The sequence below is a fragment of the Nicotiana sylvestris genome, chromosome 10, assembly GCF_000393655.2.
Source record: "Nicotiana sylvestris chromosome 10, ASM39365v2, whole genome shotgun sequence".
Taxonomy (NCBI): Eukaryota; Viridiplantae; Streptophyta; class Magnoliopsida; order Solanales; family Solanaceae; genus Nicotiana; species Nicotiana sylvestris.
Window position 1 is genome coordinate 64,461,016 of NC_091066.1, and position 72,089 is coordinate 64,533,104.

Below are 72,089 nucleotides of genomic sequence, written 5' to 3' on the forward strand. Positions count from 1 at the left end.
ATCTCATTTCCAGAATGGACCCTCTGAAGTATATCTTCCAGAAGCCCATGTCCACTGGCAAGCTCGCCAAATGGCAGATCCTGCTAAGTGAATTCAACATTATTTACATGACCCAGAAAGCAATCAAAGGGCGAGCCTTGGCGGACCATCTCGCCGAGAATCCCGTAGACGGAGAATACGAGCCCCTAAAAATGTATTTTCCCGATGAAGAGGTATCTTTCATAGGAGAAGATATTGTAGAATCCTATGATGGTTGGAGGTTGTTTTTTGACGGAACTGAAAATTTCAAAGGAGTTGGAATAGGAGCAGTCTTAGTATCAGAAACCGGCCAGCACTACCCGGTATCTGCCAAGCTCAGGTTCCCTTGCACCAATAATATGGCCGAATATGAAGCATGCATCTTGGGGCTCGAAATGGCTATTGACATGAACCTTCAGGAGTTGCTAGTGATTGGGGATTCAGACTTGCTCATACATCAGGTTCGAGGAGAGTGGGCAACCAAGAACTCTAAGATACTTCCCTACTTGCATCATATATAGGGGTTGAGGAAAAGGTTCACAAAGACAGAATTTCAGCACGTCCCTAGAGTCCAGAACGAGTTTGCTGATGCATTAGCTACTTTATCGTCCATGATCCAGCATCCAGATATAAATTTCATTGATCCTATCCCAGTAAAGATTCATGATCAGCCAGCTTATTGTGCCCACATTGAGGAAGAAGCAGATGGAAAACCATGGTTCCATGACATCAAGGAGTACTTGACAAAAGGGTAATATCCAGGACTTGCCAACGCTACTCAGAAGCGTACACTTCGTAGGCTATCCAGCAACTTTTTTCACAGTGGAGGAATCCTGTACAGGAGGACTCCCGATTTGGGTCTACTAAGGTGTGTTGAAGCAAAAGAAGCATCCAGGTTATTGGACGAGGTGCATGTAGGGACCTGCGGGCCGCACATGAATGGTTTTGTCTTAGCAAAAAAATACTCCGAGCAGGGTATTTTTGGATGACTATGGAAACAGATTGTATCCAGTATGTTTGCAAATGCCATCGCTGTCAGATACATGCAGATATGATAAAGGCGCCTCCAAATGAGCTTATTGTGACAAGCTCACCATGGTCATTCGTCGCTTGGGGAATGGATGTTATCGGACCTATCGAGCCCGTCGCATCAAATGGGCACAGGTTCATCTTAGTGGCAATCGATTATTTTACCAAATGGGTCGAAGCAGCATCATACAAGGCGGTCACTAAGAAGGTTGTGGCGGGTTTCGTCCACGACCGCATTGTTTGTCGGTTCGGGGTTCCGGAATCAATCATCACCGATAATGGTTCCAATCTCAACAGCGACTTGATGAAAGCAATGTGTGAAACTTTCAAGATCAAACACAAGAACTCTACAGCCTACAGGCCGCAGATGAATGGAGTTGTGGAAGCAGCCAACAAGAATATCAAGAAGATACTAAGGAAGATGGTCGAAAGGCACAAACAATGGCATAGAAGTTATCATTCGCCTTATTGGGATACCGCACTACAGTCCGTACATTGACCGGAGCAACTCCCTACATGCTGGTTTATGATACAGAGGCGGTCATTCCCGCCGAGGTAGAAATCCCCTCCTTAAGGATCATACAAGAAGTAGAATTGGATGATGCAGAATGGGTAAAAGGTCGCTACGAGCAATTAGCCCTTATAGATGGAAAAAGGATGAATGCGGTTTGCCACGGTCAGTTGTATCATAACAGAATGTCCAAAGCCTTCAACAAAAGGGTTAAGCCAAGGAAGTTTACACCGGGGCAACTGGTGTTGAAGAAAATCTTCCCACATCAAGATGAAGCCAAGGGGAAGTTCTCTCCTAATTGGCAGGGTCTGTACATGGTTCACCGGGTTCTAACTGGAGGAGCCCTTATTCTTGCGAAGATAGATAGAGAAGTCTGGACGAAGCCAATCAATTCAGATACAGTGAAATGATATTATGTGTAACCACTTATGATTTCCTTAATGATGTAATTTGAACTACGCCTCAATTGATTCCCGTTTAAGAGGGGATACGTAGGCAGCCCTATGGGTTCAGTCATAATTTAATAAAATTCCATTTTCCCCGGGCAGAATTTTGAGGAGAACCCTCAAAATTCCGAAGTTAATTTTAGTTCATGCATCGCCAGAAGCGCCAGCCCAGTAAACTGGGGTAGAATTTTGAGGAGGAACCTCAAAATTCCGGAAAAAAGAGGTTGCAATGTTTTGAACCACGTCGCAGTCATTGGTTCATCTAAAGAAATCTATTTTTGATTATATATTTACTAGAGCATGCATAAATATTATCCGAATTGCTATTATTTAGTGACGCTACCCCAATAACACACACCGTCAAAGGCCCGGGGAAGACGAACTAACCTTTCCCCTTACAGAACTCACGATTTTTTTTTGGATGCAGGCACTCGACTCACAATATCGTCAGGTATATTTATAAACGCATACTTTCCCAAGAATGCAACTTCTCAGAATCATCACTTGCCCGCAATTTCTATCCATACACAATCTCCCCAGCAGTCATATTGTCGTAATCGGCTATCAGCTAAGAGATCTTACTACTAATCATCCTTTTACATTCCTGCATTGCACAAGGTTACCTTTCTGCCTTTCGAGACTAAGCTCTGTCTCCATCTGCATTTTGCATAAGGCTATCTATGTGCCTTCCGAGGTTAAGCTCTACCTCCATCCTGCATAAGGCTACTTATCTGCCTTTCGAGACTAAGCATTGTCTCCATCCGCATTTCTCTGCATTGCATAAGGCTACCTTTATGCCATCCGAGGTTAAGCTCTACCTCCATCTGCATCGCATAAGGCTACCTTTCTGCCTTTCGAGACTAAGCATTGTCTCCATCCGCATTTCCCTGCATTGCATAAGGCTACCTTTCTGCCTTCCGAGGTTAAGCTCTACCTCCATCTGCATCGCATAAGGCTACCTTTCTGCCTTCCGAGGTTAAGCTCTACCTCCATCTGCATCGCATAAGGCTACCTTTCCGCCTTTCGAGACGAAGCTCTGTCTCCATTGGCATTTTGCATAAGGCTATCTATCTGCCTTCCGAGGTTAAGCTCTACTCCATCTGCATAAGGCTACTTATCTGCCTTTCGAGACTAAGCTCTGTCTCCATCTGCATTTTGCATAAGGCTATCTATGTGCCTTCCGAGGTTAAGCTCTACCTCCATTCTGCATAAGGCTACTTATCTGCCTTTCGAGACTAAGCTCTGTCTCCATCTGCATTTTGCATAAGGCTACTTATCTGCCTTTCGAGGTTAAGCTCTACCTCCATCGAGCATAAGGCTACTTATCTGCCTCTCGAGACTAAGCTATGTCTCCATCTGCATTTTTGCATAAGGCTACTTATCTGCCTTTCGAGGTTAAGCTCTACCTCCATTCTGCATAAGGCTACTCATCTGCCTTACGAGACTAAGCATTGTCTCCATCTTGCATGGCTGAAACATCGCCACTTTATTTTTCGAACGACTGAAATATCGCCACTTGCATTTAAATTCTCGCTTTGGCTGAAAGATCGCCACCCTTTGCATTCATTTGGTTGAAAGATTACCACCTTCTCATGGGCTGAAAGATCGCCAACTTATTCAAAGGCGTCATAGTTTAGAGGCACCATCGGCATAGCCTGAGAACACCATTTCATGGCCCGCAAATCTTTACTTTTATGCTCTTCATGGCCCAGGACATCATAGTCCGAGGACGTCATCCTAACCGTCAGAAGACAACATTCATGGTCCAACGGGAACTTGCATCATGCTTTAATTATGCACAATATACGCCGCTTTGCTCATTTGCAGGTACACTGGCTAGCAAACGGCCGTCTCAGCAGGAGCGATCCCGCTCCGGTCCTCCACAGCCTATTCGACTCCAAACACCTTTTTAAATCTAATCACTTCATCCGTCTTTTCGAATCTCCATCGACACACTCCGTCAATGGTTCCTAAACTACACATGCCCTAATTCCTGTAAAACTAGGGATATGTAGGCAGCTCAGAAGCCATGGCTCGGTCAAAACTCTTTTCAATCACCGATCCGGTCAAAATTGACCATCTTGTCTTTACCCGACAACTCTTTCATCTTCCTTGGGTAAAGAGGGGCAGTTGTTGATACCCAATTTTTCTCTATATATTATTAAATGACATATATGTGCATATATAAGCACCCCAAAGGATTTTGGCATTTTTAATAATTTTTAAACCAATTTATGGCCTATTTTTACACCATTAAATCCCATAATTATTCCCCAAAGCTTGCCATTTTGGAGGATAATTTATTTCATTCTCATATTTACATCAAAATATAGCTAACATGATTTTTGCATATTTTTACAAATTCGTTTGGTGTTTTTAAAACTAAATTGCATATAATTGCAATACTAGCCTCTTTAAGATTTTATCGCATTTTATAATTATAAAAATTGATCCCAGTATTTTAAATTAATATTTATATACTATTTACTGATTCAGTACTTTTAATTTAATTTCAAAATTATTTTTTACTATTTTTATAAAATAAAAAGGAAAAAACTGGCTATCTAATATGTAGCCCCATTTACCTTTCAGTCTTAGCCTAAATTAACCCCAATATTAACCCCCAATTGGACCAAAATCCCCAACCCAATTACCCAATTAACTCGACCCAACGCCCAATTAACCGAACCGGCCCGTGTTCCTTTTAATCTGAGTCGTTGATCATTTTGATCAACGGCCCAGATTCCCCCTTACCTTAATTAATTCCAACGACCTTATCCCTATCCCCATTCTCTCCAAACCCGCCGCCTTTGGTTCCCTCATCTTTCTCGAACTCTCTCAACCCCTGAAACCCTAGAAGCCGCCTACCCCTCTCCGACCCAAAATCCACCGGAATCCATGGTTAATCTAGCCATGGACGATCTCTACTCACCATATTCTGCTCCTATACGCCTGCTCGCTGAAGATTTGAGGCTAGACCTCGAAGGTCTTCATCTAGACCTTGGCCGATTCGAGATTCTTTGGCCGTTTCCGGCCTTGCTCCGGCGTACTTTAGCCTCTTAAGCTTGGATTCGACCTTATCAGCTCAGATCCGCTCTCGTGACTTCCAAGCCTTCTCGTCCTTTAGGGTTCTCAGAAACCCTAACCTATTCGAGGTTGCTTTTCGTTTTATTCTTTCAGATCTGTGATAGATCTATGCTATATTTGACGTTTTGAGTGTTTTCCCAAAAATTCCTTTTCAAAATCGTTGGTTTTTCAAATTAGGGTTTCTGAAAATCTTTCGATTTTTGTTGTTCTTTTCTTTCAGCTGTTTGTCTGCAGTATGCTCGTATGTTCTCCTCCTCGATTTACGCATGTATTGTTTTCATACTTTTATACGTATGCTCACATGATTAGTCTGTTTTTTCTCACTCTTTACTATTGTGTTTCTCGATGTTTTGCTTTTCTGAACTATGTTCGTGTTCTTGTTAAGCATGTTTCGTCTGTTCTGTTTAAACCCCCATCCTTTCTTAAGTTCCGAAGTTGTCTGAACATGTTCTTCATGCCTTAAAATGGTTTTCTTTCTTTGATTGTTTCAAGCCTTCTATTGTATTTGTCTGATTCTCATAAGACTCCTTGAGTCTGTTCACTTGCCTTCTCATTTCTGTGTTTTATTCGATGGGGAAACCCTAGAATTTGGGGGTTTTTTCTTGGAAAATCGAATTAGGGTTCCACTTTGGGACCCTGTACCTTCAGACTCACTATGAGTCTCTGGTTGAACTTGTATTCTTTTGTTTATGATTCTAAATACTTCAATGTTAGACTCTTCTGTTTGAAGTGTTTGCTTTATATATGATAAACTCTTCTTTCAAAAGGTCTTTTGCCAACTTGTGATTGATTCTGAATTCTTTTTTATGAGGATTGATTGAGTGTTACTGATTTTCTTTAAAATAAGTTTCTCTTCACCTTTTCTGGATTGGATCCATTCGTGCCAAGGCTCAAACCTTGATTTTTACTGGCTGTTGATTGATTGCATTTCCTTATTTGCCCAAACCGTGTACTACTAGACTCTTTCCTTAAATAAGTTTCTGTGTATTTACCCTTATTGTACTGCCTTAGAAAAGTTTTTAAAATCAAATCCTTTCCTTATTTGTCATGCTCGTTTGAAATCAATCCCTTGGCTGAAGGAAAATCTGTGTGATTGACTTTCAAAATTATTTTCTTACCTTCTTCTCACTTGTCTTCTGCACTATAAAAGGGGCTACCCCTTTTGCACTTAATACGGACATACACAGAAAGACTTCGAACTTTTCAATACTTTCTCTACTACTACTTTCTCAACTTCTAGTATTGAGCACTCTGCTGCTCTTCTCTTTCTACTTTCTGAAACATTCTTGAGTTCTCTTTGAACTCTCAAGTATTTGCTGAAGACTCAATTTTGCTCCTGCTGACTTCTGGCTGTTTACTTGCCTTTGTTGTTCTGCTATTCTGGTACTTGCAACTGATCTGTCATTCTTAGTTAAATAATGCCCCCTTAACTAGGTGTTTATTTCCTAGCCTGTCATGCTCTCTCTTTCACCATGTGTTTACATCTTATTCTGTTATGCTTTCTTTCCTTATGTTTCTGCAACTCTGTATGTGCTCTTCTCATGTGAATCCCTTCCCTTTACCCCTTTGTATGAGAGTACAGTTCTAGCCATGACAACACTCTGTTATTGATGCCCACGACTTTGAACAAGGTTCTTTTGAACCCTTTACTCGAATCAATTCCCACTTCCCTTTTCCCCTTTATATGCTGAGCCTGATTTGGGTTTGGTGGTGTCCTAATCACCATCTAGACTCAGGTCTGACCTCTAAGGTCTGCTCTTAACTTGTTTGGACCAAACAAATGGTCAAGGGTGTGCCAGTGAACACCTATGGCTGGGTATGTCCACCATTTGCTATGGCTCCCCAATCCCTCTTTCACTTTGCACTTATTCCTAGTTCTAAGTTCTGCCCCTCTCTAGTAAGCCATGCTTTGGCACCCTAGAGCTCCCTCTGAACTTGGATGCCTGAGGGCTAGCTTTTCCACACTGCAATTTAATATAACTCTGGAATGGTGTTTGGGGTGTAAACACTGCCTGGAGCTCTTGAAGCTCCTTGAAACTTTGACACATCCCAAATAAGAGAAGGCTTCAGAACCTGGATCCTTGAAAAATGGTTTACTACATATGTCAGACTGGGAGTCTGAATTAGGCCCTCCATCGTTGGAATTCTGATTTCGGATGTATTTTATTTTTTGATTAATTCTGGTCTGTAATAATCTTGTAATAAACATTTGGGATTGGCTAGTGGAAAAGGGCAGGGAACTATGCATGCAAGGGTTAGATATCATGCCTATAGGGGTTATCATTTCCGAAATTCTGTATCCCATCTAGAGATCATGCTTGTGGGTGGCCCAGTCTCTAAAAGTTCTGCGTTTTACAAATCACTGAAACTCTGCATTTTCATACTATGCCTATAGGATTTTCTGCACTTTCATATAGATGCCATGTCTATAGGATTTTCTACAAATTTGCATGTGCATCCGTCATTAGGCAAACTTGTTATAGGATTTAAACAACTAACCAATCGCATATAGATGACCTGCCTATAGGATTTCAGTATAATAATAACAGTGTTTAAAATAGTGTTTAAAATCAGTGACACTTAGAAAGCATGCCTATAGGAGCTATTAACTAACTTGAATCGCCAATTCATCTAAAATTAGTAGCAATAATGCGTAAACACTTGCAGAACTTATGTTTTTGTAACTGACAATTCCTTTCTGCAATCAGTATACTTCTTTATTTCCAAAACTTATAGATATCATGCCTATAGGTTCTGTTTAACGCCTAGGCAAGTCTTAGGGTAAAATTTTATAATTGCATTAGTTTTGATAATTACAACCAGCGGGCAGGCCTAATTTGGACTTCTTATTTGAAAACATGTGATAAATTAGCCACCCTTCCTACGTTAAGTTTAATACAGACCAAACCAGTATTTGTAAGTCATGCTAAATAATCTGCTGCTTTGAATAAGGAGGCCGACTTGAGCCTTAACTGGTATTTGTTTCCCTTTTAACTGCTATCTGTTATTGCTTGTCGCCTAGATTTTTATCCTTTTGAAAACTCCGCAAAAGCCCCAACTCCCTCCCCTTTAGGATTAGTAGTCCCATATGCCTCTGGGACTGATAGGATTGGGACGGGTAATGGCATGCAATAAGTAACGATACCATTTCGTGCTTTAACACCTTAATGGTGTGGGAAGGATATATATGGATATGATGACCGATGCACTAATATAACGTGCGACCCCTCTTCTGAGGAGTGATTGCTGGGTATTGCATTGAACTGATCCGTATTAATTATAAACTTAGGACCCCCTCCCTTTATTTGCTTTCATCTCTTCTTGTAAAACTATTCAAATCTTTTTTTCATAAATTTCTGCCCTCTCTACTTACCTTCGAAAGTTTTCAACCTGACTGCAATGTTATATGCGAATCCTTATTTGAGTCTTGATTGTTTACTTGTAAAGTCACAATTGTAACATGGCCGGGAACCACACCAGTGGATCTTGAGGGGTGCCTAACACCTTCCCCTCGAGATAATTTCTAGTCCTTACCCGAACTCTTGTTTTCCAATTCAAACTCTTCTGAAAAAAAAGTGTCCGAATGCACTATAATCATTAGGTGGCGACTCTTCAAATTCCGAAACCCAATTCTCGAAAGGGAATAAAGTTGTCCTTCCCAATGTCGTATACCCGATTTCTGACCCCGCAGTTAGAGTAAAAGGGGGCGTCGACAATGCCGCTATAATTCCCAGTTATTGGATCCCCGTGCTTATAACCTTCTATCCAAAGTATGGACTATTTACAACTTTCTTCATTTGAGTAGCTCGTACGTTGTTCACTTTTACCTTACTTACTTAAAATCTCATATCATATCTTTTATCTTTTTCATAACCTCCCTTCCACCTAGGTGTAATTCACGTCCATAACTTGAAGCTCTATTATAATACTCACACCTCTGGTACATACGCAATTCGGTAGGAGCTTTCTACTGACTTCTTATGAGGCTGGTACTTCTTCTAACTGGCTTCCTTGTAGAGCCATTATAGATTATGGTTGTTGTGTTATTTCCCTTGAACATCTCATATTAAGAGTGATTCTGTCATGTTTTCCAGCACAACTTCTATAATTTTTCTAGGTCCAATAATCAGACTCCTGATTTACTTAGGTGATGTAAATCTTTAGTTTCCTCTTCCTTCTGATCAGCCTTTACGTAGGCTTCTGTGGCTCATAGTATCAGTTATTACCTTAGCCTTTCATAGGCGTTATGGAATATCCATGATACAATCTTCTAACAATTCAATCCTTTGTTTATGCCCTGGGCTTAATTCTTTCTTTTAACTTATACTTAAGTCTTCTATGGTTGTATGATTGTCAACAAATATGTTGCCTGGATAATGCTCCAAAATCTTGATTGTATCCATAACGTACTAACTCTGGATCATTGATCAAATAATTCTTTTGTTCCATCTTAGCTTTCTTTCAACGTAAGCTATTACTTTTTATGGCCTTTCTGCCCCCTTGTTGCGTCCATACTTAGCTTATCTTAGTTCCCACACTTGCCAGAGTTTTTATACAACTCATATGATCTCGAATATTACTTTTAACTCTTACTTTCCGTTCATTAGCCATGGTAGGTACCACTTTCCTTTGGAATGCTTACAATGTTGTTGTGAGATTGTTGTTACACGATCATTTCCTCTTTAGGTCGTTATGCTTAGGTTGAAGCCTTCTTTCTTATCTCCTCAGATAGTCTTTTGTTGTAGTACTTATGGAGAACCCTTGACTCTCGTAAGCTGTGAGCTTATTACGGACCTTTTTTATGTCCTTACTTGCCTATAATCATCTGTAGTTGCTTACTTCCATGCCCTTGTGCTTGTATGGTTGCTTCTGAACTGATATTTTAACTACCTTCCTAGTGACACTTTCTCTTATCCCCGTAACACTCATACGGTACCTTTAACTATCCTGGCTCTTGTTTGAATATTTCTCAAGTATTATAATGATATTCTCCGAGGCTGAATTCTCCATGTTGGGTTTTACTATGTTTATCTTACACAATCTAATAACTCGTCTGTAACCTCCTACTTAGCCATAACTGGGATCTTCCTGACCAATTACTAACTACTCGTTGGCCCATTCTTACATCAATATTCCTCGTAATCTTTCTTGGGTTATTTACTTTGTCTTAACTTACGTTTCGCACTGGCTCCTTATTTATTAATAACAGCTCGGGCAGGAACCTTTACTCCCTCTCCTTGACGTCGTGCTTACATAATATTCTTGAATCATAGCGTATCTATAAGATTTGGATAAGTGCCATCTCATTACTCTTTCATTTATCGCATTCTTCCTTTACCATTCCATAGTCACTAGAACCACTTAATTCTGACTCAATGTCATATTACTCCATATTCCCCCCTTTAGGGGGGTACTAAGAGTTGAATCCACAAGGATCTACCTATAGATATTTTAACTCTTCATCTTTGGCATCCTTCCACATCATCGATGACCCTTACTCGCCTTACGGTAATCCTTATATACCAAGGATAACAAAATTCCATGCTCACAATGGTGGCACTTACTGTAACTGTCACATACATTCCCTTAAGCTTAACTTTGCTCCCCTTGATTGCTTTAGGGAAGCATCTTTCTGAATGACCATTCTCTGAATCTCTCATGAATTTTCTTTTGTCATCCATTCTATTATAGGCGGAACAAAATTTGAAATTCTTATGATGGCGACTATCATCAGTCACTCAGTCCCTAATTCATGCTTAGTTTATCTTGTTCACCAATCCATACTGGTTCTATTACTCTAGGGTCTAACTTTTCCTCTTGGTAACCACGCTAGAGTTGCGAACTTATTTCTCAAATGAGGACATGATTGTATGGCCTATTTTTTTGTCCTAAGGCCTGTCACTTCTCGTTTCATCCTTCACTTGACTATAGATTTTGTAATACTGTCATCTTTTGATCTACCGTCATCATCCATGTATCACATCTTACTCATAATGCTTCATTAACTCTTTTCTTATCTCCCGCTAACATTTATGCCTATCACTTTATTCTGAAAACTTGAACAAGACATTCTTTTGCTCTTAGCTTCCCTTTGTTCTATCCAATGGCTCTTCAAGTTGCTTAACTTTCTCGCTTTACTAGAGATGCGAGCCACAGTAAGGTAATATTTATCCCTTCAAGTCTTATAATGCATGTCTTTGAAGTACTCATATCTGGCTGCACTATTTCAGAGTGCACCATCTGGTGTCTCATAAAGAGATCTATTAGCATATTTGCAATATCCTTCGGGAATGTCAACCAACGCAAACAATTCATCCATCACATCTTCTTATACTACTTCTATTAATCCTCATAGGGCATATCTGGAATGGGTGGGACCAATTATATATACCTATGTTACTATTGAATATAATTCGAAAATCTTATGTTCCTCTGCCTCATTATAAATGTTGTTAACCTTCATTAACTGGGTGCCTTGTACCCTTCTTCATCTTGCTTCTTTTACTTGTTGAAACTTGTATTTATCTTCTTAATCTCTCGTTGTCTTTCACCATAAAGATGGATAGGCATTCTTGCTTTATGGCTTCTTATCAGGAAGCTTACACCTTTCAATATACCTATGATCTGCTAAAGACCTCACATTTACTTATCGTAAGCATTTTACAAAAATCCAATTCCTCTGACTCAACTCTTACACAACTATCTCTCTTTCTAGCCTTCTTTCTGGAGGTAGGTATCGTCTTATTATGAATAAAATAGAATTTTAGAATTTGAATTGTTATAAGTGAGCTCTACCACAAGATCTAGAGTAAGAAGAAAGAGTGACAATCCTAAATTCCCTGTAGCCTCCTGCTTATAAGTGTGGTGCACGACACACCCATAAACAAGACTCTACTAGACACGGCTTGTAGACATCCCTACGATAAAACTGCTCTGATACCACTTTTGTCACGACCCAAACCGATGGGCCGTGATGGTCACCTGATAATTTACTCAACCGAGTACCAACGCAACGTATCTTTCTTATTACATCATCATATACACGTGACATACTGGTCTAATAGGCCAACATAATCCTTTATAAACTCAAAACATAGGCCGACAAGGCCGTACAATCTTTCACATACAAGACATATGTCTACAATCCTCTAAGACTACATGAATGTCATAAAGGTCGGGATAGAGTCCCGTCATACCAAACAATACACGTCTAAATCATACTAACCAAACACGCAACTCCGAAGCAAATGGAGCGCACCAACATCTTCCGTTGAGCTGATAGCCTACTTGGAGGGCTCTCGACCCGTCTATCTGGACCTGCGGGCATGAAATACAGCGTCCCCGGGCAAAAAAGGACGTCAGTACAAATGATGTATTGAGTATGTAAGGCACATAAATAAATATATAAGAGACATAGAAGACATATAGAGTACATGACTCAACCTGTAAGTCTGAATAACTTTGTAAATCATAAATTACTTTTAGCATCATGCATATGCGTATGAATGTCATGTCATGCATAGGTACATGTTTCATAACATCATCAGTCTCTAAGGGCATCCCATCATATCATATCGGCCACTATGGGCAAAATCATCCTCGTATACTAGCTGATCAGGTGGTGGTGCATATATAACACCATAACCTTTCATGTATCCCATATACATATATATATATATATATATATATATATATATATAACGCCATTTGAATCATATTTACATATATACGCATATATAATGCTGTTTGAATCATATTTCAGCCACTGTGGGCAATATCATCATCATATACCAGCTGATCGATGGTGGTGCATATATAACGCCGTAACCTTTTCCCATATCTCATATACATATACATACATATATACGCGTATATAACGCCATCTGGTCATAGGTCAATGCACATGAATGCCATGCATGAAACGTACGTTAATGAAATCTTTCAGAATTGTCATATGATCACTTTGCGTTTGAGTAATATCATAAAGTAACCTCTTTTCAACTTTCGTATTTTTCTGAGACCCACGAAAAGATGATAAAATATTATGACACATGGAAATTCAAGAACATAGATATTTCTAATACTTCTATGAATAGAGTCATTTATGGAATTTATGCATTTGCACGTTTCGCTCGTATCATATGGATCATGTCAAAAGAAAGAAGGGATAGCCTTAACATACCTAGAGTAGGAAAACTCCGTATAATATTTTTGGCGAATATTACACTGTACTCTTCTAGAACCGCAAAAATTTTACGTTGTTAATCTTCTAATAATTCTCGTTGCTACTGTTTTGTAGGAAAAAATGGCAAAATCTACTGAAAGTTTGAAGAATGAAGATGAAGATTACCATAAAGGAGTGAAGTATTTTCTTGAAATGGCATTAAAAGAGTTCAAAAGAAATCCATCCTCCCTTGAACGTCCAAATTTACTATGCTATGAATGGAAGGCCACACTTTAGACTATTGATTGTATATTAGGTAGTACTGATTGTATAGTAGTCTAAGAGTTCCACAATTTAGACTACTGAACGTCCACAATTTCCATGCTATTTTGATATGTTGCCACCTAATTAAAGGTGACTAAGAGTCATCCTTTGGAAAGTGGCTTGCTGCCACGTGGGGTACGGGGGAAAGTTTTGGTCTTTATCCATTTATTAGTTAACCGGGTAATGTTTCGTTCCCCGGTAAATAATCTATTACCCGCATAATTTCAAAAATTATCTCAACTTAATTAAATACTACACTCTTTTAACATACCTTGTACACCTTACTATCATGGCTATGTGGTACCTTGTATGGCACTAGTCCATAAATGTCGGGTATTTTAGCTCGGGCCGTATTTTATCCCAAAATGCCAAACTTTGACAAAATTTGTTTTCTTAGACTCACTACCCCTTTCACCTTCATGAATTTACTAATCACTTGTGAAATAGCATAATCCTTATAATCCCCAAATAATCTTTTCCTTGGACTAATGTCAATTACCTTACGACAATTTAACGTACAACACTATAGGGTGCAATATCGTCGTAATGTAGTACTGCGGGACGTGACACCTCACTTCCGGGCTCTCATTAACTTATTTATGGAGTACTTTCATGTACAAAAATATGGGGTGTAATAGTTTGACTAAGTTCATATGATGTTTTAAGACTTGTCGGTATGTTTGATTGAGGTCCCGGGGGCCTCGGGTGGTTAACGGACTAGTTTTGGACTTGTTAGAATTGCAGAAAAATCTGGTGCTTTAGTTGCTGGTTTCCTTCATCGCGTTCGCGAGAGAGGTATCGCGTTTGCATGAGGTATCTGGGAGGCCAGTTGGGTTTTGTGCTTCATGTTCGCGATGTGGTTCCCATGTTCGCGAAGCTTTTAAGCATTGAGTCTACACGTTCGCGTAGTAGGCATCATGTTCACGAAGATGTGGGTCAGTCATGCATCATGTTGGCGAGAGGGTCCTCGCATTCGCGTAGAAGGATTTTTGGTCAATAGCTATTTGTGCTACGCGAATGCAAGATTGAGGTCGTGTTTGCAAAAAAGGAATTCACTGGGCAAATATAAACATTTCAAATCGAGGGTTTTGCCATTTTTATCAAAACTTGAGATAGAGAGCTCGTATTTGGACGAGATTTTGAGGGATTTTTTAGAGGCATCAATTGGGTCATAATTCTTCACTTGTTTTTTTTATATTCCACTAATCTATCATTAATTTCACCTTCTAATTTAAGATTTGAGTTGAGAAATTTGGAAAAAACAATGGTAGAAGTTCTTCAACCAAACTTTTGGATTTTGATTGAGATTTTTGTACCGGATTTGAGTAATTTTGGTAGGGGTGAACTCATGGTTAAATGGGTGGTCGTATTTTGTAACGTTTACCTGATATCAAGATGTGGGCTCGGGTTAACCTTTTGGGGCAATTTCCGAAATTCTTGTTTAAGTCTTGATTTCATTAATTAGATTAGTTTATTATAGTTGTATTTATAGTATGTAATTGTTTTTGGCTAGAGTTGAGCCATTCGGAGTTGGAAAGTCAAGGAAAAAGCGTTCTTGTCGATTGATTGAGCTTGGCTCGAGGTAAGTGGCTTGCCTAACCTTGTGTGTTCAATTGAGCTTGGATCGAGCCATTTGGTACTGTTGTGATACTTCTATGATATGTGAGCGCTACGTACGCGAGGTGACGAGTGAATACACAGGCTAATTATTGTAAAATCCGATTTTTACTAAGTAGTAACGTGTTACATCTTAATTTTGTTATACCAGTATGTGTAGTTATCCTGTTTAGCCTAACATCGCATGTCAACGTGTCTTAAATGCTTATTTGAAATCTGTACAACATGTTTCATTGAATTTCCTATTTTCCTTAAATTGTATCAATCTTAACTATGAGATCTTGTTGTTAATTGTTGTTTCCATCGGTTTCGAGCTATGTGTTTACTTTTGGGACTACGAGGCGGTACCTCGGTAGATCCCCCTGGACATTTACTTTTGTGACTACGAGACGGTACCTCAGGAGATCCCCCTGCACATTTACTATTGGGACTACAAGGCGGTACCTCTGGAGATCTCCTTGCATATTTACTTTTGGGACTATAAGACGGTATCTCGGGAGCACCGCTGTTGTTTATCTCTATGTGTCGTGTTGTTACTTGCTGTAAAATTCTCCTTGTTAGATTCTCATTATTTTAAAATTATTATATCTTTGTCTTACTTATTATATACCAGTAGGGCCCTGACCTGACCTCGTAACTACTCTACCGAGGTTAGGCTTGGCACTTGCTGGGTACCGTTGTGGTATACTCTTGCTACTCTTCTGCACATATTTTGTGTGCAGACTCAGGTACCTCCTACCAGCCCTACTATTATTTGTGTACTTGCTACTGCTCCAGAGACTTCAAGATATATTTGCCAGCGTCTGCAGACATCGAAGTCCCTCTCTATCCCTTTTGTGTTGTTCCTCCTTCACTTCTTCTAGTTACTGATGTACAGAACAGTTAGACAAATTCTTAGAGCTTGTGACTTGTGACTATTGGGCTTTGGGAATTGTTTATGCTCGAGTGTTGGTTTACTTGTATGTGTCGAGCGTCATCTTTCAGTTATATAGTTATTTGTGAAGTTTAGTTGTTAAATTCTACTTTTATTTCAATTATACTGCAATTTGCTAGGCTTACCTAGTCATAGCGACTACGTGCCGTCACGATGTCTTATGGATGGAGAATTGGGTCGTGACATCTAGTTATGTTTAATTTGTGTATGTTTTTGTTATGATGGTACTTCCATAAAGGTTCTTTTCCCTTAAATTAATGAGCATCTTAATTCTTTTAAATGCATAGTACACTCTTATTTTTCGTTTTTAGCTATGTTGTGTGCACACAGGTGACATGAGTTAACTTTGTTGGACTTCTTTTTGCGTTTACTTCTCTTATTTTCTATAATGCCAAAAATGGGAAGAAAATTGAAGGGGAGAAACAGGTTCTCAGGGGAAATATGGCTATTCTGCAGGGGAATAATATGGAGATCTGGTTCTCAGGGGGAATATCAATCATACGTTTGTCATCATCAAAAAAGGGGAATGGATAAGTTATGTGTCTTTTATTTTGATAATTTAACAAACTTTATATGAGAACCTGATACAACTAGCCTCTCCGCGTTCAGAACAACAAATCAAATGTCTGGCATAAGTTTTAATAAAATCAGTAAAGGAAACTACTAAGGGAATAGATAGATATCAGTTCCTCTGATTACCGTACAAGTCAAATCTTACAGTTGTTAAAGTTGCTGCACTGCACATGCAATAGTACAATATCACTACTAAAGCATGTTATGTATCGGACACTCCCTTGCATTATCTTTGATGATATCACTATATATTATCAACATGAGGCAAGGGATTATACACACTTACAAAACCTAGATATCATTTACTCTCAAGTGTGCAGCCGCATTCATTCTCCCAAAGGCATAAACAACAACATATCGAAGGATCAGATCCCAGCATTGATTACATCATGTGTCCTTAGGATTGTTGCGTCTTTGTTTATGTTATTCACTTGTAACTCCTACTGGGCTTAATTAGAAGCATCTCGTAGGACACTTTGTGAACCATAAACTGTGTGGTTCTGCTGACTAGAGTTAGCCAAGTTGTTAGCTTTGTAATAAAGTGTGACGCCCCGGCCGATCGTCTTAAGAATTTACGCCCTGATCCCCTATTAAATACTTTCTCCGTATTTATTTTTGCTATTTTGATTTGCCGAGAGGTTCGATTTTGAGTTTCGGAGAGTTTTGGGACACTTAGTCCCTAAGTGAGAGATTAAGTTTGGGAAATTTGACCTAGTCGGAGTAGTATAAAGACGGCCTCGAAATGGAATTTCGATGGTTCCGTTAGCTCCGTTGGGTGATTTCAGGTTTGGGAGCATGTTCGGATTGTGTTTTGGAGGTCCGTAGCTAATTTAGGCTGGAAATGCCAAAATTGAAATTTTTGAAGTTTCCGGTTCGATAGTGAGATTTTGATCTAAGGGTCGGAATGGAATTCCGAAAGTTGGAGTAGCTCCATAGTGTTGAATGTGACATGTGTGCAAAATTTCAGATCATTCGGATGAGGTTTGATAGACTTTTTGATCGAAAACATATTTTGAGAGTTTTTGAAGTTCTTAGGCTTGAATCAGATGTTAATTGGTTGATTCGATGTTGTTTGAGGTGTTTGGAAGATTTGTATAAGTTTAGATGGTGGTATAGGACTGGTTGGTATATTTGGTTGAGGTCCCGGGGGCCTCGGGTGAGTTTCAGGTGCTTAATGGAAGTGGAATTGGACATAGGAAGAATTGGAATTTGCTGAGCCTGTCTTAACCGCACCTGCATGTGTGGGACCGCAGGTGCGGCGCCGCAGAAGCGACTATGTGTCCGTAGAAGCGGGTTTGGCCCAAAGCTCCAGGATTCGCAGGTGCGGTTGGGTTTTCGCAAATGCGGTGTCGTAGATACGACCAAACGATAGCAGATGCGGACCCAGCCCGATAAGTGATTTTTTGCACCTGCGATGGATTCTTCCGCAGGTGTGGGACCACAGGTGCGCTCCCTTGACCGCAGATGCGGTAATCGCTGGGCAGAAATATGAAATTTTGAGGGTTTGATTCAAAACTTGGAAAAATCAAACTGGAGCTCGGGAGAGGGCGATTTTGGGAAAAAATTGAAGAGGAAATCATTGGGTAACAATTCTTTAACCCCTTCTAGTTATATTCCATCAATCTATAGTTAGTTTTATCATTTAATTTCGGATTGGAGATGAAAATTGGGGAAAAGTTGGAAGAAAGTTCTTAGACCTAGAATTCGAATTTTGATTGGGAATTTGACCTTGGATATGGATAATTTTGGTATGTATGAACTCGTGAGAGTATGAGGATTCTGAAAATATAAATTTTACCCAATTTCGAGACGTTGGCCCGAGGGGTGTTTTGGTCATTTTTCCTAATTTCGTGTATTAGCTTAGAATTTCTTTGTAGAATCAGTTACTTGAAGTGTTATTTACATTATGAAATTGAATTGAATAGATTTGGGTCCTTTGGAATTGAGTACTCATGGCAAGATCGTGGTTTCGGATTGATTTGAGCTGGATCGAGGTAAGTGGCTTGCTTAACGTTGTATGGGGACATTCCCCTTAGGATTTGGTATTGTGGTAATTGAAATGCCTTGTACGTGAGGTGAAGAGTGCGCACTTGTGCTAATTGTTGAAAAACCTTTTTTCACTAAAGTAGTTTTAATTGTGTTTTTCCTTTCCTGCTTACTCTACTTGGAATTTTAGTCTGCTGTTAGCTTAGAAAAGCATGTTTATTTGACTTAATTACTTTATTGCTTAACTGCCTTAATTGTATTATGTGAAGCATGTTAGGTTAGAATTACATGTTTTACTTGGTACGAAATTGAGCTTAATTAAGTATTCTTTGTGTTATTGCTGTATGTTTTTACTTTGGGATTACAGGACGGCATCCCGGGATATCCCATATACGTACTTATGACTTGAGCTGAGGTGTGGGATACCGAGAGATCCCTATCACGTATATTGAGGATACCAAGAGATCCTAGGGATACCAGGAGATCCCTAGCATATATTGAGGATACCAAGAGATCTCTAGCATATATTGAGGATACCGAGAGATCCTCGGGATATTAAGAGATCCCTGAAACATATTGAGGGTATTAAGAGATCCTCGGGATACTAAGAGATCCCCGGTCCTTTGCTTTGTGAAAAGTGGTATTCCTTGTGATTGTTTCTGTCTCTGTTTCAGTTGTAGTTATCTTTATTATCCTGTATTAATTCTTATTGTTATCTTTCCACTATACTGCTTTATCTTATACTGTCACACTGTATATTTTATTTAATCTCAGTAGGTTCTTGACCTTCCTCGTCACTACCCGACCAAGGTTAGGCTTGTCACTTATTGAGTACCGCTGTGGTGTATTCATGCCCTTTCTGTGCATGTTTTTCATGTGCAGATCCAGGTACCTCCACGCAAACTTATCACGCTTGAGACGAGGCATTTGCAGAGACTCCAAGGTATATCTGTCGCGTCCGCAAACCGAAGAGTCCCTTTCTACTCTCCTTTTTAAGATTTAGCCCTTCTGTATTTTTCTTTCTTTGTTAGATATTATGGAGTTAGACGTTGTAGGCTTTCAAAGACTTGTGATCATGAGATTACGGGTTTTGGAAAATGTATTTAGCTTTCGAGAGTTATTATTGTGTATGCCAAGCAGCACTTTAAATTACCATTTTATTTCACTACTTCGGTTTTGAATTATTTCTTCCGCAACTTAGTTTATTTTTCCGCATTGATAGGCTTACCTAGTCGTAGAGACTAGGTGCCGTCACGATGGTTCACGGAGGGCGACCAAGGGTCGTGACATAAAGTTATTACAAAAAGGCTTGCAATATAGTTATTGTAAGTAGGTAAGGGATTAAGAGTTTAATTTCTAGGTTATAATTTAAAGTTACTTAGTTAGTGAAGTTGAAACCTTACAAATGTAGGTCGTGGTTTTTAATCCTGTGAACTGGGAGGTTTTCAAGTAAATATCATTGTGTTATTTACTTACTGTTGTGTTCTGTGAGAACTGATAAAGAACCGAGTTCTCTATACAGTTTGGTGGACTCTTAGTTTACATTAATAATAGACCAACAAGAACCATGAAAAATATTTCTAGTCAAGAATTATTTCTAGAAAGACTTGTCAAAAAAGAAAATGTAAACAAACCAAATTGAGGATATGGCTCGGATTTTCGCTTATTTAATTAGAGGAAAGAGCAGAATTAACATTGTTGTGGCTGCAACCAGAAAGATCTTCCGACTTGTCTACCAAGCCAGGCCATGAATCAACTCAAATATTTTTCACTGTTCATTTTCATTATACTGCCTCTGAAACTTGGGGTTTTCAAGATTGAAATAAGGCACAAAAGCTTGGAAAATTGTGTAGATAAATTCACCATCTAGCTTCAATATCAAACTGGTTAAAGATAACATACAAATCCTCAACATTCTTCCATTCCCTTTGAACTTGCTTCTATCAGTACCTAATAATTACACTATAGGAAAATGTGCATATAAGCACATTACAATATTCTTTTGAAGCTGGATATTATGCAAAAGTATAAGAATAACATGAATATAAAAAGAACATAACAACGACGTCTCAGTCCCAAGTAAGCTAGAATCAACAATATGAATCTTCACCGATCTTGTCGCTTTATTTAGATCATGTCACTCTGTTTAGACCCATGTCAGATCAACATTATACAACATGATCATAAAAAGAATTAAAGATCGAAAAAAACAGACCCATGGTAGCACTAAGCTTAACAGAGAATAAAGGCTTAGATTTGATCTATTAGAAAAAAGTCTCTCTGCCATGGCTGCAATGATCAGAGACCTTTTGTGATAGCACATAAGACTCACCTCACAAATTCCCTTGCCTTTGCCAAGCTAAGATATTCAAAAATATGATTTGCAAGCTTCTTGGAGAATATCTGTTATTAACCTGTATTGCTGTAAATAAATAAAATAAAATTTTTACTGAAAACAGAAACAGAAAGTTAGTAGAAATAAAATTTCGAAAACAGTATTTGAACTTCTTCAAAATAAATTCTGAAAACGGTATAGGAACAAATCGAGCCCACTAAATACACAATGTGTCCTTAAGGAAATTATTTCCCTCAAGTACCCGAGGTTCTGGAATATATCCTTCCAGGATATAAGGATTTAACTCATCGAAGTGTTGGTACCAAAAATGCGGATGAATAACGAACCACTCGAAGGCTGCAAAACACACTAGAATTTTTATGCAGAAGAAGAAGAAAATTATCAGAAAATTTCATAAGTAAATATTCTGGGATTTGAAGGTATATTTATAGCTAATTTGGTACTGTTTCTGAAAAGGTTTACAACCTTTCAGAATAGCCATAGTTATTGGAACAGGTTTGACACTGTTTCAGAACAGCCATAGCTGTTGGAAATATTGCGGGAAATGTAAAACGAATTTAAAATAATTCGGGAAAGAAAACGGGCTGAATCGGACCGGGTCGCAGGTCATGGGTTATTCCGGATTGAATTTTTGTTAATTAATTTAATTAATTAAGTAAATATTTGAAAAGAATTTTTTCCAAAAAAAATTAATCAATCAATCTTTGACCAAATCCAAATCCAAATCCGAAGCTGAAACCGAAGCCGAGCGAGCGACGACGGCGATGGTGCGAGGCTTGCCTTCTTCTTAACTCTTCAAGAGATAAAAGATGAGTTTCTCTATATATACACAAAGATTTTCTTTCCTTTTACCAATGAGGGACAAAGTGCATTAGTAAAATGAACTCATTCAAAATTTCACTTTCCTCCATTTTGTTTTCCACCATTTTCCATTCACACCTCTTTTGTTATTAATAAATAATAACAAAACCCAACAATTCCCCACATGAATGGGGAATGGCTATAAACTTAAAAGAATGCACGGACTTGTGTGTGTTTTACATGTAAGAATTAATTGCATCTGGATAAGTAGGTTTCCCTTTGAACTTTCCGTAGTGAACCTATATCGGATATACTCGGTCAATCAGTAGATTTGATATCTTTGAACCGTAGAGCTTTGTGGTATACCTAGACAACATAAGTCATACAATCAATCCTTAACCATCTATGGTTCTCACGGTTGTGTTCGTTTTAGCCATGAACACCGCCTGGTTTCATGAGTGCTTAGAGAATGGGCCTTTACTTTCATTCTCCTTGAAGCGTCTTACAGTTCACACTCACATAGGTGATTCCTAAACGTGTAATCCTAAAGACACACTATCTAATCATATTTTGCTAGATTTAGCAAATCATTAAAAAGCTTTAAGCTTTATTGACTCATCAAAAAGCCTTAATGCTTTACCTCATTTTTTTTAACATTGTATTCATCACGAGAATGGGTTGAGTTATTTGAGAATGTTGAACCGTCATTCATAAATTTGTTTGATCTCTTTGAACCTAGCTCTAGGGATCTCCAGTCTGCTAGGTTGAGTTACCGCCATGATGACTTATCCTAGGCCTTTAACCTCATTCCTTTGATGATCTTTCAACTGCCTCTCTAGATAGACCTTTTATAAGTGGATCCGACACGTTATCTCTTGACTTTACGTAGTCAATTGTGATAACACCACTAGAGTGTAGTTGTCTAACGGTATTGTGTCTCCATTGAATATGACGAGATTTTTTGTTATACATAACGCTCCCTGCCTTACCTATTGTCGCTTGACTATCACAATGTATACAAATAGGTGCCAAAGGTTTGGGCCAAAATGGAATATCTTCCAATAAATTCTGGAGCCATTCAGCTTCTTTACCGGCCTTATCTAAAGCTATGAATTCAGATTCCATTGTAGAATGGGCGATGCACGTTTGTTTGGATGATTCCAAGAAACTGCTCCACCCCCAAGTGTGAAAACATATCCACTCGTGGATTTAACTTCAGATGACCCGGTGATCCAATTTGCATCACTATATCCCTCGATCACGGAAGGATATTTGTTATAATGCAAAGCATAATTTTGGGTATGTTTTAGATATCCCAAAACTCGTTTCATTGCCATCCAATGTATTTGATTAGGATTACTTGTAAACCAACTCAGTTTGCTAATAGCACATGCTATATCTGGTCGCGTACAATTCATGATATACATCAAACTTCCCAATACTCTTGCATAATCCAGTTGTGAGTCACTTTCACCTTCATTCTTTTAAAGTGCATAACTCATGTCAATTGAAGTCTTGGCAATTTTGAAATCCAAATACTTGAACTTGTCAAGTACTTTTTCAATGTAGTGAGACTGTGATAATGCTAGACCTTGTGGAGTCTTGTGAATTCTGATTCCTAAGATCACATCAGCAACTCCTAAGTCTTTTATGTCGAATTTGCTAGCCAACATGCATTTTGTAGAATTGATATCTATCATAATTTTGCTCATTATCAACATGTCATCAACGTATAAACAAACAATGACTTCATGACCTAGAGTATTTTTAATGTAAACACATTTGTCACACTCATTGATTTTAAATCCATTTGCCAACATTGTTTGGTCAAATTTTGCATGCCATTATTTGGGTGCTTGTTTAAGTCCATAAAGTGACTTAACAAGTTTGCACACTTTCTTTTCTTTACCAGGAACCACAAGACCCTTAGGTTGTTCCATGTAAATCTCTTCCTCGAATTCTCCATTTAAGAAAGTTGTTTTAACATCCATTTGATGGATTTCAAGACCATACACGGTCGCTAGTGCCACTAACACCCTAATAGATGTTATCCTTGTTACTAGCGAGTAAGTGTCAAAGTAATCAAGGCCTTCCTTTTGTCTATAACCTTTGACAACAAGTCTTGCCTTATATTTGCCAATAGTGCCATCAGCTTTAATTTTTCATTTAAAGTTCTATTTCAAACCTAAAGGCTTATTTCCTGGAGGATGATCAACCAATTCCCATGTATGGTTATCCAAAATTTATTGAATCTCACGATTGACTGCCTCTTTCCAAAATGTTGAATCAGAAGACGACATAGCTGCTTTAAAAGTTTGAGGCTCATTTTCAAGCAAGAATATCACAAAATCTGGTCCAAATGAAGTAGATGTTCTTTGACGTTTGCTACGCCTTGGATCTTCTATACTTGGAGTATTTTCCTTTGGTTCTTCCCGAGGTCGTTTAGGTCTTTCACTTAAAGACTCGCATTCAGTTTTATACGGATAGATGCTTTCAAAGAATTCAAAATTATCTGATTCTATTACCGTATTAATATGAATCTCGGGATTATCGGATTTATGAATCAAAAACTGACATGCTTTACTGTTTGTAGCATATCCAATGAAAACACAATCTACTATTTTTGGTCTGATTTTAACTCTTTTAGGTAAAAGAACTTGTACATTTGCTAGACAACCCCACACTTTGAAATATTTCAAGTTGGGTTTTCTTCCTTTTTATTTTTCATATAGAATAGATTGCATTTTGCTGTGGGGTACTTTGTTGAGTATTCAGTTAGCTGTAAGGAGAGCTTCCCCCCACAAATTCTGCGGCAATCCAGAACTTATTAATAAAGAATGCATCATTTCCTTTAATGTTGGATTTTTCCTTTCCACAATTCCGTTGGATTGAGGTGTGTAAGGTGCAGTAGTTTGATGGATAATTCCATATTCTGAACATATTTCTGCAAACGGAGATTCATATTCTCCACCTCTATCACTTCTAACCATTTTGATCTTTTTATTCAATTAATTCTCCACTTCATTCTTGTATTGCTTAAATGCTTCAATTGCTTTATCCTTACTATTAAGCAAATAAACATAACAATATTTAGTGCAATCGTCAATAAAAGTAATAAAATACTTTTTTCCACCTCGAGATGGTGTCGACTTCATATCGCAAATGTCAGTATGAATTAAGTCTAAAGGATTTGAATTCCTTTCAACATACTTATAAGGATATTTTACAAACTAAGATTCAACACATATTTGACATTTCGATTTATTACACTCGAATTTAGGCAATACTTCTAAATTAATTAACTTTCGCAAGGTTTTATAATTTACATGTCCTAAACGAATATGCCATAAATCATTTGACTCCAATAAATGAGAAGAAGCTGAAATTTTATTCATACTGTCAACAACCATTACATTGAGTTTGAAAAGGCCCTCCGCGAGGTAGCCTTTTACAACATACATTTCGTTCTTGCTTACAACAATTTTATCAGAAACAAATACACATGCGAATCCATTCTTTATAAGTAAAGAAGTAGAAACTGAATTCTTCCTAATAGTAGGAACATGAAGAACGTTGTTGAGCGTTAACACCTTGTCGGAAGTCATCTTTAGGAATATCTTCCCATAACCTTCAATCTTGGCTGTTGCATTATTTCCCATGGAAATTTCTTCTTCGGGACCAGCAGTAGAGTAAGTCGCAGATGCTTCTTTGACAGCACAAACATGTCGAGTGGCTCCAGAGTCAATCCACCTCTCCTTCGGATTTCCAACTAGATTTCATTCCGAAAGCACTGCACAAAGATCATCAATGTCATCATTCTTCTCCACTATGTTGGCTTGTCCCTTCTTATTATCCTTTTTCGGAGACGACAATCAGGGCTTTTGTGACCAACTTTTCCACAATTGTAGTAGCTGCCCTTGAATTTCTTTTTGTTCTGCTCCTTAGTTTGTCTAGAAGACCTCTTCCTCTTCTTACTTTTTTGAGCAGTATCCTCAACAATATTAGCTTCCATGATCATTGAATTTCCACGAGACTTCTTCTCGTTTGTTTTGTTGTCTTCCTTGATCTTTAGACGTATCACAAGATCTTCCAACTTCATTTCTTTGCGCTTGTGCTTAAGATAGTTCTTGAAATCTCTCCATGAATAAGGTAATTTTTCAATCATAGCAGCCACTTGAAATACTTCATTCATGACCATACCTTCAACAATAAGGTCGTGAAAAATAAGTTGAAGCTCATGAACTTGGGTTCCCACAGTTTTGTTGTCTATCATTTTATAGTCTAAAAACTTGGCAACCACGAACTTCTTCAAGCATGCATCTTCTGTCTTGTACTTCTTCTCAAGTGCATCCCATAATTCTTTCGAAGTATTCATTGCACTGTACACATTGTACAAGTCATCCTCTAAAGTACTTAAGATATAGTCTTTGCAAAGAAAATCTGCCTGCTTCCATGCCTCAACAACCATGAACTTTTCATTGTCCGGCATGTCCGCAGCAGGCGCTGGAGGCTCTTCACTAGTGAATTTATGCATACCAAGTGTGGTAAGAAAGAAGAACACCCTTTGCTTCCATCCTTTGAAGTTGGCTCCAGAAAATTTCCCTGATTTCTCGGCCGGAGGAACAACAGTGCGGCTTGACGAGGCTATCGTCGTTGCACCAACAGTCGCAGAAGGATTTCTGTTAACATTTGCCATTTCTCACTGTCAACAACAGAAGAGTTCAGTTAATGGCAAAACCAAAACATCAAATAATACTGCAATCAATAAACAGTACGTAACAAAAAACAACCGAAGTTTTTATATATTGTTTTACATAAAAACGATGAAGTTTTTATGTTATTCAAATCATTTTCTGAATTTCAATACTCTGATGAAGTTTTTATATCTTCAAATCAGAATAGTAAAATTCAGACGGAGTAGAAAATCACACAGGTTTTAATCTCCACAAACAGAATACATAATATAATTAATAATTTTCTTAAGATTGTTATTAATCTGTATTGCTGTAAATAAATAAAATAATAATCTTTCTGAAAACAGAAACAAAAAGTTAGTAGAAATAAAATTCCAAAAACAGTATTTGAACTTCTTCAAAATAAATTCTGAAAACGGTATAGGAATAAATCGAGCCCACTAAATACACAGTGTATCCTTAAGGAAATTACTCCCCTCAAGTACCCCGAGGTTCTGGAATATATCCTCCGAGGATAGAACGATTTAACTCACTAGAGTGTTGGTACCAAAAACGCCGATGAACAGCGAACCACTCAAAGGCTGCAAAACACACTAGAATTTTTGTGCAGAAGAAGAAGAAGATTATCAGAAAATTTCATAAGTAAATATTCTGGGATTTGAAGGTATATTCATAGCCAATTTGGTACTGTTTCTGAAAAGGTTTGCAACCTTTCAGAACAACAATAGCTATTGGAACAGGTTTGACACTGTTTTAGAACAGCCATAGCTGTTGAAAATATTGCGGGAAATGTAAAACGGATTTAAATTAATCCGGGAAAGAAAGCGGGCCGAACGGAATCGGGTGGGTTATTCCGGATTGAATTTTCGTTAATTAATTTAATTAATTCATTAAATATTTGAAAAAAAATTTGTCCAAAAAGATTAATCAATCAATCTTTGACCGAGGCCGAGCAACGACGACGACAACGCAAGGCTTGCCTTCTTTTTAACTCTTTAAGAGCTAAAAGACGAGCTTCTTTATATATACACAAAGATTTTCTTTCCTTCTACCAATAAGGGACAAAGTGCATTAGTAAAATGAACTCATTCAAAATTTTACTTCCCTCCATTTCTTTTCTCACCATTTTTCATTCACACCTCTTTTGTTATTAATAAATAATAACAAAACCCAACAATGTCATCATAGCCTCATTCACAAAGTTTAAGGTTTAGGATTCGGATTTTGGGTGACTAGTTTACGGGGCAAAATATGTACTTCCCATAAACATATCTGGCACTTTTATGATGAATGGGTCGTTAGTCTTTCTCTTGGTAAGAGAAGTACTGGAAAATTCACCGGCTATATTAAACTTCAGAGAAAGAGAGAGACCACCCTTAGAAAATCTCAACCTTTCTCCGTGTTCCATAAAAAAGCCTCATTTTTTAATACAAACAGCTGTGTGGGAGGCTAGATTTGCCTTTTCTCATACATAAGCTAAACCCTGCCATGGTTGCAAGCTTAAGAAGTCTTCGTGAGATGCAGAAACCTAAATAGATACCATATCTCACAAGGCCGTTGTAAGCTGCCATGCTAAGATATAGCAAAGCTCAACTAAATGATGAGTAAAGAATGAAAATCTTCACTGCCTCAGTGAACTTAATTTGCTAACGATTAGTTTGAAATTGGTAAACATTGAGTTATCATTGGCTTCCAAGAATGACAGAGAGGGGCAATCACTCAAACAACTCTTCACAACTCTCTAAATCCAGCAACCTTAGACTTAAACTTATGGGATTTTTGTCGTTTTCATTTCACCTTCTGCTTCATACTATAGTGCCCTAATCTTTTTGACCTCCCAAAATTATGGGCCTCATGTGAAAGGTCTTATTTGTAGAAATGATACCAGGTAGTCACTTTTATGGCTGCTTCACTGAAATAATTTCCTCCATATCAAATACACCCTAAGATATAAGAGACAATTGACGCTTAGATCTGCTTAAAATGGGGCAAAGATAATTGGACTACGTCATGGCTGCAAAAAAAGCCGGTTGCATGTGACCGAGAAGGCCTCAATCACAAACCATTCGGGCTTGCCCTGCCAAGATACGGGTCGGATGTTCTCCATGCCGCGATTATCAACCCATTTCAGCAATATAATCACAGCCTCCTCAGTACCTTGTATATTAAACAAATTATCTTGAACCATAGTCTTTCATTACACATAACTTGAAAGTGTCCTTCCCCTGATGATTTTATGTTGAATAACCGCAAAGCATTTCTCCCAATACCGAAACTCCATTTTTTATGTACGCCACGTTTAAAATCAAGCACAATCTCTCTGGCAACGGTATCTGTCTGTACTCCTTTGCAATACTAAATGAAACCACAAAATTGTTCAGTGACAAAGCAAGACAATAAAATGCTCCATGTACAAATCCAAAGAGTCCATATGAGGTGTTTATCAGAATTACGAACCCCAATATCAGGGGCGGAGCTACGGTAGAGGGTGCGGGTTCGGGCAAACCCAGTGACTTTTTTCGAGACCCTGTATTTGTATTAAAAATTTACTCTTTATATATAAATATATCCTACCGAACCCAGTAACAAAATGTGTCTGAGTTCAATGGTAAGAGTCTTGGGTTCGCTCGAAGAGCACGCGGGTTCGAATCCTACTAAAAGCAGTTAGCTATTTTTTCTTGTTTTTAACCATTTTTCTTTTTAAAATAGCACAAATTAAACGACATCGTGGCTGTTTTTTCTAATCTTCTCAATTTCCAAATCAAAAAAGTTGGGGTTCTACCAAGAGATTAAAAACCCTACATGAAAAGAGGCGTACCAAGTCCTTCCTCTCCAGCAACAAAAACACTATTTTCCACCGTTAAAGAGCCTTCTTACTCAATTGAAAACCAATAGCTTTTCTCGATGAAAGTTGTTCTCAAACTCCAGTTCCAAAACACCCCAAACTTCAGCTTCAAAAATCCATTAAACTCCCACAAAAATCAGCGAAAATCAGCTCCCAAAACCCCCTTTTACACCAATAATGGGAGAGGAGTGGTTGTGAAGAAAGTTAGGTTGAACTTAGGAGCGAGGAAAGCGAAAGCAGAGAAGATGTTTGGGTTAATGGATGAGTTCTTGAAGAATAATGCAGTTAGTTTACAAAAAGATATTCTTGATCATGTTGAATTTACTGTTGCTCGATCAAGATTCAATTTTGATGATTTTGAAGCTTACCAGGTACTCCCATTTCCCGATTTATTTGACATTTGTTCAAAGGTGTAAAAATTGCACAGCATACTCATTTTTGGCATTTGGGTCTCGTTTAACTGCATCATCCCTTATTCTTGATTTGCTTATTTGTTGGAATAGAGTCATGTTTCACTTACTGCTAGAATTATACCCTTATTAAGAAGAAAATCTTCATATGCCTACAGTAGAGCTACAGTAGAAAAAAATTCAGTGACTTTTTTCGAGACCCTGTATTTGTAATTTAGAACTCATACACTTATAATCCTAGCTCCGCCTCTACCCAATAAAAAACAAGCCATATCAATAACAATAGATTCTGCACTTTGAGAGCCTGTTGCTCATTGAAAAACCCGCTTTCGTTGGAAAAAAGAATATGGTAAGATGTGCTATTGATGTGTAATCAGAGAGCCCCCAAAACCAAAAGAAAAAGGTAAAAGAAAATAGTGTAGTTCACTAAAGCTTAGCTTAATCTATTTTTTATGTAAAACATACATACATTAAACAAGATACGAAGATCACTCCATAATCAATCAATTAATTATATCTCAATTTCTAACTAGATAAGGTTGACAAAGTAAGCAACATGAGGGCTTTTCGAGGATCATCATCCAAGCAGCTTAATTTAAAAGTTTTTCATAATATCTAATCTTTTATGGCCTGTTTGGATGATCGTCACCCATAATTTCATAATGTACAATACTGTATTATATACTATATAGTATCGCATTGTATCGTATTACACTGTATTAATAAATATAATGTATATTTTATGAGTAACCACGCAAAATCCACCAAATTCGTCGTTACAAAAATTAAGCATTTCATGATTATATAACAACGGAAGGATAATGGGTTTACAATACCATATAATAAAATTTTAAGAACAATAAAAATAACACATGTTACAATAAAAATAATGCAATAAATGAGCCACGGGAAACAACCATCTCTCGCATTACCATATTATTTTTGTATTTACTGTCGCCCAAAAACAATCTTTCTCTTTTATTCGGACCAGGATATATTATACCTTTTAAAGCTCATATTGGAGGGAACATCAGAAAAAAAACAACACAAAACAATCAATGCAGCCTAGCCTAATAATCAATGCAGTTAAACAATCAGGTAAGGATAGATTTTAAATTTAAGCCTATTTAGGTGGGTAATACTGTTTGATAACATATATGCCATCCGTTTTAATTTATCTGGACTTATTTTAATTTATGTAAATTTATTTGACTGGACACAATTTTTTTTTAAAAAGTAATAAATTGTTTCTCTTTTACAAGCAGCAGAAAGGAAATAAGTTCATGTTTGACCAAAAAGTGTTAAGCCATTTTGTTAAACTAATTAAATAAAATAATAATATATAAATTCTCATTAAATATAATAAGTTCTCAATAAATATAATAAATGACAATAAATATAAATTCACCCAAATATTCAATGAGCTAGATGATTTTACTCTGATACTGACATTGATATAAGGTAAACAAACATGGGAATATAGATAACTTTATAGGATTTGATGTGAAAAAGTCAAGGACAAACAATAAATCCATTCTTGTACAAAGATAATGTTTGTAGTTAGAATCAATTTTTTTAGAGACCTTATGATATACAAATATTACATATCTCTTTCTTTCTCTCTCTTGCTACCTATAGACATATCCCTTATTTGATCTTAGCCTCGCCAATATTATTTCTTAAGCATGACCTCGGTGTAATTGATTCTTGATTGCCGTCCCTTGATCAGACCCATACAGCTCAAAGTAAATTTAAATGGATTATAAGTTGGTACGAGGTTGTGCTCGGATTTTGACCAAGATAGTGAAGACAGCTGAACACGAAAAAGCCGGATCCTTTTTAATCAAAAAAGACATCATCTGTATACAATGAAACGGCTTACTGCTAGTAGTTTTGCACGTCGACTCTTCAAATCCAATTCAGACCACGCCCATTCACAGGTACTCTCTTTTTCTCACACTGATGGTATTGTTCTTGCTTTTTCCAATCAATTAGAATTGAAAATGAAAATAGTTCTCGGGGTAACTCATTGGGTTTGGAATTTTGTCTTGTGTAAGGTGTACGATTAATTTTTGTTATTTTGGATTTAGAGATCAAATGAGAGCATGGAGAAGCCACCTGTAATCACTGCCGACAGCTTTGACTCTAAGGTGCTAATCGGTTTTTGTGCATTTTCCAAAAATGGGGTTTTATCAAGAATTTCGATTTTTCTTATTGGTCAATCTGAACTAAAAATGAAAAAAGAAAGAATATTTGGGTAATTCATGATTCATGTTATTTAGTAGTACTATTTTTGGTAGTTGTGGAAGCAATTGTGTTGTTTGAATCCTTTTGTTTAAAGAAGATACTAATTGTTGAGTAACAAAACTTATTTGTAAGAAAAACTTAGGATAAACCAGAAGATATAGTTGTGATGCAAGGGGATCTGACATTTGAGCATGGAATTCTGACGAAACTTAATATGAGTTAAATTTCAAAAAAAAAATCAGAACCTGTCGAATACCTTAGGAAAAGAATGAACATAAGAAAATTGTGTCTATAATCTAGATTAGAACAAGCAAACACAAGCCATTAGTTCTGTGTATCAGAAAAACATGTTTAAAAGGTGATTTAAAGCACACATTGTATATTTATCTAGTTCGATTTTACCTTGGAGTAATGTCTTTGCTTTTCTACAGTTGTTAGTAACTACTGTCTCTTGCATGTGAAGCCTGTACTTCCTAACAATACATGATTTTTTTGCTGTCACTTACTTCTCTTCGAGTGCATTTATGAAGATTATATTTTACTGACAGAGCCCAAAGGAAAACAGGGAAAACACTGGCAGCTATGATGCTGTTAATATCATACATAACCATGACTTCTCAGAAGGGCTGCACTTGTGGCGCGCCAATTGCTGCAGCGCTTTTGTGGTTCCAGCTGGTTCTGGTTACCATAAAGGAATTACAGAAGATGTAGGCTGTTCTTACGCTGTTGTCACAGATCGTAAGGAATGTTGGCAGGGCTTGGAGCAAGATATTACAAGTAGAGTTTCAGCAGGTTGTGTTTACACGATTTCTGCTTGTGTTGGAGTCTCTGGTGCTTTTCATGGTTCTACTGAAGTCCAGGCTACATTGAGACTTGTTTACCAAAATTCAGAAACAAGCTATTTATTTATTTCACGGTTAGGGTCTCTATCTTTATCCTTATTATAACTTTTTCTTGTTTACGGAACAGCTATAACTTAGCACCTTACTCCATGCAGAAAATCTGTTACGGAGGAGGGTTGGCAAATATTGGAAGGTTCATTTTCGTTGTCAACTATGCCCAATCAAGCTATCTTTTATCTCGAGGGACCTTCACCTGGATCTGACCTGCTCATAAAGTCAGTGAAGATCACTTGCCCCAGCTTCACTGATTACGAAGTAAGTTATTGCTGTTGTCGTATTCCTTTTTGTATCCATACAAAAGGAAAAATGGAAGTCCCAGTTATGAAATGCATTATTTTTTATTGATTGTACCGGCTTAGAAACTATCCGCACTATTACTAAAAGGACTCTTCTGCTTATTCTGATAGAGTTCTAGGCCAACATCCAGTTGTACTGATGATGAGAAGATCATAGTAAATGCAAATTTTGATGACAGCCTGTATAGTTGGTCCGGAAGAGGCTGCAAGGTTGTTTGCCATGACTCTATGGCTGATGCAAATATCAATCCAACCTCTGGAAAATACTTCGCATCTGCAACAGACCGCACACAGAGCTGGAATGGGATTCAGCAAGATATAACCGGGAGAGTGAAGCGAAAGCAAGCTTATGAGATGACTGCTGTAGTTCGGGTACATGGTCACAATGTCACTAATGCAGATGTTCGGGGAACATTGTGGGTTCAAGCAGCTGATAACCTTGAACAGTACATAGGCATTGCCAAGTAAGTTAATCTGAGTTCCACTTATTGAATATGCACATACTGCCGTCCATTGTAGTATCTATTGACTAATCATAACTAAAGTTTGGCAGTATATATCAATAGCCCCTTGAACTTATAAAAAAAATCATTTTTAACACTTCAACTAAGGGCATGACCTATTAAACATCTGAAGTCCGTAAAAGCTCTACCTATCAAGCATGATTTGAACAATTCATTCAATAAAACTAAGTGCATGCAATTCAAACGCTATGACAAGATAAAAACAACTAATTAAAAAATGACACGTGGCTGTTCCAATTTTTTTAATTTCTTCTTAATTCTTCTCAACTGTTGCATCTCTTGAGCACCACCATTTCTTCCCATTTGTTCTCCCACCTTCCTGGTTTAGGATCAGTGGCTATTGTAGAATCCTAGACGGAAAGTACCCAATCCCAAAGTATTGGGTCTTAGGCCTGAAAAGCTTCAAGCAAGCAGATCCAAGGGTTTTCCTAATGGGCTGACTTGAAAGGATATATGAGGGTATGGGAACATTTGCGGTGATGTATCTATAGACGGCTTGGTGGTCCAGTTCCATCCACTGCGACGTAGAGAATGATCCTCTGGCTCCTGTTAGTAGACCAAGCATGCTTCCAGCATTCAAGCCCTCATGGCCATAGTCTGATGTGTTCCTAGTAAAAGCATTTAAAGCATGATGATAGTAAGGCATTGTCGAGCTAAGCATTTGCTGGCTCTCAGAGGTGGCCAAATGGGATTGCTGGCATTACATCTCAGTAAAGAAAATCTCTTTCTTGTTGCTTGAACAACATTTTAATGGTAGCTGCTTTGGAGAAAGAGAAGTCATCAGTAGTCTTGGCTGAAGTCCCTGCAATCCTCTTCAATGACAGACTAACAAAAGCTGCAAATTCTATTCAAAGTGCTTTGATGGCTGCTCCTTTGTCTTCTACTCTTGAGGAAACGAGAGAAGAAACTAGAAGAAGAGTAAAAAAAATAGAACAGGAAAAAAAATGCGCAAAACCAAAGCTGAATTGGGCAATTTTAAGGCATTTAACACATTAAAAAGGGGTGAAAAATATGCACTAATGCGCGTCAGCATATCGTGCTTAATAGGCACAACTTTCACATACTTCAGGTGTCTAATAGGTTATGCCCTTAGTTGAGGTGTCAAAATGAAATTTTTTGTTAAGTTCAATGGGTTGTCTATGTATTCTTCCAAAAAAATTCCTTTTGTTCTTGCAAAAGCACCCACACTATATACAATAATTTACCCTTGTCAATTATGACCATACATCTTATGTAGCTTCTGCATTACCGTTTCTTGCTAGAAGCTTCTGCATTACAGTTTCTTGCTCTTTATTTTGGCTGAGTGCTTCAAACAATTTGTTCTTAAATAAAATGCACACAGTCCTAGGTCATGAAATTTCTTTAATGCTATCGGACCAGAAACAATGTTTTATGACTCCACTAACCTATGCCTTTTTGCACATCTATAGCATTTTTATGCCGTAGTGTTAGTCAATATAATCGCCTTAGTGTCGTTAAGGACTTTCTGATATTAACTGGTTTTTTCTTCTGAACTGTGTGTGGATAATCACTTCTCTACAGTAATAGCAATCACTAACATGAGCACTGCTGTAATTTTCCTGGAAGGATAATCACTATGTCATTATCTGTTGACATTGATCTTTCTTAACATTCTTGGAATCAATTTTAATCCAAGCTAAGTGAAGTTCAACCATGCGACATAACAGATATATGGTGGTTTGACTTGATCCGTTATATTCTTTCCCCTGTATTCTCTTGGTTTCTTCAATTACTGTGTGCATTGAAGCTTCTGGTGAAGTAGCTTAACAGAAGCTAGTGGTCTGCAGAGCCCAGGTTACTGACAAAGATTGGGTGCAGTTGCAAGGGAAGTTTCTTCTAAATGACTCCCCATCTAAGGCTGTTATCTTTTTAGAGGGTCCACCTCCAGGCACGGATATCCTCCTCAATAGTTTAGTTGTAAATCGTGCAGCTAAACCTCCTCCTCCTTCTCCACCAGTTCCTGAGGTTAGTTGGCTCCTCTTTTTTTTTTTTTTTAGCTTGGCAATAGTACAAGGGTAAAGGCCTTAGGAAGTATTATGTCATGCCCCTAATGCTAACTAGCCCCTTATCCTAATTTTTTCTTTGAGCCGAGGGTCTATTGGAAACAGCCTCTCTACAGTCACAAGGTAGGGGTTAGGTCTGCGTCCACATACCCTCCCTAGACCCCACTTGTGGGATTACACTGGGTTTTTTGTTGTTGTTGTTGTTGTTGTCGTCTCTCCCGATCCATATATCTCAGTGAAATAGCATTTGAAGCATTCTTTCACTTTTTCTTTCGCTTTCAGAATGCGGTTTATGGTGTTAATATAATCACAAACACCCATCTGAATAATGGCACAAATGGCTGGTTTCCCCTAGGCGATTGCACAATGAGTGTTAAAACAGGCTCGCCACATATAATTCCTCCAATGGCTAGAGATTCCCTTGGTGCTCATGAGCGTTTAAGCGGTCGTTATATTGCAGTGACTAATCGTACTCAGACATGGATGGGCCCTGCTCAGGTGATCACAGATAAAGTTAAACTCTATTTGACATATCAAATATCTGCATGGGTTAGAGTTGGGCGAGCATCAGGCCCTCAGAATGTAAGTGTGGCCCTTGGTGTAGACGACGAATGGGTTAATGGGGGCCAAGTTGAGGTCAGCAATGATCAATGGCGTGAAATTGGAGGATCTTTTAGAATCGAGAAGCAAGCAGCTAAAGTGATGGTGTATGTTCAGGGTCCTGCTTCTGGGGTTGACCTAATGGTAGCTGGACTTCACATTTTTCCAGTTGACAGACGTGCAAGGTTTAACCACTTGAAGAGACAGACTGAGAAGGTAATGTCTAATTATTTCTGCATTGTATTTTCAATTGTTATTCCAGAGTTATGGATCTTATGATCTTCCGGTCCTTTGAGGTGCTTCTAAATCCTTGTTGTACTGGTGCCAACACTGTGTCTGAAAGCCGATCTGTGATATTTTACTGATTTCTGCAGACAAGCTCTGAAATAGGAAAAAAAAATTGCCTCTTTCATGTATTGATTTCTTAGACTCTTCCTCGTAACTGAATTCAGAAAATGTTGTTGCAATAATACGGTTAAACACAGTTCATCAAACATTCCCTCTCCTGTGGATCTGTGTCAGTGTGTTGGTATGTGTTTTGAGATCAAATAACTGTTTTTTCTGGTATGCTCTTCGATAGGTTGGCAACACACACCTGCATATTCTCTTTGGCACAAGCAAACCGTAAAATGCACAGCTCTTTCAGATATGATCAGTTATACATCTGACAAAAAAATATTTCTTTCCCAGATACGCAAGCGAGATGTCATCTTGAAGTTCTCTGGATCAGACTCAGGCTGTTTGCTTGGCACTCCTGTTAGAGTTAGACAAAAGCAAAACAGTTTCCCCTTTGGATCATGCATTTGCAGAACAAACATAGACAATGAAGACTTCAACGATTTCTTTGTCAAAAACTTCAATTGGGCTGTCTTTGGGAACGAGCTGAAGTGGTATTCCACAGAAGCCCAGCAAGGAAATTTCAATTATAGAGATGCTGATGAGCTCCTAAACTTTTGCTACAAAAATAACATTGAAGTTCGTGGTCACTGTATATTTTGGGAGGTGGAGTCCACTGTTCAAGCATGGATACACTCATTGAACAAAAATGAGTTGATGATAGCTGTTCAAAACCGTCTATCAGGCCTATTGACACGTTTCAAGGGGAAGTTCAAACATTATGATGTGAATAATGAGATGATGCACGGTTCTTACCACCAAGATAGACTGGGTAAAGAAATATGGGCAAATATGTTCAAAAAAGCACATGAATTGGATCCTTCTGCGATCCTATTTGTAAATGACTACCATGTTGAGGATGGCTGTGACACCCGGTCATCCCCAGAAAAGTACATTGAGCATATTCTTGACCTCCAAGACCAGGGTGCACCAGTTGGAGGAATAGGTATTCAGGGACATATTGACAGTCCAGTTGGACCAATTGTCTGTTCGGCTCTTGATAAACTGAGTATCCTTGGACTTCCTATCTGGTTTACTGAAGTTGACGTCTCTTCTAAAAATGAACACGTTAGAGCTGATGATTTAGAAGTTATGCTTCGAGAAGCTTTTGCTCACCCTGCTGTGGAGGGTGTAATATTGTGGGGATTCTGGGAGCTGTTCATGAGTCGAGAAGATGCACATTTAATTAATGCAGAAGGCGAGCTCAATGAAGCTGGAAAAAGATACCTCGCTCTTAAGCAAGAATGGTTATCCCACGCTCATGGTCATACTGATGACCAAGGTCAGTACAGCTTTCGCGGATACCATGGCTCGTATGAAGTGGAAGTCGTTATTGCTTCCAAGAAAATTACCAAGACTTTTGTGGTTGACAAGGGTGATGATGCACTAGTAATCTCCATAGATATATAGTACTGATTTTACTTTGAAGTCAGAAGATTGTCTGTACATGTTCTACAAAATGTGATTTGTTAATCGTGTTGTATCATTTCAAATGAATGAAACAAACAAAAAATTCCATTGTTACTTTAAATACAATGTTTTGATTGTTACTTAAATTCGTCGTTACGTAATGATGAAAAATATTACTTTATGTAGCGACTGATTTGGTGTGGTTGCATTGTTACCTTTTTTTCCCCTCTCATCTTGCCCTTCCTTGTTATTAAATAATCTTATGTTATCCTTTATCTTACCTTTTTATATAATAATTTTATTTCGTACCTTACCTTTTCTTCGTATTCTAAGTTTATTCTTCATAGTCTTGGTACATGACATGATGAAATTACGATAAACAAGTACAATCTATCCAAATATTATATGCATTAAAACGGTACAGTACAATACAATATGATACGACACATCATGAAACACTACATAACAATCATCCACGAGCTAATTTGGAAAATAAATTGACTCCAAAACGGTCTTCTTCCCGTACGTGAAAATAACTTGGATAGGAGCCATATTCACACGAGCTAATTTATTGTGTTTAATTATATTTTTTCCCTACGACTATTCCTGCACTGCTGAAGCATGGTTCTGCAAAAACCTTGCCTTAGGATTTTCTAGGGATATCTCTTGCTCTACTGGTTTTGTCTTTACATGATGACTTTTCCTCAAAGCATATAAATTAGATTTCTGAAAATGGGTTCTTCTAGCTTTAAGATACCTTTTAAGTTGTGTATGTTTTTGTGGATTGTTGTCTGATTTGACTCCTTTGGTCTTGGTCCAATGCTGCATAATATTGAGAATTTCTATAAATCTGTTTTAGGATATGCACTTGTCTTATTGAAGCTATTGAAGTCTACATATATTTTCAAACTAAGAAGCATGTTCAGGGGTCCTAGTTTAGTTTCATTGTCTTTGAAAGATCATCTACGTATTATCCATGTTTTCTTGAAGTATATGAGGCTGTGCTGATCTAAATCATGTTATGTGCTACTTAAATGAAACTGTATATCTGTTTGAATGAATATGGTTATGTAGTTGTCTTTTCTTCCTTAAATATTAGTTTAAAGAATGTTTTGTTTATTAATAGATTGACCTTTAGTTATGTTGTTTGGATATTGAAACAGGTAGAATGTTTGACTTGATTTTGACGTAGCTTCTCTCAACCATGAACTTAAGTCCCATATCATGTTTCTTAATTGCTGTTTACAAACTCACAGCCTATCGGTAGATGTTAATGGGGAGAAATTTAAAAATAGCCAGATTTACAAGTGGTCATTTAAAAATAACCACAGTTTCAAAAGTAATCGAAATTTAGTCATTTTTCATGTAAAATGAAATCTAAACGAAAACACTGTTCAAAATCCAGAAAAATACTCCAGTATAGTATAATATACCGGTCCAGCATAATATACTGGAGATTGGAGCACTGGTGCTCCAATCTCCAATATATTATACTGGAACTTTCCCGCGTGTTGGAGTTCCAGCATAATATGCTGGAAGTTCATACACAGATGCACCGATCTCCAATATATTATGCTGGAACTTTCCGTATTACAGCAAAATAGTGACTATTTTTCAATAACTTTGCAAAAGTTGGTTATTTTTGAATGACCAGTCCAACAACTGACTAGCTCGTGCTATTTTTACATGTTAATGTCAAACCTCAAGCTCTTTTTCTTTTTTAAATGAATTCGTATTGTTCCTTCCAAAAATCTTCTTTTCCATGCAAATCAAGCAAGTAATGTTTTTGGGCTATTTCTTACTTGGCTTTTCCAAATATCAAAATATTGTTTAAAATCCTTAACAATGAATTTGAAGTCACTACTAAGAAAACGGGAAACCCCATTGTCAAAATCGATCGATGTTGGTTGGTAATTGGCAAAAATCGATAAAAAATCGACCGACTCGTGGTCGGTAATCGTAACACCGGTAGAGCTAATCAAACGACTTTGGACGGTATTTTCTGACCGATTTCGGTCTGTCAATTAAATTCAAAAAAAAATTGCCGAAACAACCGACCGAAGTTGGTCGATATTTTAATTATGTAATTAAAAAATGCACCATCTAGTAATCGAACCGAGGTCTGTACTGTGGTAGGATACTATTCTACCGCTAGACAATTGGTGCATTTTGTTTTAAGACTGTCTTTTATTTCATTTATACTCTTTAATTGTATTTTCGCGCAAAAATAACCGACCGATGCCGGTCGATTTTATTAAAAAAATAAAGTTACCGACCGAATTCGGTCAATTTTTTTAAAATGACCGGTCGGATTAACCGACCTATTTGGATCTTTTTTTAATATTAATTTTAATTTATTTTAAATGAAAAATTGATTAAAGGTGGTCAATTTCTTGAAAAATAAATTTTGCATGACTCAAAAATAGTTTCCCGCATTTCTGCGTCAAAGAAAACTGACCAAAGTTGATCGGTTTTGTAAAAAAAATTTAAAAAATAAAATATTTTGAAAAACCGACGACTTCGGTCGGTTTTTTGGCCGGTTGTTTAATCGACCAAAATCGATTAGTCGGTCGCGGTCAGTTTTTGTCGAATTTCTAGTAGTGAGTCCATTTTTGTCTATCTCTTGTGTGAGCTTATTGACTGTTTGACTTGTGAGTTTAATATATTGTTGTTTTCCTCTTTAGGTTGAATATTTCTTGCATGAAAACTACGATCAAGTGGAGTCGTCGGATGGAGCTCAACAATTGCATACGATAACCGCCTACCGGGCTGGCAAAGTATGCATGGGAAATGATGATAAAGGCTAAACTAATAGCCTAAGTTTTTTTGGATTTTTTACTTTCGGTATCGCACCCGTGTCAACAGGACGTTGGCGTGGGTGTGAATGTGAGATCCATACCGGATTTGAACAACAGATTTTGGGTACTTTGACCAAAATCGACTGATAAAATCGGGAAAGGTACAGTAATTTTTGAAATCAAAACAAAAGTTACGTTGAAATTGAAGAAAATAGAATACCTTGTATATAAAAATTTCTATGTCAATCCTTTTCCTATTATCTCCTTCTCAGATTCTCCTTTTGATCAATATTTTTTCCTTCTCAAAATAACGTATAAATTTTCCGCATAATGTCAACTCTATTTTTAGATATTTGAATTATTTTTAATCGAATCCCAACACCTGTATCCGTACCTGAATTTGTAACCCAAATTTTAAAATTTAGATTATGAAGGATCTCACTATTAAGTGTTTGTCCTGATTTCCTTACCATATTTGATTTTCCTATCTCTTGAAGGAAATGGCAACATATTTATCATAATGGATTTTCCTTCTTGTAGAAGGAAATTATAAATCTCTTATATTTGACTAGTCTTTTTTCTTGTAGGAAAATATTTGGACTTCTATAAATTGAAGATAATTCCTTCTCATTTGGTAGCATCCACAATGTAGTCATAAGAGGTTTAAGAGTCTTGTTTAGGAGAACTTTTCGGGGCAAGTGTTAGTGTGTCTCTTATGTTTGCCTCTTCGTGAGGTTCTTTTCTCAATATTTTTCATTCTCTTTTATATAGTGGATTGTTCATCTCTACTTGTGGATATAGGTCAATTGAACCACATTAAATGTTTGTGTCTCTTCTTGTATGTTTCTCTTTGTTGGCTGATTTGTCAGCGTTCAAAGATTGCTTTACTAGCTTCTGCATGATACCTGATTACTTCGATCCTAACAATTGTTAGGTGTTTGTCCTGATTTTCTTACCATACTTAATTTTCCTATCTCTTGAAGGAAAGGACAACATATTTACCATAATTGATTTTTTCTTAGAAGAAAATTCTAAATCTTCCATATTTGGCTAGTCCCTTTTCTTGGAGGAAAATGTTTGGACTTCTATAAATTATTCATTCTCATTCAGTAGCATCTACAATGTAGCCTAAGGGGTTTGAGAATCTTGCTTAGGGAGAAAATTTCAGGACAAGTGTTAGTCTGCCACTTGTGTTTGCCTCTTTGTGAGGATGTTCTCTCGATATTTTATATTCTTTTTTATATAGTGGATTGCTCATCTATGCCTGTGGACGTAGGTCAATTGACCTAACTACGTTAAATAGTTTTGTCTCTTTTGGTAGATTTCTCTTTTGTTGTCTAATTTATCGTCATTCAAGATTTGTTTTATTACTAGCTTCTGCATGACACCTGATTTTTCGATCCCAACAAGTGGTATCAGAGCCTTGATTATTTATCAAATTTTTTACTGAATGGAGACGAATATGAACAAGTGGTATTAGAGCAAAGCTCAAGTTATGTTCATCTTGGCAGGTTTAGTTCTAGCTGCAACCTATTTGATGGTAATCATGAGTTTTGTCTAAGAAATTTGACCGGAATACTACTCCGTTGAGACAAACATTGCGGTGGAGATTTGAAGATGCGGCATGTTGAAGATTATGTGAAGAAGGTGGATCAAGTTTATTTTGCCCGAAAATTCAGGCCAAGGGGGAGAATTGTTAGGTGTATGTCCTGATTTTCTTATTGATGACTATAAAATATTTATATATTATATACTTAAAAATAAATTATTTTAGATAATATATATATATATATATAATATGTCAATTATCTGTATTTTCTAATAGTATTTTGTAGGAAATAAAAATATCATGATAAAGCAAATAAAGGAATAAAAGGAGAAGTACGAGGCATCATGGCAAAAGAACCACGAGGCATCATGGCAATAGAAGCACGACGCATCATGGCAAAAGAACCACGAGGCATCGTGGCACCTTATGAGATTTGATTTCTATAAATAGGATGTTTGTGTTGAAAGGGGGAAGATATACGTGCCTAATTAGAAAACTTTTCTCTAGCTTTGGTCTTTACTTCTCTCGTTATCTATTTCATTTTATCTTGTAGTCTTTGAATTTTCTAAGAGTGTTGATAGTATTTTAAGACTTTCTTTCTTTGTGAGATTTAAATACTCCATAATGGAGTAATCTCTTTTGTTGGGATAGTTGATGAAGCTCGATAGCGTTATAATATTAATCTCAATTTTACTACATGCTTGACCTGAAACTTTCTAATTATATTTCTATATTGTGCTGGAATATTAGTTTTAATTAATTATTATTACTTCTATCTATTTATTCTCCAAAGTTAGTTGTATGTCAATTTTGTAATTCTCACGAAGCAAAATTAATATACGATAACTATTGGGTAAAATAATAGAGTGAGAGTAATTCTTTTTAAGCTATCATTCCAAGTCTGTAATCTTGCTTACTTCCATTCTAATTCTCACGGAGGAGTTGTAGTTGGCAAGATTATTGATTTTTAGTAAAAATTAATCGCAAGAGGTTTTTGCTATCTTTTAGCACAATTCAGGCAAGAAAATTATTTCAATTTAATCGTCACGAGTCATATATCAATTGATTTACATAACCTCGCGGAGTGTTATTAATTGATTATTTCTTAGTGAGCAAAATATAATTGTATTAGCAATAAACAGTTATTCCTAAGAGAAATACATGTAGAAGCTAAGATTTTATTATTATCACGCTATCGAGTGAATTCAATGATTCCCAACTCTTTTTAAATATAAATCTTCCGAAAGTTATTTTGTTTCAACTTAAGCAATTTAAATTTTCAACAAACAAAACTTCATCAATCTGATTCTCTCAAATAGTAGTAAGAATATTATAAGTTTGTAGCTAGATTCTCCAATCTCTGTGGGATGATATCATAAACTATACAAGAATTTGACAAAGTACGAGTAGCAAAATCTTATACGCATTGGCCTCGTCAAATTTTTGGCGCCGTTGCCGGGGATTGGCACAAGTTTACTTCAGACTAAATATTCTGTTACTAATTTGGAAACTTACTATTAGTATTATTATCTTTGCTATCAATATTTACTAAATATTACTACCATTACAAGTACTAATATCTTATACAAGTGTTATTATCATTTATTCTTCTTATCATCAGTATAGCATAACAGTCACTATTATTAATACTAGTACTACTTGTAACTATATTCTATATTAGTATTATATTATTATTCTCCATTGTTAGTTACTGTTACTACTAACTGATTTCGTTTACCATTTTTTTTCATAACATCTATCGCTAATTAGTAATAATATAATTACTATTATCGTATACTACTACTACTACAACTATTAATAATAATAATAATAATAATAATAATAATAATAATAATAATAATAATAATAATAATAATAATAATAATAATAATAATAACAACAACAACAACAACATTATCATACTACTATTTTTTATTTGATCGCTTATTATTTTTGTCATTTTTGTAATCTTTGTTGTCCTTGTTATTCATCATTTTCTTTTAATTATTTTCTTTTAAGTACTACTACTACTACTACCACTTTAGGAGTAAAGTTCAGTTTATTTTTTTAGAATTTTGAGTAGTTTATGACCCGCTATTCTATAAAAGAGTTGGTCAATTACGATCCTGAAATTGAAAGATCTCTTCGATTGCGCAGGAAAGGACAAACATTATCTTCCCAAAGCATAGCTTGTGAAGGTATGGAGAATCAGGAAGTAGAAAATATCAACCCACGCGAAGTACCACCACCAGTACAAATAGAGGATCAATTTGATGAAGTGGCGCCAAGGCCAGCAAATAGAATCCTAAGGGATTATGCTAGACCTGACCGCTTCAACTGTGAATCTAGTGTCAGAAAACCTCCAGTGGCAGCCAACAACTTTGAAATCAGGACTGGCCTGATTCAAACAATTCAACAGTTTTGCATCTTCACTGGAGACGCAAGTGAAGATCCGCACAGTCATTTAATTGACTTTTTGGAACTTGTTGAAACAGCTAAGTATAATGGAGTACCTCCTGAAGCTATCAAGTTAAGGCTATTTCCTTTCTCTTTAAAAGGAGATTCCAAGACTTGGTTGCGAAGTTTGCCACAAGGTTCCATTACTACATGGGATCAAATGACTCAGAAATTTTTAAACAAATATTTTTCCCCTGCTAAAACCACAAAGTTAAGACAAGACATATCTAATTTCTTGCAGACTGACACAGAGTCTGTTTATCAAGCTTGGGAAAGGTTAAAAGCAATGTTAAGAAAATGTCCACACCACGATATTTCTGAACATATGCAATTGTATATTTTTTATCACGGGCTAAAACCCTCTTCTAGAAATGTGATAGATGCAGTTGCAGGAGGTTCAGTAATGGGAAAAACAACAGAGGAAACGTTGCAATTGTTGAATGAAATTTCTGAGAATGCCATCCAATGGCCATATGAGCGTATAATTATCAAGAAGGCCGCTACAGTAAATCAGGTTGATGCTTTAAATACACTAACACAACAAATTGTTTCTTTGGTACAAAAGTTTGAAACTTTTCAGGTGAATACACAACAACCAAGCCAATCTGAGGCTTGTGACATGTGTGGAGGAAATTATCAGAACCATGAATGTCAAGCAACCAATTACAATGATGAACATGCCAATGTCATCGGTTACAAGCAGTATCCTTTTGGAAGTCCAATGGCACAGAGACATCCAGGATTTCAATGGAGCAATCCAAATGGTGCAGAGAACTCTCAAAGCTTCCAGAAGAAACAAATACAGGGTCCACCCGGATACCAAAATCCAAACCATGGTCAATCAAACTTTAGACTTTATCAACAAGCAGGGCCCTATCAGCAAAGGCCTCAACAAGCTCATTCAAGTCTTGATGATCTTTTGTATAAGTATATTAAGGTCACTGATGAAAATATGGAGAGCCAAAATTCATCCCTCAAAAATTTAGAAATACAGTTGAGCCAATTGGCAGCTCTTGTTTCAGAAAAGATTCAAGGTCCCTTACCAAGCAATATAGAGAAAAACCCAAAAGAGCACCTTGAGGCCATCACCTTATGGTCAGGTAAGGGATGAACCCTATGCAGACCAGTCAGAACAACAGGTAAACAATGGTAAGAATGTTGAAATACTCTCTGAACCGTCTGAAAAGAATGAAGTCAAGAAAAAAGAAGAAAAAAATATTGAAAAATTGAATCCTCTCCCTATGATTATTCCCTTTCCACAAAACTGAAAAGAGAAAAGCTTGACAACCAATTTGCAAAATTTTTGGAGATTTTAATACAAATTCACATCAATATTCCTTTTACTGATGTTTTGTTACAAATGCCTTCATATGCCAAATATTTAAAGGAAATTTTGTCAAGTAAAAGAAAATTAGAAGAAGTTTCTGTGCTAATGCTTACGGAAAAATGCAGTGCTATACTTCAAAATAAGCTACCACAAAAACTTGGTGATCCAGGCAGTTTTACAATTCCATGCACCTTAGGAGGATTATATTTTGAAAAAGCACTTTGTGATTCTGGAGTTTCAATAAATTTAATGCCATTTTCTATCTTTAAAAAGTTAGATCTTGGTGAAATAAAAGACACAAGTATTTCTCTTCAGTTTGTAGATCAAAGTACTAAAAAGCCTAAGGGAATAATTGAAAATGTACTCGTAAGGGTAGATAAGTTTGTTTTCCCTGTAGATTTTATAGTACTTGAAATGAAAGAATGTCCTAATGAACCAATAATTTTAGGTAGACCATTTCTTGCTACAGGAAGAGCAATTATAGATGTTCATCAAGGACAATTAATTTTAAGAGTTGATGAAGAAAGAGTCATATTTGATATGCAAAAGATACTAAGATATTCAGGAGATGAAACATCATCTTCATGTTTTTCAATTGACATGATTAGTTATCTTACAGATGAATTCAAAGATGATCAATTAATTCCAGATTCAATGGAAAGATGCTTGATCAAATCAGGCACCACACAGGATGATGATCCCACCATCAGAAGAGAAACAGAAATATTGGACAAAGATTCAGAAGAAGAAGAGATGAAATACGAACAAGTTCAATCAAAAATTGAACTCAAAAATCTCCCTTCTCATTTGAAATATGTTTATATTGAGCAAGAATTATTTCCGGTAATTATTTCATCTTCTCTTACAGCAGAACAAGAAAATAGTTTGATTAAAGTATTGAAAGTACACAAAGGGGCCTTGGGGTGGACTGTAGAAGATATTAAAGGGATTAGTCCGGCTATTTGTACACACAGAATCCTCATGGAGGATAGCTACAAGCCAATAGTCCAGCGGCAAAGAAGATTGAATCCAGCAATACAGGAAGTAGTGAAAAAAGAGATCGTAAAGCTGTTGGCAGCATGTATTATATACCCCATTTCTGACAGCCCGTGGGTAAGTCCCGTTCAGGTAGTACCAAAGAAAGGAGGTATGACAGTTATATAAAAAATGAAAATAATGAGCTCATACCTACCAGGACTGTTACAGGATGGAGACTCTGTATTGATTACAGACATCTCAATGATGTCACTAGAAAAAATCATTTTCCTTTGCCATTTATTGATCAAATGTTGAAAAGAATTGCAGGATATGGTTTTTACTGTTTTCTTGATGGCTATTCAGGATATAATCAGATACCAATTGCACTAGAAGATCAAGATAAGACAACCTTCACATGCACTCATGGAACATATGCCTATAGGAGAATACCATTTGGTCTGTGCAATGCCCCTGCTACATTTGAGCGTTGCATGTCAGCAATTTTTGCTGACATGACTAACAAATTTCTTGAAATTTTTATGGATGATTTTACACTCTTTGACAAAACATATAAGGATTGTCTTAACCATTTGACCTTAGTTCTTAAGAAACAAACTTAGTTCTTAATTGGGAAAAATGTCATTTTATGGTTACAGAAGGAATTGTTTTAGGACATAAAATCACTGCTAAAGGGATATAAGTTGATAAGACAAAAATTAATCTTATAGCAGGATTACCCCCTCCCACAACTGTGAAAGGAATTAGAAGCTTTCTAGATCATGCAGGTTTTTACAGACGATTCATAAAAGACTTCTCAAAAATTTCAAAACCACTGACTAACCTCTTGATGAAAGACACTAAGTTTGATTTTTCAGGTGACTATGTAAAAGTATTTGAAACCCTTAAGGAAAAGTTATCAACTTCACCTATAGTTGTGTCCCCTGATTGGAACCAACCTTTTGAGGTCATGTGTGATGCTAGTGATACAGCAGTTGGAGCTGTTTTAGGCCAAATAAGGGATAAGAGTTTTCGTCCCATTTACTATACTAGTAGGACATTGAGTGAGACACAAGTGAATTATGCCACGATAGAAAAAGAGTTACTAGTAGTAGTGTTTGCTTTTGATAAGTTTCGCTCCTATTTGATAGGAACCAAAGTCACTATTTTTACTGATCATGCAGCTTTAAAATACCTCTTAGCTAAGAAAAATGCTCGACCTAGATTATTAAGATGGATTTTACTTCTGCAAGAATTTGACCTTGAGATAAAGTACAAAAAAGGGACAGAGAACCAAGTAGCTGACCATTTATTTAGATTAGAAAATCCTCCCCTTGAGTTTAATGAGATAAAAGAAGAATTTCCTAATGAACATATTTTTTCAGTTGACACAATTGTGACTCAACCACCCTGGTTTGCAGATATCGCGAATTACTTGGTTGGAAAGTGGATACCGCAAGATTACTCTTACTAGCAAAGAAAAAAGCTTATATTTGATGCGAAGTATTATCTATGGGATGAACCTTACTTATTCAAAAATTGTGCAGATAATATCATTAGAAGGTGTGTACCTGAAGAAGAGATGAATAAAATTCTATATCACTGTCATGATGGAGCAATTGGAGGATATTATGCAGCAAATCGAACAGCTTTTAAAGTTTTAGAAGTCGGATTCTTCTGGCCCACACTCTTTAAAGATGCCCAAGCATATGTAGCACAATGTGACAGGTGTCAGAGAACAGGTAATATCACCAAGAGAGATAACATTCCACTACAATCAATACAGGTATGTGAAATATTTGATGTTTGGGGAATAGATTTTATGGGTCCTTTTCCTTCTTCTCACTCTTTTGAATATATCCTTGTGGTTGTGGATTACGTGTCAAGATGGGTTGAAGCCATCCCTACAAGAAAGAATGATGCTCGTACAGTGTGTAATTTTCTTAGAAAAAATATTTTTACCAGATTTGGCGCACCGCGAGTCATCATTAGTGACCAAGGAACTCATTTCATCAATAGGTAATTTTCTGCTTTACTGTCAAAATATAATGTGACTCACAAAACAGGAACACCATATCATGCTCAAACTCAAGGGCAAGTTGAGGTTTTCAACCGCGAGTTAAAAAGAATTCTTGAAAAAACGGTTGGAATCTCAAGAAAAGACTGGGCTTTAAAATTAGATGATGCATTATGGGCGTACCGAACGGCTTTCAAAATGCCAATTGGAACATCTCCATATAGATTAGTCTTTGGAAAAGCTTGTCATTTGCCCGTAGAATTAGAACATAAAGCTTTTTGGGCATTGAAAGCACTGAACTTTGATTTAACCTCCGCTGGTAAAAAACGATTTATTTAGGTTAATGAATTGGAAAAACTGAGATTGGGAGCCTATGAAAATGCTAAATTTTTTAAAGAAAAAACAAAAATATGGCATGACAAGTTGATCCGACCAAAGAGTTTCAAAATTGGAGATCAGGTACTTCTTTACAATAGCCGACTCAGGTTATTCCTAGGAAATTAAAATTCAGGTGGACGGGTCCTTACAATGTTATAGGTATTACTCCGTACGGGGCAATTGAAATTCAGAAAAATAGAGGAGACAATTTTAAGGTAAATGGTCACAAGCTAAAATTGTACTATGGAAGACATTTTGAACAACATCCATTGATTACTTTGATAGGCTGATGAATTCTGCACTTAATAAGTCGAGCTGACGACGTTAAACTCAGAACTAAGATACAAAACCCGTAGCCATTGAGGGAGAAGCAGTAGAGCCTCATAAGCCTAACATAGATTTGGGTAATTAAATGCTTAATCAATTGATCTGGTCAAAATCCAGGTTATTGTATAACCAGAACATCTCATGAAGGCCTCTACAAAAACAGAGTCACCTGTGCAGGAGTAACTCCATGGTGATCGGTATGCCTAAGTAACTGGTTGATTAACCATTTAATGAATCAATTCAAAATGTTGACACATGTAAATTTGTTGGTTATATTTAAACCAAGACCAAATGACTGGTAAGGTCTTAAATTAATCAGTCTATTACATATAAAAACATGTGTTGTCACATACTCTTTCAAGTTTTTTCTTCTCTCTCCCTCTCTCTCTCTATATATATCTATCTTTTATTTTATTCTTAATTGTTGTTCTTGTACAATATTAAAGTTTTAAAGTAAAAGTTTACATATTTTTCAAATATAATTTTTTTTATTTATGCCATATAACTTCCAAGTTTATGATTTTATTTTTGTGAAGGCAAGAACGAGTATCTCCAAATTTAAGAAGTGTTGGAATTGAGAAGCATTATGATCTCAACAGGTAGAATCAATAAAATTCTGCTAGAACTTGCCCCAAATATCTATTAAGGCGAAATTCTAGACAACACTATTTTTAGAATAAAATTAGGCTTTCTTTGATACCCTTTTTAGCCTATCTATTTTTAACCACAAATATTTATATTTTACCTTTTAGCACCCAACTTTGAGCCCAAAAAAAAAGAAAAGAAAAAGAAAAGATGGATAAACCAAATTTTATTGATACACCATATTGGTTTATCCTACAAAAAGATCGATACTACTCCTTCCGGTTATAGTTGAGAAAAAATGATTATTAAAGCAAGCGATGAATGAATACTTGTGGAGTAAATATTTTATTTCACTCTAAAAAAAAAAGGGGAAAAAGAAAAAGAAAACAATGTGTATATATCTGTAGAATAAATTCTTGGTTCAAGAAGCTTGAATTTAAAGAATCTATTGAGAGAAATGATGACTTAAGTGATATTAATTATGGAATTGGAGATCGGGACCTTTAGCTCAATCTCTAAAGTTATTTTTTTGAGTTGTACATAGTTACTTTAGTAAAATAGTCAGCTCTCATAATAAAGCTGGATGGAACAAAGTCACTACCAATATATCCATTTACCTTACCAGCATTAAGCCTATCATTACAAGCCTGAAAAAGTTCTAAATTAATTTTAGAAATTAGTATTGATTCTACATTAGCGGAGACTGACATGAAGGGCAAGCCTATGGACAAAATTTGAGAAACTCAAAAATGTGATCATAATGTTATCAATCTCAAAAGATTCATCAAAAGAGGAGTTGAAAGTTTTTGGCAAACAAAAGCAGAAGCAGAAACAAGGTATAGATTTGGCGACTTGAAAAACTTATAGGTTTTGAATTTTATTTGAAACTTTATTTTTTTACTTTTCTACTCTACAAGAAACAACAATTATTAATAAAATTACTGCCTCGAGGATGAGCAAGGATTCAAGTGCGGGGGAGTTTGATGACTATAAAATATTCATATATTATATACTATATATATATATATATATATATATATATATATATATGTCAATTATCTGTATTTTCTAATAGTATTTTGCAGGAAATAAAAATATCATGATAAAGCAAATAAAGGAATAAAAGGAGAAGTACGAGGCATCATGGCAAAAGAACCACGAGGCATCATGGCAATAGAAGCACGACGCATCATGGCAAAAGAACCACGAGGCATCGTGGCACCTTATGAGATTTGATTTCTATAAATAGGATGTTTGTGTTGAAAGGGGGAAGATATACGTGCCTAATTAGAAAACTTTTCTCTAGCTTTGGTCTTTACATCTCTCGTTATCTATTTCATTTTATCTTGTAGTCTTTGAATTTTCTAAGAGTGTTGATAGTATTTAAAGAATTTCTTTCTTTGTGAGATTTAAATACTCCATAATGGAGTAATCTCTTTTGTTGGGATAGTTGATGAAGCTCGATATCGTTATAATATTAATCTCAATTTTACTACATGCTTAACCTGAAACTTTCTAATTGTATTTCTATATTGTGCTGGAATATTTGTTGTAATTAATTATTATCACTTCTATTTATTTATTCTCCAAAGTTAGTTGTATGTCAATTTTGTAATTCTCACGAAGCAAAATTAATATACGATAACTATTGGGTAAAATAATAGAGTGAGAGTAAATCTTTTTAAGCTATCATTCCAAGTCTGTAATCTTGCTTACTTCCATTCTAATTCTCACGGAAGAGTTGTAGTTGGCGAGATTATTGATTTTCAGTAAAAATTAATCGCAAGAGATTTTTGCTATCTTTTAGCACAATTCAGGCAAGAAAACTATTTTAGTTTAATCGTCACGAGTCATATATCAATTGATTTACCTAACCTCGCGGAGTGTTATTAATTGATTATTTCTTAGTGAGCAAAATATAATTGTATTAGCAATAAACAGTTATTCCTAAGAGAAATACATGTAGAAGCTAAGATTTTATTATTATCACGCTATCGAGTGAATTCAATGATTCCCAACTCTTTTTAAATATAAATCGTCCAAAAGTTATTTTGTTTCAACTTAAGCAATTTAAATTATTAACAAACAAAACTTCATCAATCTAATTCTCTCTAATAGTAGTAAGAATATTATAAGTTTGTAGCTAGATTCTCCAATCTCTGTGGGACGATATTATAAACTATACTAGAATTTGACAAAGTATGAGTAACAAAATCTTATACGCATGGCCTCGTCACTTACCTTATTTGGTTTTCCTATTTCTTGAAGGATAACATATTTACTAGCTTCAAAGTTTGCTAGTAAAGCAAGCCTTGAACAACAATAAATCATACAATAAAAGAGAAATATACCAAAAGAGACACTAACATTTAACGTGGTTTGGTCAATTTGACCTACATCCAGGGGCGGAGATGAGTAATCCACTATGTAAAAGACAATACAAAATATCGAGAGTGTCACACCTCCTTTTTCACCTGCGCCCGCAGGGGCGTAGGGGGAGTTTTTCCAATTAAGGGACAATCGAAACGGGATTTATTATTTAATTCAGAGTCGCCACTTAGGAGATTTATGGTGTCCCAAGTCACCGGTTGAATCCCGAATCGAGGAAAAGATTGACTCTGTATTACAGTCCGCGAACCAGAAATCCAAGTAAGGAATTCTGTTAACCCGGGAGAAGGTGTTAGGCATTCCCGAGTTCCGTGGTTCTAGCACGGTCGCTCAACTGTCATATTCGGCTTATTTATCTGATTTTAATACATGTTGAACCTATGTGCAAATTTTAACTGTTTACCGCTTTTATTATTATTATTTTTTACCGAGAATTGCAACATCGTGAAAATACATCTCGAACCACGTCACATCAATGCACCCGTGGTTATTGACACATTTCAACTCTGTTGAGATTTGGATTTGGGTCACATAAATGTGCACCCGAGTTTAAGAAGATAACATTATTAAATACGCGCCTAAAGCGACTAGCGTATCATTATTTTGGGTAGGGCCGTGAAATTTGCTAAACGGCCCGTCCCGGAATCTAAGTATTTAATACATACATTTAACGAGGGCCCCGCCATTTATGTGTTTATCCAGGCTCGTCTCATTCATTATTTTTAAAAGGAATTTGAAACATCATGGAAATGCATCTCGAACCACGTCACAATCAATGTACCCGTGATTAGCGACACATTTCGACTTCGTTGAGACTTGGATTTGGGTCATACAAATGTGCACCCGAGTTTAAGAGAGTAAATTATTTAAAGCGCGTCGGAAGTGACTTGTGCGTTATTATCTTTTGGGGAAGGCCGTGAAATTCGCTAAAAGGCCCGTCCCTAAGTCTAAGTATTTTAAAACAAATATTTTTTGAGGGCCCCGCAATTTTGTATTTTTTATTCGGCGAGGCTCATCTCATTTTTATTCAAGGATATCCTAAAGCGACTATGATTTTTTTATTTATTTGTCTCTAAGAATAAAGAAAATCCTAATAAATTAGCATTAAAAGTTCGGGCTTCAAGTTCAAGTCCGGGTCCAAACAAAAGGAAACACCTTCTAGTTTGAACCCGCTACCTAACTTAAGATCTGCCGCCTGCCGTTGTAAATATTAACAAACCAGCTGCCATTTCGATTCAGTTCAACTTTAGCTTTATTATATGAATTGGACTATTGGAATTAACTACGTGGAATACAAAGTCATTTCTTTTTTGAGCTCTTTTTCGATTTGCTGAAAAATGCATCAATGCTTAAAAACTGTCATCAAGCTAACATTAATCACTAACATTTGAGAACTAACATTAGTTACTAACATTATTTACTTGCTATTTAAAATGATGTTATTTACTCAAGTGAACTCGCAATTTCAGAATTAGACCTATTAAACCAACATGCTGATTTCCATAAACTATTTGAACCTGTTTTGTGACATAAACTATTTGAAACTATTTCACGACTACTGGAAAAAAAATTAAATACAGTATATTTCATAACTAGTAATCACCAACTATGATTAATTACAATTGATATTCCATGTTTGTAGAAATAGATTTAATCAGTCCATTTTATGCATTCCAAAGTCATTCCAATACATACTATGAAATATCAAGTGAACTACTGCTTATACATCAAATTAAACACAAAGAAACAGGGAAAATTCAGAAATCCATTCCAACAACTCTTTACTTCCTTTCCTTTAAATTTTGAGAGCTTTAGAACGTGTACCTGGATAACGGAAATACAAGAAGATGAAGGAGCAGTCAGCAACAGTAATAACACAGCAACGCAGTGACAGAACAACCCAGTGATAGATTAAAAAGGAAGGAACCAGCAGAGTTCCAGCAACACCCAATGAAAATAGTAGCCAATAACCAATAGCAAACTCTGGAAGAACTAATTGAAACCCCAGAAATACCAAACAGCAACACCAATGAAACAGCCACAGCACTAGCTCTGATATTCAGCAGTAAAAGAAAAGACTCACTTTTCAGTTTCTTAGCTCTCCAAACACTGAACCTTTTGGGATTAAAAACCAACCTATTTTTTACTCTCAAATTACTGAACTTTTAAATGTTAAAAATCCAGCCTAAACTCTCTGGAAAAAAAGACTGAAAAAGATCTGATTTTTTCCTCCCAAAAACCAGCCCCTTTTCTCTCTTGAAATGACCCTATTTATAACCCAAAAACAGGTATGAGCAACATATTTTAATCAATCCTTTTTAAGCTTTTCATACCATTATGTTTTGTTCCCCGCACTTGCATGCCTTGTTCCCCACTAGCAAATGTCTTGTTCCCCACTAGCAAATGTCTTGTCCCCCACTAGCAAATGTCTTGTCCCCCACTATGTATTAAACAATGCCTTATTTTAATATTATTAGTGCTTAGTGGACAGAGCACTCAAATTAATCATTTTTAAAACTTTAAATCCCAAAATACCCCTGAAACTATTGAAATTACCATTCTACCCCCATCAGCTATATCCAATCCTCCTAATCAATTAACCAAACTATAGCAGCTGTAACCAATCTTAATTGAGAAATTCTAACAATTGACTAATTAAACACATGAAACTAACTCCCAATCAACGGCATTAAGATTCATCAAACTCAAATCACAATTTAATCTTGAAACTCAATTCAGACCAAATATCATCAAAAATAAAGATTCAGTGATTAAACTAACACACTTCTAGATTAAACCTAAACAAGAACAAATGAACACTGTCAACATTCTAAATGAAAACAAACTGACTTCATATGCAAGAAATGATGAACAACGACAAGAAAAGAAACAACATGACATAACTAAGAAAAGATAGAAACTAGAACGAGGCAAGATAATTAAAACAAGCAAGAAGAACGACAGATTCATGAACTTGTACCGCTGCTCACTACGTTCGATCATGGAAACACGCATCTCATTGATATCAGTTTAACCAAAAAAAAGATGAAAAAGAAAAAGGAAATGAACCTTCATTGTTGCCAAAAAATGGATTTCCAAAGTGATTGAATACAGAAAACTCTTTGAGCAGAGCTGTACAACAAAGGCAAATAACGAACAAAAGCTTCAAGCTAATGTTCCAAGAAACTCGAGCAAATCTGGAACCAAGACCCCGTCGAAAACTTGAACTCGCAGACTGAAAATGGGTCGCTTTTTAATGGAGGGTTTTGAAGGCTTTGAGCCAGAGTTCCATGGCTGCTCGAGCATGATGACTGTGGAGCTCGAGTGGCGGACTGGCTGGAGCTCGTGACTGGAGGATCGTTGGGCTGTAGGTTGTCGACGGGTTGATGGTAGTAAGGCTGGCATGAAGGGAGATGGTCGTTCGAACGAAGCCGGTGGTCGGGAGGTGGTGGACGTGGGGCGGGATGTTTCAGGTGGCCGACGAGTGACGACGTTGGGTCTGATGGCATTGGACGTCGATGGAGAAGGCTGGAGCTCGCGACTGGCGGACTGGCTGGAGAAGGTGAGGCGGGCTGTTTCAGGTGGTCGTTTGGCAGTGGGGTGGTCGTTGGTTCGAAGAAGAAGAAGGGCAGCCATGGGGGTCGTTTGGAGAAGATGAAGAGAAGAGGGCAGCCATGGGGGTGGTCGTGGGAGCTGGAGGGGTCGTTTGGAGAAGAAGAAGACGGAGGGCAGCCATGGACGTGGTCGTGGGAGCTGGAGGAGCTGTTTGGAGAAGATGAAGAGGAGAGGGGGCGGGTGGTTTAGGGTTTGTTGTTAGGGGTTGGAAATGAGAAATGAAAAATGGAAGAAGGGGGTGGTCGTTTGGGCTATGGGGCAGACCGGGTCGGGGATGGGGTATGGGCTGGGTATCTGGGTTTCAATTTCAAAGGGGAAGAAAAATTGTTTGGGATGATGGACTTTAAATTGATTTGGCCCAAATATGACTTAACATTCTTTTATTTTGCCTTTCTTTTCTTAAACTAATAAAACTAAAAATTTGAAAAATCCTAAATTAACTTATAAGACTAGATTAATTTATAAAAGTACTAACTAACTTTTAATAACAATTAACACACACAATCAAATAAAATCACATAACTTGGACATGAAATGCTAAAAATGCAAAAAATACATTATTTTGTGATTTTCTTTCTCTTAAAAACAAAACATGGTTCAATTAATTCCTAAGTGCACAATTAAATCTTAAATGTGCATGCAACATATATTTTTGTATTTTTAATTAATTAAAACAAACTAAACATTCACAGACAAAAATAATTATCCAAAATGTCACGCAAAGTTCTCAAAATTGTACCCAAAGGCAATTTGTTTCATTTTTCGATTTCTTTAGGAGTAGTTTTCGTGAAGCAAAAATCACGTGCTCATAGCTGCCCCTCTTTGTCCGAAAACACAAAGCATTTTCGTGCAAAGATAAAGTGAGCGGATACGAGCGATTTTTGCCTGTTGGAATACTCCGTGTGAAGCTTTTTTTTTTTGAAAAGATTTAACCGAACCTTTGCTTCACAGGTTTCCTACATATCCCTGGCTAAAAGGGAATCAGGTTAATGTAGTTCGGGAAGTTTTGGTAGCTGGGACTACCATAGGACTGCAATGTTACTGCTGTTGCATGCTGTTATTACTGCTTTCCGATCTCCTTATTACACCATTGCTAGAAAGAAAACAAAAAGCTAGACTAGACTAATGATTACATAATCTTATCTATCTTCGACTTGCTCTTGTAGTCTTCTTTCAGATTTCTGAAATGGGATTCATGCTGGGGGTATTTTTGTTGTAACCCTCCGCATTACTGACTTCTGGCTTGATCTTGAAATGTATTCCTCTGTTCTGCAGGCGGGCTCCTGACTTCAACTTGAATGTGTACTCCTTTGTTCTACAGGCGGACTCCTGACTTCTTCAACTTAAAACATAACAAACTCCGTTCTACAGGCGGGCTCCTGACTTCAACTTGAAATTATAACAACCTCCGTTCTAACAGGCGGGCTCCTAACTTCAACCACAACTATAACAATAAACACCTCCATTCTACAGGCGGGCTCCTGACTCCTTTAACTTTAAAATATAACAACCTTCATTCTACAAGCGGGCTCCTGACTTCTTCGACTTAAAATTAACAACCTTCATTCTATAGGCGGGCTCCTAACCTCAACTACTTCTCAAAACGTAATACCTCCCTTCTCCAGGTGGGCTCCTGACCTCAACTACTTCTTAAAAATATAGCACCTCCATTCTCCAGGCGGGTTCCTAACTTCGATAAACAATTTAAAAAGATAATACATCCATTCTCCAGGCGGGATCCTGACTTCAACTACGACTTAAAAGATAATACCTCCATTCTCCAGGTGGGCTCCTGACTTCAACTACTTCTTAAAAATATAGCACCTCCATTTTACAGGCGGGTTCCTGACCTCGATAAACAATTTAAAAAGATAATACCTCCATTCTCTAGGCGGGCTCCTGACTTCAACTACGACTTAAAAGATAATACCTCCATTCTCCAGGCGGGCTCCTGACTTCAAATACTTCTTAAAAATATAGCACCTCCATTCTACAGGCGGGCTCCTGACTTCAACAGCTTCTTAAAAATATAACTCCTCTATTTTTCAGGCGGGCTCCTGATTTCAACAATTTCTTAAAGATATAACACCTCCATTCTCCAGGCGGGCTCCTGACTTCAACAGCAATTTGAAATTTAACAACCTCCATTCTACATGCGGGCTCCTGCCTTCTTCAACTTCAAATATAACAACCTCCGTTCTACAGGCGGGCTCCTGACTTCAACAACTTCTTAAAAATATAATACCTCTGTTTTTCAGGCGGGCTCCTGATTTCAACAAATTCTTAAAAATATAATACCTCCGTTCTTCAGGCGGGCTCCTGACTCTACCACTTCTTAAAAATGCATTTTATTGTTGTTGCTCCTTCCTGCCTTCTGAACCATTTTCCTTCTAACTTGAAATTATCTTTTTTAGAACTGCTTCCCTCTAAACTGGTGTTTCATTCCTCTGAAAACTACTGGGGATAAACACCGGTATTTTATTCAAAAATATGTTATTTTCCTTCTTCAAAGACTACTTCCTTTAAAGCTGGCGCTTTCCTTCCACTGGAACTACTTCCCTCAAACTGGTGTTTTCACTTCTCTGAAACCTGCCGGGGATAACACTGCTGGGGAATTATCTTCCTTCTTTAAGACTAGTTACTTTCCTCCTTTTAACAATGGTGGGGATGATACTGATTCAAAGACCACTACCCTTAAAACTTGGGTTATCTTGCTTCTTCCAAGATTGCTTTCTTTAAAACTTGTATTGCCTTCTCCCGTAAACTGCTGGGGATTCCACTTCCTTCAAAACTTGTGTTATCTTCCATCTTCCCCAAGTGGGTATCTGATTTCAAGAAAATTTTCGCAATGAGAGAAAATTTTCTGCCCCAGTTTGATAATCTTCTTTGTGGCCATGTCTTCCCGCTGTCAATAACATTTCCTTTCCCTGCTTCAAATCAAAGAAAAATTTGTTAGTTTAAAACGTGTGAGTGGTCGTGCCACTCCTGCTGGGGATGGTTTTTCCCTTTTTCCTTTCCCTGCTTTGCGTTTTATTACAAAACTTGTTGGGGATGATATTATTTGCTGGGGATGGTTTTTCTTTTCTCTTCCTTCCCCGATCTGTGTTGTCCGACCATCGCGGAACTTGGTCGATAATCTGTCGGAGTTTTTCCTGCATCTCACAAATCTGCTGGGGATCCTCTTGGAGTTTGATCCACAACTTTTCCACTGTTGTTTTTTTTTCTGTTTTTCTCCAACTTCCCCTGGAATCCTAGACCAATCCATTATTCGGTCTTGCAACGAACGTCTTTCTCATTCCATTGCATTATCTTTGGCCCGTCCTATCCATATTGTGCTTTTGCACCATCTTGGAAACTGGTAATAAGCTCTGAAAATCCTTTTCAAAAACAAACTGCTGGGGAGATAAAGTCTTTAGACCAAAAATGAAAAAATGATGATTTCAAAAAATAGAAAAGGAAGAAGTCTTTCTGAACAAATGCTGGGGAAAAGAAAGAAAGAAAACTTATCTGAATGATATAACCGATCCCAACGATCATGTCGTGCATTCCGGATTAATAAACCTAGTCTATTTGTATCAATCAATCTTTCGGACGGCCTCATCTTGCTGGGGATAAACAGGCACTCAACTCTTTGCCAAATGCGGATCCTTTTTGCCAATCTTGTCTTGTCGCCTCATAGTGCCCTTCGAGGGGTTTTCACTAATAAGACTCTCTCGTTTCTCTTAACTCCTGTTGCCTTATGGTGCCTGTGAATGTTTTCACCGGTAAGACTCTCTAGTTTTATTTCTCTCAACTTACGTCGCCTTATGGTGCCTGTGGAGGTTTTCACCGATAAGACTCTCTCATTTTATTTTATTTTTTCCAGCTGGGGATCGGAGTGTTACCGATATGACTCTCTCTGTTGGGGATTCTTTCGGCTACCAATTCATTTCCAGCTTACGATCCTCTTCTCTGCTGGGGATCAGAGTGTTATTCCCGACGTCCGTTTGCATGACTTGGCACTTCTCGGATACTGATCGGGAGGTCTTTTTGGACATCAATATGGGTTTTTGTGTATGGCTAAAAGAAAAAGGGTAAAAGGTTCAAAATAATCTAGATGAGTAAAACATTACAACTCTTGGAATCAACTTTCTTTCCAAAATTATAAACACAACTTCTGCCCCAGTTTTTCTTGCTTGGGGATTTTTTTTTGTTACACTATGACCGAGCCGTGAGGCGCTTAAGTATCCTTTTGAGGAATCAGGTCAAACGTAGTTCCCAATTCCTTTGTTTTTCTTGTGACTTTTCTTTTTGTCTTTATTATCATTATTTTCTCTTCTCTCTTTCTTTCATTTTCATTACTGATTCCAAAAGAGAGGTATGAAAGAATAAATAAGGCTCAAAGGGGGAAGCAAAGGTTAAAGTGTTTGGATAGAATAAAGAATTGCCTCCGTCATTTCATTCTCCGAAACCATGCCAAGTGCAAATAAACAACAATTACAATCAAAAGAAACCATACATAATATCTCTTAACTACGTTAGAATTGGTAGCCATGTCGACGCATTTTCGTTCGATATCTGTGAAACATAGAGCACCATTGGACAACACTCTGGTTACAATGAATGACCCTTGCCAATTCGGGGCGAACTTGCCTTTTGCTTCAGCCTGATGTGGCAGGATTCGTTTCAACACCTGCTGCCCCTCTTCAAATTTTCTGGGGTGCACCTTCTTGTTGTAGGATCTTGCCATTCTCCTTTGATACAATTGGCCATGGCATACTGCTGCCAATCTCTTTTCATCAATCAAGTTCAACTGCTCCAATCGGGCTTTGACCCATTCATCGTCATCAATCCCAGCCTCAGCGATAATCCGAAGGGATGGAATTTCAACTTCTGCCATCACTGCTTCAGTTCCGTAAACCAATAAATAAGGAGTCGCACCTACTGAAGTGCGGACAGTAGTGCGATATCCCAACAATGCAAATGGCAACTTTTCATGCCATTGCCTGGACCCTTCTACTATCTTCCTCAATATCTTCTTTATGTTCTTGTTGGCTGCTCAACCGCGCCATTCACCTTGGGATGATATGGGGTGGAATTACGGTGTGTGATCTTAAATTGTTGACATACCTCTCTCATCAAATTGATGTTAAGATTAGAACCATTATCGTGATGATCACCTTTGGAATTCCAAATCTACAGATGATATGGGCGTGAACAAAATCTACCACTGCCTTCTTGGTTACCGACTTGAAAGTTTTAGCTTCAACCCACTTAGTGAAATAATCGATGGTCACCAGAATGAACCTATGCCCGTTGGATGCTGCTGGCTCAATGGGTCCAATGATATCCATGCCCTAGGCGACAAATGGCCATGGTGCTGACATTGTATGCAATTCTGTCGGCGGAGAATGAATCAGATCTTCATGTATCTGACACTGATGGCATTTCCGCACGAAGCTGATACAATCACGCTCCATAGTGAGCCAATAATACCCTGCTCGAAGAATCTTCTTCGCCAATACATATCCGCTCATATGTTGCCCACAAACTCCAGCATGTACCTCTGTCATAATTGTCGTGGCTTAACTAGCATCTATACATCTCAGCAATCCCAAATCTGGTGATCATTTGTACAACACTCCCTCACTGAGGAAAAATCCATTTGCCAATCGCCGAATGGCTCTCTTTTGATCTTCGGTGGCCTATTCCGGGTATATCCCCATCCTGAGGTATTTCTTGACATCATAAAACCATGGCTCGCCATCCATTTCTTCCTCTATCATGTTGCAATAAACATGCTGATCACGAACCTAGATATGCGACGGGTCAACATGAATTTTGTCTGGGTGGTGCAACATCGATGCTAAGGTGGCCAAAGCATCGACAACCTCATTATGAACTCTTGGGATGTGTCTGAACTCCACTGATCGAAATCGCTTGCTCAGATCGTGCAAACATTGTCGATATGGTATGAGCTTCAAATCCCTTATTTCCCATTCACCCTGAATTTGATGCACCAGGAGGTCCGAGTCTCCCAAAACCAAGACGTCCTGGACATCCATGTCTGCAGCTAGTCGTAGACCCAAAATGCATGCATCATACTCAGCCATGTTGTTGGTACAATAGAAACGCAGCTGAGCCGTAACAAGATAATGATGTCCTGTTTCAAAAATAAGTACCGCTCCTATTCCAACTCCCTTCGCATTTGCGGTTCCATCGAAAAAAAGCTTCCATCCTGGTTCCTTGGTCATTTCCGACTCATCTATATGCATCACTTCTTCATCAGGAAAATACGTCCTCAAGGGCTTGTATTCTTCTTCAACAGGATTCTCAGCCAAGTGATCAGCCAATACTTGGGCCTTCATAGTCGTCCTCGTCACATAGACGATATCGAATTCTGTGAGTAATATCTGCCATTTCGTCAATCTCCCTGTGGGCATAGGCTTCTGGAAAATATACTTCAGTGGATCCAATCGCGAAATGAGATAAGTTGTATATGATGACTGATAATGCTTCAATTTCTGGGCCACCCAAGTTAGTGCGCAACACGTCTTCTCGAGTTGAGTGTACTTAACCTCATAGCCTGTAAACTTCTTGCTGAGATAATAGATGGCTTGTTTCTTCCTTCCTGTAATGTCGTGTTGACCCAGTACGCAGCTAAACGAATTCTCCAGGACCGTTAGATAAAGAATTAACGGTCTTCCTGGCTCAGGTGGAAACAACACAGGTGGATTTGACAAATATCCTTTGATTTGGTCAAATGCTTCTTGACATTCTACCGTCCATTCTACCGCAGCATCTTTCTTCAGTAGCCGAAAAATGGGTTCACAAGTTGCTGTGAGTTGAGCAATAAACCTGCTGATATAATTCAACCTTCCCAACAGACTCATTACTTCTGTCTTGTTCTTCGGCGGTGGCAAATCTTGGATGGATTTGATCTTTGACGGGTCTAACTCAATGCCCCGCCGATTGACAATGAATCCCAACAGCTTTCCAGATGGAACACCAAATGCACATTTGGTCGGGTTGAGCTTAATATCGTACCTTCGAAGTCTTTGGAAAAACTTCCTTAAGTCTGCTACGTGGTCCTGCTGATGCTTGGATTTTATGATCACATCGTCCACGTATACCTCAATCTATTTATGTATCATGTCATGAAACACAGTAGTCATTGCTCTCATGTACGTTGCCCCAGCATTCTTCAAACCAAATGGCATTACCCGGTAGCAATAAGTCCCCCACGAGGTAATGAAGGCCGTCTTTTCCGCATCTTCTTCATCAATCAGAATCTGATGATACCCAGCATAGCAATCCACAAAAGACCCGATCTCACGTCCGACACAATTATCGATCAAGATATGGATGTTGGGTAATGGAAAATTATCCTTTGGGCTTGCCCTGTTCAGATTGCGGTAATCGACACACACCCTGATCCTCCCATCTTTCTTCGGCACTGGCACTATATTAGCCAACCAATCCGGATATCGAGTGACCCGAATAACCTTTGCTTGCAGCTGATTGGTTACTTCCTCTTTAATCTTCACACTCATATCTGTTTTGAACTTCCTCAATTTCTGCTTGACGGGAGGGCATGTCGAGTTAATTGGCAATTTGTGAACCACTAAATCCGTGCTTAACCCCGGCATGTCATTATACGACCATGCAAAAACATCTTTGAACTCAATAAGTGTTTTGATTAGTTCTTCCCTGATATTTGGTGCAATGTGGATGCTTATTTTAGTTTCCCTGATATCATCTGCATCCCCTAAATGATGGCTTTTGTGTCATTTAAGTTGGGTTTGGATTTCTCCTCAAACTGGCTTAACTCTCTGTTTATCTATTCGAAAGCTTCATCCTCATCGTATTCTGATTCATCATCATAATCGACCTCTTGTACAATTAGTTCGGAATCAGATTGATTTCTTAGACTGGGTTGAAGATCCGTTGTGCATGCCATGTCATTAGAACCAATATAAAGAGAACTGTTTAGAAAGAGAAAAGAAGAAAACAAAGTTAAAACAAAATAAGAAGAACAAAAGCTTTCACTTTATTAAAATACGGGATAACAGAGTTTCACACTTTGCCGAATACAAAACAAAACTGGATTACAACCCTAGAATAATCCAAAAGGACAAGAAAGAAAAATCAGAGCCCACTACCAAGACTCCCTCCGGGTAGGAAGGGGAGTAGCCATACAATTGTTGATATTTGCCCTAGGCCCCACAAACTGTACATCTAACCTACTGGACCCTTCTCCAGCTTCTATCATATTGACATCGGCGAACAGCCTTTCAAAGCCCTCATTCAAATCTCCATCTGGCCCAATCAGTGGTCCGAGAACTTTCGGGACCGACAACTTTCTGATACCTGCTCTGACAAATGATCTGGATAGGCACGAAATTGGCTTGGGAAGGACCCAAACTCTTTTCTTCAGCTTGCGGGCCCGTCTCACATCCGTCGCTGTAGGCTTGAACCCCAACCCAAAGGTATCCAGATTTTTAGGCAAAGAAACCGGCTGAACAATACCCTGAAGATCAGCCCCTAAACCTTTGCCTGGCATAAACCCGTTCTTCAACATCTCTGAGGCTACCATGACAGTTGCAGCTGCTATTTTGGGAAGTGGGATGCTTTCACCTTCGGGAACTTTGTCTACTGAAACTGTATCAAAAATTTGGTAAACCCACGGCCCCTTGTCATCGTCAGTCTCTATGAAGGGTACGATGGTATCACTTACGGTGCTTGTATTGTCTTCCCCATGTACTACAATCCCTTGCCTATCCCACTCGAATTTGACCATCTGATGTAATGTAGAAGGCATTGCTTTGGAGGCGTGGATCCAGGGTCGCCCCAACAGAAGATTATATGACACTGCCACGTCTAATACTTGAAACTCCATGGTGAACTCGACTGGACCGATTGTTAATTCAAGTATGATGTCACCCACTGTGTCTGTACCACCACCATCAAACCCTCAAACATAGATGTTGTTCTTGTGAATCCTGTCACCATCGACCTTCAGTTTGTTCAATGTGGGCAAAGGACAGATATTGGCACTGGACCCATTATCAATCAGTACGCGAGTGACTACCGAGTCTTCACACTTCACAGTCAAATAAAGGGATCTATTATATTTTGTACCCTCCACGGGCAACTCATCGTCTGAAAAAGTGACCCTGTTGACCTTGAAAATCATTTCTGCTATTTTCTCCAGATGGTTCACAAAGATCTTATCCGGAACATGGGCTTCGTTCAGAATTTTCATCAATACCTGGCGATGCTCATCTGAATGGATCAACAACGATAACAATGAGATCTGTGCCGGGGTCTTCCTCAACTGCTCCACAATTGAGTAATCTTGCGCCTTCATTTTCTTTAAAAATTCTTCCGCCTCTTCCTCGGTAACTGGATTCTTTGTCGCTACTGGATTGGCCCTTCTTAACTCTGCGGGAGCAAAACACCTTCCCGAACGAGTTAACCCTTGTGCCTCACATATTTCTTCCACAACTTCCTTCCCCTTATGCATTACCATTACCTGACTATAGCTCCATGGCACAGCTTTCTCGCTGATTATCGGCAACTGCATTACTGGCCTGATAACAACTTGTCCTATGCATGCCCCCTTCACGGCTACTGGCTTGCTTGATATCCCTTGCACCATTACTTTGACCGGCTCTGGATTCTTGGCAACATCAGACAAACTCTTCCCCATCACCACCACTGGCTTGCCTTCTACTCTTTCTGACTGTACTACCGCATTTCCAATGATCAACTTTTCTTTCGGACTGGCATGGATCATCATTACCGTTTGTGAGGGATTCTTGAGCTTCCCTCATTCGTGCACTAGTTCGATCATGTGAGCTTCATGGTGTGGCTCATTCGTGTACTAGTTCAACGGGTTCTGATTGATGTGGCTCTTGTGGTGGGTAGTAGGGCTGTGAAGGGCTGTATGGAATGTGTGGGTAATTTGAGTGATGGGGTCTAGGTTGGTAGTGAGGAGGGGGGGACCTCTGGATCTGGACCAAGTACCTGCCTCGACTGTTGTGACATCTTCCCTTTTTTTCTTTCCGAGCGCACCTCCCGTGCCACTCTGGATGGCCTAAGTGGTTGCTTTAATCGCTGAATAGCTCAGGATTTTGTTGGACTTAAGTCCTTCTTCAATCATACCACCCATTTTTACTACTTCGTTGAAAGATTTGCCAACTGACGTTACCAAGTGACCAAAGTAAGTTGGCTCTAGAGTCTGCAGAAAGTAGTCCACCATTTCCCCCTCTCTCATAGGAGGATCAACTCTTGCTGCCTGTTCTCTCCACCGGAACCTAAATTCTCTAAAGCTCTCTCCCGGTTTCTTCTCAAGTTTCAGCAATGTGAGACGGTCAGGGACGATCTCAAGGTTGTACTGGAAGTGACCTGCGAATGCTTGTGCTAGATTGTCCCAGGTGTACCACCTGCTCGGATCCTGTCTTGTGTACCATTCTAGTGCAAACCCACTTAGACTTTGACAAAAGTAAGTTATTAGCAGCTCATCTTTACCACCCGCTCCTCTCATCTTGCTGCAAAAACCTCGCAGATGTGCCATTGGATCACCGTGCCCCTCGTATAGATCAAACTTTGGCATCTTGAACCCTGCCGGCAATTGAATATCGGGGAATGGGCACAGATCTTTGTAGGCCACACTAACTTGGTTGCCTAACCCATGGATATTCCTGAAGGACTGCTCCAGGCTTTTAAACTTTCGAAGCACTTCGTCTTGCTCTGGGCTCTTATCCGGCTTTTTAGTCTCTACTGGGATCTCGAAGTGAGTATTATAAGTATGAGGCTCGGGTGCTTTGAAGGTTGGTTCAGGGGGTAATATTGGTTAATCAAGAATGCCTCAACTGGATCAATTCACTTTTTTCTTCTGGTTATGCCTTTTCCTCATTCTTATTAAGTTCTATCTCCCTTTGGATTTTAACCCCTTATGTTTAGTTATGATCTGATTGAGACTTTAGCCACATCTTAACCCATGGTTGAAGAATGAGGCGACCAAGAAAGTCCTCCCCTGGAAAAAATATCTGAAGATCTTCTCTTTCCTTTTCATTACAAACAAAGGGAAGGCCCATGGGTGCAGGATTCTTCGAAAAAGTGCGGGCTGACTCGGAGACCTGGGACCTTGGCTTAGTAATGAATGAAGGGAATCTCTTCGAGCTTTCTCCGCTGATTAAAGACTTCTTTGACCCTGGGAATATAAGAAATCGAAGTATTTAGGGATTCGACGCTTATCATCTGCCAAACTCAAAAGAAATTAAAAGAATAGATAGAAAGAATGGGTTGGCTTAATACATGATTTGAACCACTAACATCTACTTTCGAACCATTCGCCTCTACTCTTTGTTGTGAAGCTCATTCCCCGATCCCTACATCAAATGAGTTTGTTCTACGCTTTTAGGCCTGAAACAACGGCTCGCTGGACGATCTTTGCAGCGTGGCTGGTGGGGGTGCCACGAAAACAGGAACATTTGGTGGAGGAGGGTTCTGATTGGGTTGTGAAGCTTGGGGATCATAGGCATTTCTTCCCTGATAGTATTGGTGACTAGGGAAGCTTGTCGAAGGGCTGAGGGGAGGGTATTCTGGCGTGTTTCCTGGTGGGTGAGTGGGAATAATGGGAGGGTTAGGCACTTTTTGTACCCTAGCTAAGGCCAGCTGCATTTCTTTCATCTCCTGTCTCATCTTATCCATTTCCTCCTTTAGCACTTGATTCTCCATCCTTTCATCCTCGACACTTTGGTCTGAACTAGTCATGTTTTTTAGTACGGGCCTTTTGGATCTTGTTTGGTAATGGTAATCTGCCAGAACGTTCTAACAAACTAACTGGTTCGAAACCTCTAGTTAAACAACAAACTTGTTAGCGTTAGAGTTTAACATATATTGCAATTTCACGTTGGAGGATGCAATGTTCCTAGGTAGTTTAACCATTTCTAACAGGTCTTTGCTTCGACCGCATGCGTCATTTCGGCTTACTTTGTTCGTCCCTCGTTTAAGTGTTTTTGAAGCTTTCTTTATCTCTCTTTTTATTTCTTTCTTTTCCTTTCTTTTATTCACTTTGCCTTTTCCTCTTTTTCTTTTTAGTGGTGGTCGAATCTTATATGGATTGCCTACGTATTATGTCCCCGCATGAATCAGACCGGGCGTAGTTCTGCCACAAGAGCGGAAAATAAAGACACCATTTTTGGATTTTCCAACCTTTACTAGCAAAACGTTTTATTACAAGGCAAAACATTTTTGAAAGGAAATTGACAGACTTGATACAGACTACAGACTTTATGCCAAAAAGGGAAATACAAACTCCGACGGACAACAAACTTTGAAGACAAGGAAAATACAGACTCAAACTATGAATGTTTCCGAGTTTTGAATTTTGGCGCCCGCGGGGCGTCGTTCGGCCTCGCCGCGGATTTTGGTGCAAGGCACCTTTGCAGATCTCTCAAATATTCCATGATCTGGTGGACATAAATCATTATTGAAGCAAAGAAGGTAGCCCTTCACCACCTAAATCATCCCACCATAGCCGCAACTTGAAAGAGATTTTAGTCATTATTGAAAAAGATTCATTTTGCATCATGCTCATCCTGCACATTTTTTAAGGTGATTAAAAAGCAAAATTTTATTTGACTCAACCAATTGACTATTTTTTAATTTTCCACAGATTAAAAGGAAGATCCGGTTCCGCACACGACTTTTCAGCACTTCGGGAACGAAGACTTTAAAGCTGGGTGAGTCAATCGGTCAAAAATCCAGAAATGACCAAAAGTGGCTGTTTATGCAAAGTCAGCCTTCCGGCGTCCTTTCGGGAACATTCGGCTATTTTTGCCAAAAACGGCATCACCCGACTTATTTATGTTGATAATTAAAATTTGACATTTTTTGGCTATTTTTTGTAAAAGGGGAGGTTGGACCTGATGAGGGTTGTCTACGTATCCCGCGCCATGTGAGAATCAAACCGGCGTAGTTTGGGTAGATAAAACAAACTTCTTTTGAAAACAAGACTCTTTTTAATGAAAAAACATTTTTCATAAACAAAACCCTTTTTTTCATTTTCTCAAAAATTCGGCAGAGTTTCGACGCTATTGATTTTTTCAAAACAGGCGATTAACCATCTATATCTCTCTTTCCTCAAAGTATTCAAAAACCGGTCAGCATGCAAGTCCGAAGCAAACAAATGCACAGGTAACAAGTTGGATGCATCAGGATGGTCTTTTGTCGTTTTCGTACACCTGTCCTAGACAGACCCAACCCCTGTGTTGAGCCTCCAAAGTCAAATGCACATGATGCAAGCAAACGTTCCTACTAGGAATCCGGCATGAAGCTGAGTTATTCTAGGTTCGTAACCTGGGTATTTGTTCTAGACTGTGTACCCGAGCGGACAACTCGAGTCGAGGAGGGGGCTACGTACCGGGGACCTGCGGGATCGTCCGGCTTTGTAACTTGTCCGGCCTCTTTCTTATTCCAAGGTATGACACTAACAGAATAGGGAGTCTCGACCAGCAAGCACATCCCCGTAGGTAAGAAGAGAAGGGTTTCGGCACAGTTTATATGCAGTTCAAATAATATCAAAGCGGTAAAAGCAGCATTTAGCACATTAGGCCCAAACATGTAAAAATCAGATAATAAACAAAGCCAAATAAAACAATTTATCTAAGCTCGAATTCTGAACCCTGAACCAGAGATTCTGGGTTATTTCCCCAGCAGAGTCGCCAGAGCTGTCACACCTCCTTTTTCACCTGTGCTCGCAGGGGCGTAGGGCGAGTTTTTCCAATTAATGGACAATCGAAACGGGATTTATTATTTAATTCAGAGTCGCCACTTAGGAGATTTATGGTGTCCCAAGTCACCGATTGAATCCCAAATCGAGGAAAAGATTGACTCTGTATTACAGTTCGCGAACCATAAATCCAAGTAAGGAATTTTGTTAACCCGGGAGAAGGTGTTAGGCATTTCCGAGTTCCGTGGTTCTAGCACGGTCGCTCAACGGTCATATTCGGCTTATTTATCTGATTTTAATACATGTCGAATCCTATGTGCAAATTTTAACTGTTTACCGCTTTTATTATTATTATTTTTTACCGAGAATTGCAACATCGTGAAAATACATCTCGAACCACGTCACATCAATGCACCCATGGTTATTGACCCATTTCAACTCTATTGAGATTTGGATTTGGGTCACATAAATGTGCACCCGATTTTAAGAAGATAACATTATTAAATACGTGCCTAAAGCGACTAGCGTATCATTATTTTGGGTAGGGCCGTGAAATTTTGCTAAACGGCCCATCCCGAAATCTAAGTAATTTTTACCAACACGTATAGAGGGCCCCGCAGCTTGTGTATTTTTGTTTGTCGAGGCTTGTCTCATTCATTATTTTTAAAAGGAATTTGCAACATCGTGGAAATGCATCTCGAACCACGTCACAATCAATGTACCCGTGATTAGCGACACATTTCGACTTCGTTGAGACTTGGATTTGGGTCACACAAATGTGCACCCGAGTTTAAGAGAGTAAATTATTTAAAGCGCGCTGGAAGTGACTTGCGCGTTATTATCTTTTGGGGAAGGCCATGAAATTCGCTAAATGGCCCGTCCCTAAGTCTAAGTATTTTAAAATAAATATTTATTGAGGGCCCCGCAATTTTGTATTTTTTATTCGGCGAGGCTCATCTCATTTTTATTCAAGGATATCCTAAAGCGACTATGATTTTCTATTTATTTGTCTCTAAGAATAAAGAAAATCCTAATCAATTAGCATTAAAAGTTCGGGCTTCAAGTTCAAGTCCGGGTCCAAACAAAAGGAAACACCTTCTAGTTTGAACCCGCTACCTAACTTAAGATCCGCCGCCTGCCGTTGTAAATATTAACAAACCAACTACCACTTCAATTCAGTTCAACTTTAGCTTTATTATATGAATTGGACTATTGGAATTAACTATGTGGAATACAAAGCCATTTCTTTTTTGAGCTCTTTTTACGATTTGCTGAAAAATGCATCAATGCTTAAAAACTGTCATCAAGCTAACATTAATCACTAACATTTGGAAACTAACATTAGTTATTAACATTATTTACGTTGCTATTTAAAATGATGTTATTTACTCAAGTAAACTCACAATTTCAGAATTAGACCTATTAAACCAACATGCTGATTTCCATAAACTATTTGAACCTGTTTTGTGACATAAACTATTTGAAACTATTTCACGACTACTGGAAAAAAAATTAAATACAGTATATTTCATAACTAGTAATCACCAACTAAGATTAATTACAATTGATATTCCATGTTTGTAGAAATAGATTCAATCAGTCCTTTTTATGCATTCCAAAGTCATTCCAATACATACTATGAAATATCAAGTGAACTACTGATTATACATCAAATTAAACACAAAGAAACAGGGAAAATTCAGAAATCCATTCCAACAACTCTTTACTTCCTTTCCTTTAAATTTTGAGAGCTTTAGAA

At 37.8% G+C, this 72,089-nt stretch overlaps 2 protein-coding genes and 1 non-coding gene across 4 annotated transcripts; 2 read left to right on the forward strand and 1 right to left on the reverse strand.

Moving 5' to 3' along the window:
• The first annotated feature begins 31,350 nt into the window (after positions 1-31,350).
• Positions 31,351-38,379, forward strand: LOC104216227 (endo-1,4-beta-xylanase 1-like). 2 transcript variants are annotated; one of them, XM_009766236.2, is made up of 8 exons: positions 31,352-31,735; positions 31,886-31,945; positions 32,591-32,958; positions 33,040-33,199; positions 33,352-33,704; positions 35,573-35,750; positions 36,071-36,604; positions 37,079-38,379. In XM_009766236.2, the coding sequence occupies exons 1-8, from the start codon at positions 31,664-31,666 to the stop codon at positions 38,192-38,194; spliced, it is 2,841 nt and encodes a 946-aa protein (XP_009764538.1). In that variant the 5' UTR covers positions 31,352-31,663; the 3' UTR covers positions 38,195-38,379. The 2 variants fall into 2 exon arrangements, with proteins under 2 accessions (XP_009764539.1, XP_009764538.1); XM_009766237.2 differs by lacking the exon at positions 31,886-31,945 and having other exon boundaries at positions 31,351-31,735.
• A 6,248-nt stretch (positions 38,380-44,627) lies between these two features.
• Positions 44,628-46,109, forward strand: LOC138879436 (uncharacterized). The gene has a single exon (XM_070159045.1). The coding sequence runs from the start codon at positions 44,628-44,630 to the stop codon at positions 46,107-46,109; it is 1,482 nt and encodes a 493-aa protein (XP_070015146.1).
• Positions 45,207-45,313, reverse strand: LOC138880608 (small nucleolar RNA R71). The gene has a single exon (XR_011403337.1). It is a non-coding gene; the product is annotated as a small nucleolar RNA R71 (small nucleolar RNA).
• Positions 46,110-72,089: the final 25,980 nt, after the last annotated feature.

Bases quoted from the DNA above. Each gene is read 5' to 3' on its own strand.
- LOC104216227 (XM_009766236.2), top strand. From the start codon at position 31,664: ATGAAACGGCTTACTGCTAGTAGTTTTGCACGTCGACTCTTCAAATCC. The intron at 32,959-33,039 runs GTTAGGGTCTCT...TACTCCATGCAG, and splicing joins AGCTATTTATTTATTTCACG to AAAATCTGTTACGGAGGAGG. The intron at 35,751-36,070 runs GTTAGTTGGCTC...TTTCGCTTTCAG, and splicing joins CTTCTCCACCAGTTCCTGAG to AATGCGGTTTATGGTGTTAA.
- LOC138879436 (XM_070159045.1), top strand. From the start codon at position 44,628: ATGACCCGCTATTCTATAAAAGAGTTGGTCAATTACGATCCTGAAATT.